The sequence below is a fragment of the Amblyomma maculatum genome, unplaced genomic scaffold (assembly GCF_055883805.1).
Source record: "Amblyomma maculatum isolate TAMU_Amacu unplaced genomic scaffold, ASM5588380v1 scaffold_13, whole genome shotgun sequence".
Classification (NCBI taxonomy): Eukaryota; Metazoa; Arthropoda; class Arachnida; order Ixodida; family Ixodidae; genus Amblyomma; species Amblyomma maculatum.
The window spans coordinates 34,414,826-34,486,914 of NW_028146738.1; the positions used below are offsets into that span (position 1 = coordinate 34,414,826).

At 46.4% G+C, this 72,089-nt stretch overlaps 2 pseudogenes; both read left to right on the top strand.

Annotated features, from left to right (window-relative positions):
* Nucleotides 1–14,298: 14,298 nt before the first annotated feature.
* Nucleotides 14,299–19,585, top strand: LOC146172548 (uncharacterized; annotated as a pseudogene).
* Nucleotides 19,586–19,703: 118 nt separating this feature from the next.
* Nucleotides 19,704–22,451, top strand: LOC146172549 (uncharacterized; annotated as a pseudogene).
* The last annotated feature ends 49,638 nt before the right edge of the window (nucleotides 22,452–72,089 follow it).

A 72,089-nucleotide genomic window follows, 5' to 3' on the forward strand; every position in this document is an offset into this window, starting at 1 on the left:
CCGATATGCGCCTGCAATTCGATGGTAATGAGATACAGAAATTTCCTTCTGAACTGTGGTACTAATTTCAGCATAAGCTCCGGCTCCGTCTTCGGCCAGACACCTCACCACTGTCACAGAATACAGCCAGCTTAAAGACTAACGAGCTGCAATGGACGAATAAGGACGAAGAAACGAATATGGACGAATATGGACGAAGAAACGGAGAGGAAAGTACACACCTGAAGCGGGTGCTGGAATAGTAAGCGCAGAAAGTAAGGAACGCTACTACTGCGTATTTGTAAGCAGTAGAGCGGCACAATGGATAGCGAGGTTTTTGTGGCAGCGTTGCGCACAATACTGTACTGTCTCCCGTGTAACAGAGGAAGAAAAGGCGACAAATTCTGCGAGGCGTTTCTCTTTCTCGGCGCTTTTAAGAACTTCAGCATAAGCTCCGGCTCCGTCTTCTGCCAAACACTTTACCACTGAGACCGGATAAAGCCAGCTTATAGATTCAAACGAGCTCTAATGGACGAATATGGACGAAGAAACGGAGAGGAAAGTACACACCTTAAGCGGGCGCCGGAATATTAAGCGCAGAAAGTAAGGAACGCAACTGCTGCGTAGTTGTAAGCAGTAGAGCTGCACAATAGATAGCGAGGTTTTTGTGGCAGCGTTGCGCACAATTCGTTACTGTCTCCCGCGTGACTGAGAAAGAGAAGGCGACGAATTCTGCGGGGCGTTTCTCTCTCTCGGCGCTTGTGCGAAGAAGTTCAGCATAAACTCCGGCTCCGTCTTCTGCCAGACACTTCACCACTGCGACAGGATAAAGCCAGCATATTGACTCAAAAGAGTTCTAATGGTCGAATATGGACGAAGAAACGGAGGGGAAAGTACACGCCTGAAGCGGGCGCCGCGATAGTAAGCGCAGAAAGTAAGGCACGGAACTGCTGCGTAGTTGTAAGCAGTGGAGCTGCATAATCAGTGTTGCCAACTCAAAAATAAAAAAACCCGCAACAGGAACTCCCAAAACCCGCTAAAAACCGCTAAATGTATTTTTTTGCCAAAAAGTTCATCTTTATACATTTTATTAAGTTTGTAAATAAATATAACTAATAATATAAAAAAGAAAGAACTTTTTCTTTTTCGACTAAAAACCGTCGACTATATTTTTTATTGACTAGAGACTGTGTACTTTACGCTGAAGTTCAAAAAACAATTTTTTTTAAGTTTCAGAAATGGAAAGTACCGACAAGACACTGCTGAGTCCTGACTGACTGCAGGCACAATCACAGAAAAATGTCCGCTTCATCTACAAGCGACTGTCCACTCGTACCGCTGGTCCCAGGTCCAGGTGGGCTTCCAGCGCTGTTGGCAGCGTACGCCTCCATCGTGCCGATCTTTTGAACTACATTTGGCGGCAGTTCGTAGTCTGAGCAGCATTTAACCTGCCTCCGGAGTCCGGCTCGAATAGTCAAGATGGCATTCGTCGTATCTGTTGACAATCTGTTCCTCTGTTTACATTTGATAACGTTCAGCTGACTGAACACGCGTTCAACTTCTGCGTTGGACCAGGGCAGAACCAGCATGGCAAGAGCAAGCTCAGCCAATTCGGAGAAGGGATTTTCGTCGGAAGCGTCCCTGTATTTGTTGACTTCGTCCCAGAATGCAACTGTACTCGCACGATTATTCCAGCTGACTAGAGTGAGCTTCTGCCATTGCAGTTTAATGGCAGCGATTTTTTCTTGTGGCAGATCCAGGAATTCCATAAGGGGCACCAACGAGTCTTTAACTACACGAAGTGCATTCCCAACTGAGAGCAGGGAAACTTGTCTGAGTATTCGCACATTGTCAGGTGATCTTTGCTGGAGCTGTTTCAGCAGATGAGACAAAAATCCGACACACCGCTGTCTAAATACGAGCTCGGCCGTTCTCGAAAAAACACCCTTTCTCAGCTCTTGGAGCTTTTTTTCAGTCTCGTAGTCGAGGTCCGACGTCATATTAACATAGCCGTCGACGCTTGAACTGAGTGGGTCTGCACGGCACGTAGGCACGACGAGCTTTTTTGACAGCCCTTCAATTAGTAATGTTAGGTCACTTAGCAGCTTTAGGCTGTCAGCCGAACTGGACTCAAACGCCTTGTTCACACTTTGTACTTCTGCAAGAATCGGCTTTACAAAAACAAGGTAAAGCAAGTTCGTCGTGTCGCACATCATTGAATGCAGGAGTTCTGCTGTGTAACACTTCTCAGTTATCCTTGCAGCTGCAAAGCGTGACAACAATTCCTCCCATTGCTCCAACACTCTACCGATCGCTGTTTCAACCGACAGCCATCTGGTTTGGCAAGACTGCGCTATCTTAAGCGGATCGTGTCCGTCGTTGAGTCTTCGATAGAGTTCCCGGTAAGACGGCTAGCTGTCTTGATGGTGACCGAGAAAACCAGTTGTAAATTTCGCTCACCAAATATTCGAGATTTCTTGGAAGTGCTTCCGCCACGACACTCGAAACCGCCAAGTGCAGCGAATGGTAAACGCACCTGACCAACAAGAGATGAGGAACATCCATCTTAAGCTTCTGATACACTCCGTTATTGACACCTACCATCACACTGGCGTTGTCTGTCCCTATTCCAATCATTCTATGCAAGTCAATTCTAAAATGAGCCAGGCATTTTTTCACTCCATCAACGATTGACTGAGCTTTCGGGTCGTCGAGCTCGACTAAACTTTGAAAAGTCGACACTACTTTGCCCATCGTTTCGCTGTAGTACACAATGACGACTAGCAATTGCTTGGTCACAAAAATATCCGTTGATTCATCAAGAATCAGGCTGTATCGCCCAGATCCTAAGTCGGACAGCAAATCTTCAATGAAGTGATGGTATAAGACATTCTTGATCAAAGCGCTGCACTTTGATCGGTGAAGCTGGAGATGCTTAGCTCCCTCGCTGTCGCAAAACTGGCTACGGCACAGCTCACCAAGGTGATCTGAAGCCATAACTGTGAAGTGCGCGCATACGTTTAAAGCAAGGGACCCTTCGGCAGTGCGTGACTTGTCACACTTGCGACTTACAACTTCTAGAGTCGTCTGCCTTCCGGACGAAAACGGTGCTGTAGCCGAGAGGTGCTTCTTCGTTGTGGTATGCGCGACCAAATCCACATGTTTGGCAGAAAGCTCAGTCTTGCAGTAACGGCATCGCGCTCGTCTGGCATCACTTGGAACTTCCAGTAACCAGTCTCTAAGCTTAGGGTCCTGCAGCCACTCTTTCCTGAACTTCTGTGCATACTTTACTGGTCCCATTTCTCCCGGCAGGTTCGAAGATTAGGTTCAAAAGTGCCGCAGAAATCGATTCAAGGCGTGTTCCGATATTCCCCACAGTAGCATAGCGGCCTTTCAGCGACGTCATGCGCTCACACCGACATGGTGACGTTTTCTTGCAGACGAGACTAGAATTTTAAGACACGTTTACTTGTCAGAAATAAAATACATTTAACTACCAAAAACCGCCAAAAAAAAAACAGCCAGAAATTCTTAAAAACCCCTAAAAATTCCGCCTCCCGCAATACAAGATTTTTGCCCGCTAAATAGTGTAAAAACCCGCTAAATTTAGCCGGAAAACCGCTAAATTGGCAACACTCTGCACAATAGATAGCGAGGTTTTTGTGGCAGCGTTGCACACAATACTGTACTGTCTCCCGCGTAACTGAGAAAGAGAAGGCGACGAATGCTGCGGGGCGTTTCTCTATCTCGGCTCTTGTGGGAAGAAGTTCAGCATAAGCTCCGGCTCCGTCTTCTGCCAGACACTTCACCACTGCGACAGGATAAAGCCAGCTTATAGACTCAAAAGGGCTTTAATGGACCAATATGGACGAAGCAAAGGAGAGGAATGTACACGCCTGAAGCGGGCGCCGGAATAGTAGGCACCGAAAGTAAGGAACGCAACTGCTGCGTAGTTGTAAGCAGTAGAGCTGCACATTAGATAGCGAGGGTTTTGCGCGCACAATACTGTACTGTCGCCCGCGTAACTGATAAAGAGACGGCGACGAATTCTGCGGGGCGTATCTCTCTTTCGGCGCTTGTGCAATGATTGGCACCTTTGGCAATTATGTCAGGTATCTCGATAGATTGTTGCGGAGTCGAAACACGTGAAGGCATATTTCAGAACCAGGTGATTTTTACACGATCATAAAAACCGGAAACGTGTGCGTCGTTTTTTAATGTTGAATAGCAAATTGAAAATCTGGAACTTACAATCGTCATTGGTGCTTTATATTTTAGCTTCTATAAACTTATAATCATGCCAATTATTTAGGCACCGATTGTGTGGAAGTTTGTTCCATACAGCCTTTCTGCCGTTGTAATCGCCTGAACAATGTGCATCCCACCATCTGGTAGCCGTATTTAATTTTGGTGTACGCACTGTAAATTCCGATTTCTTATTCCTCATTAGTGGTAACCACTGACGCAAGAGTAGAACGCAACGTTTGACTGAAACCGGTCATGATTACAATATGCCGACAAGTGGGAAATTGGCGGTCTTCAACGGCAGTTAACCCCGCTCCGCTCTACAATACACGAAACCACTTCGTCGTCGTCTTCATAAACGTCCATGCTTTCTTCATGCATCCGGAGCGCATCGTTGTCCCATTACGTTTTTAAGATGCTTCCAACGGTCACAACCTTTCAGAGAGCTCTACCACTCAGGTTTCCTGTCGCTGATTTCACCGACCTTTCTCGAAATCCCGCCCTGAAACCCTAGCCTGGGTCCAAAAGAGGGATGAAATCCAATGGGCCACGCGCGTATTTCGCTTCTCGTTTGGTTTCTTCTTTTAAAGTTTAAAGGGGTCGTGCCGCGGTCACGCAATATATTAGAGTTTTGCAGTCTAGCAGATAATATTGGACCTTATTATTATACATTTCAAATTTCACTGCCCTAGACGCAGTGGTTATTTCGAAAGAAGAAGCTGAATTTAACACCGCGAAGCTACTCCTACCGACAGCGATCGTCATATTGAAATGTTTAAATACGTGACTGAGCGACACTGGCCGCTGAATCGTGTGCTCCTGTGCCGGAGCCGATAAGCTGCCGATACACTGCACAGTGTTCGCGCTTGCTCACATGGCTCCCAACAAGGGTACTCAGCATGTTATTGAAAACAGAACACACACTGTTATGAAGCACGATTTGTTCTTGCCCAGGCATCTACCTATCGGCGCGACCGCTGCCATCGTCCTGTGGAAGCACTGCATCCACAGCCGTAAACGCTGCCGCACCGGCCTTGCCTTCCGCGCAAGGCGTCTGTGTCAGCGATACGGCTGATCCCTTATGCCAGTGTCATAAAAGTAAAAGGATGCTGAAGTTTGTTTTTCTCCCAATAATGAAGCCCTAGAAAAGGGAATATTCAAAAATGAATGCTTCTTGTAAAATGTCGACCCATACTGTGCGGTTCGCTCACAGCCGGCGCAGTGCCCGTGTTATTGTCCCCAATATCTCAGCTGCTAAGGCATTGCAAAAAATACTTATTTCCTTTACTAAGTAACAGTGGGGTTGAGAGCAAAGAAGTCTCATGATCGAGTGGTCTATTTACTAAGCCGCCTCGCTGATCTACTACAGAGGGCCGTCCACTGTCGATGCGACGTAATTTAGGCCTAGCGACGATTATGGGCAGAAAAAGACATCCAGAGCGCCGTCGTCCTTGGCCCTCGCGGGCGCCGTTGCTGTAAACTTGCGGCATCCTGTACTGTAAGTCTCTTGAGCTTATCGTCTACTTTCATGATGCGGCTAGGGCCAGACTTGGGCCTGAAAACGAGCAGCGTAAACGATGCTGCTAAGACGGGACGGCCAGGGTGGTTGGGTGCCACGATGTAGTACGCTGTTACGACCATGCATCCGCATTTGCGCGCTCTATTGTTCGCCTGTGGGCATGGATAAGTGCTGTGGAGATGTGGTGATGGTCCCATGGCTCTAAGTGAGCCTGTTTCCATAAATCCTTTTTGTAAGCCTGTTTTGCTTTGTGGACACCCTGCAAATGCCAAATTGACCCTGTCAAGAGAACGTCTGGAAAAACACAAAGAAACGTCCCCCTGCGGGAAATAGCAGGAAGTGATTTCTTTCTTTTGTTCACCCTTCCAGTGGAGAAGTGCTATCCTCCAGTGATGAATGCCTCCTATCCAAAGGAGACGACAGAGTGACATGTCCGCTGACGTGCAGGACAAGAAAGGAGCATGACGCACACGGCCATTAAATGATTTCCCGGGAATGCAGGAAAGATTTGCAATTGTCGAAAACGGACAATGCTGGGAGCGTATGCGGCGCCCACGTGCACTTGGGTTTCTGAGAAGTAAATCCACTTGCCGGAACCAGCTGCCTATCGATTCTTGGCTGAAGAATAGAAATGTACCTCCTCGCCGTTCCCAAGCTTTTCCCGCCAACAAGTGACCAGGCTCAACGAAACAATGCCGGGCCAGTCAGTGCTTCAGACCATCAGTGCAGTGATGTGTTTGATTGGATGCCGATCTCTGAGGGGCGTGCCCTGGATTTGGTTGGTCAGCATCTTCAGAGAGGGGCTGGACATAGGGGTTTTTAAGGACGCTGCAGAGCACGAAATGTCGCTCTGGGCCCTGGGTAAACGGCTCATCCAGTCGCTTCTCGCTATGAACTATTAACGCTTGCCATTTTGCTGATGTAGCCTTCTTTTTCGTGTAAATAATCTTGTAAATAAGTTTCTCAAAGTGCCATTAAACCTGCTTGTATATATTTTACCAACTTCGAAGATTCAGTCCTTCTTCAACCCCGAGTCTCTGCACGCTACCAAGTGAAGGCCGGGTCGACTTAGTCCCAGCGTCACGACAACTGGTGGCAGCGGTGGGATCTGAATCTACAAGCCACACCATCTGATGACTGGAGGTGGGATCTGGATCTACAAGCTACAACATCTGGTGATTCGAGGTGGATCAGAATCTACAAGCCACAACATTTGGTGATCGGAGGTGGCATCTCAAGCAACAAGCAGGAGCAACAATCGGCCAACAAGAGAGCAGCTCGGAACATCGATCGCATGTGTGGGTGAGTGCTTGGCTTTTCTTCTGATGTGGACCAGGTTCTAGAACAGGGTTAGATTTTAGAACTGGTAAAAAGTGTTGAAACGCCTTTAGGTTTGGTAGTTTGCACTGTTGTTTTGGAAGTAGCCGACACTCGGAGCGATCATGGACCTACAAAAGCTGCAGAAACCGGAACTGTTGCAATTGTGTGAGGAATTGGGAATTGATACAAGTGGTTTGGCACGAAAACCTTTGATTATAAAGGCAATCACAGATTTGGGAGCCGATGATGAGGAGCTCAGTGAAGCATGGAACCTCATCGCCCAAAAAAAGGAGGAGCAGCTCAGACAGCAGAAAGAGCGGGAAAAAGAGGAAAAGAGGCGTGAGCGTGAACTTGAGAGGGAAAAAGAGGAAAGGGAGCGCGAACGTCAGAGGGAAAAAGAGGAAAGGGAGCGTGAACTTGAGAGGGAAAAAGAGGAAAGGGAGCACGAACGTGAGAAGCTTGAAAGAGAAGCAAAAAAGCTGGACCAAGAAATTGAGCTCCGGAAATTAGAACTAGAGTTGAGCAAGAGGTCGGGCGATTGTCCCCAGCTAGCGGTACCTCGTCTCAACAAGGAGGCAGATTTCAAGATGTCAAAGTACATGCAGCCATATGTGATATCAGGGGATATCGGTCTGTATCTGGCTAACTTTGAGCGAACCTGCGAAAAACTGTCCTTCCAGCGAGACACTTGGTCTCAGAGATTATTGACGGTTCTGCCCAGCGAGGCAGCGGAGGTTGTCGCGCGGCTAAGCAAGGAGGACGCGGAAAACTACGAGAAGGTCAAAGCTTGCCTTCTGAGAAAGTATAGGCTTAGCGCCGAGGCGTTCAGACAACGTTTTCGGAACGCTACTAAGTCCAGGGACGAGAGTTACCCTGAATTCCTGTACAATTTAAGAGTAAATTTGGGCGAGTGGCTAAAGAGCACAGATTCCTACAGTGATAGGGACGCTGTAGTCGAGCGAATTCTTTTGGAGCAGTTTTATAACTGCCTCCCAGAAAAAGAAAGAAATTGGTTACAGGACCGAGGCGAAATTAAGTCGGCAACTGAAGCTGCCGAACTTATTGAGGAGTATGCTTCGCGCCGACAATTCAGCAACCCAGCAGTGGATAGGCCCCGCAATCCCAAGTTCAGTGTAAATAACCGTCAGAAAAGGCACTTTGCTAGATTTGCAAACGAAGAAAGGAAGGCTTCTTCAGGCAAACGCCCTAGAAAGGACGGCAGTGAGAAAAGTGGGGAAGTGACCAACGCGCAGAACACAAAGAACAAGCTTGGGGCTAGGAAGCCGCTCACATGCTTTAGGTGTAATGAGCAGGGTCACATTGCCGTCAACTGCCGGAAAGAAAAGTTTGCTTTCTCGTATGTCAGTGACTGCGATGAAAATAGGCAGCTTTTGGAACCCTACCTGCATGACCTAGTAGTCAACGGGAAGCCTTGCAAGGTACTGCGCGATTCGGCCGCAACGATGGATGTTGTCCATCCGGTGTATGTGTCGCCTTCCGACTATACAGGACAGTGTGCGTGGATCCGCCAGGTAGTGGAGGAACAGAGTGTGTGCTTGCCAATCGCGAACGTGGTCATCGAGGGCCCTTTCGGCAAGTTAACAACCGAGGCTGCCGTTTCAGGAAAGCTTCCTAAGTGCTATCCGTATTTGTTCTCCAACAAATCGGACATGCTACTGCGAAAGAGGGGCGTCCTTTTCGGAGACAGAGTTGTGCCAGCCTTAACACGTTCAAAGGCGCGAGAACTAGCTACACTGCTCATTCCAGAAAAATCCACTGCGGAAGAAACGACAGTTAAAACAGTGGTCGATGCGGAAGATAGCGGGTCAGAAAACTTTGAGAGCGAGGCATCTCAGATAAGTCAACTAGAAAGTGAGCTTGATAAGACACGGAATGAGGACGTTCTAGAGAGTAACCTCTTGCCGCCGGTGTCTAGTAATCTCACGAGCCTTCTAAGTGGAACCCGAGAGGACTTAGCTATGGAGCAAGCCAATGATCCCAAGAATAAGCTCGAAGTACAGTGGGAAGGACCTGCTAAAGTCGTTGCAGAGCTTTCTGACACTAACTACGCAGTGAAAATCCCCGATAGGCGTAAAGCAGTGCGCATTTATCATTGCAATCTTATGAAGCCTTATGAGCAGAGGGAAGCCGTGGTAAATCTAACGTTAAACCTTCCCGAGGAGATGGGGGACAACTTGATTTGCCTCAGCGGAAAAGGAAGCAACGCTCAGGAGCTTCTCAAAAAGACGGAGCAGAGAGGAGAACTAAAGAAATCCCAGCTGTCCGATATGGGCGAGATAATAACAGAGTTTGAGGCCTGCTTCGTGGACAGGCCAGGCAGAACTGATTTGACTGAGCACGATATTGAGCTGACTTCAGACGTGCCAGTGCGATCAAGGTGCTACCGATTTTCTCCAAGGCAAAGAGAAATTCTGGATAGGGAAGTAACTCGAATGCTGGAATTGGGAGTAATAAATCCCTCGGAAAGCGATTATGCTTCGCCTATGATCTTAGTAGAAGCTCCAGGTAAAGACCCTAGGCCTGTGGTAGACTACCGAAAGCTAAATTCTCTCACCAGGGATCAAGTGTATCCTATTCCGAATATTGAGGAGAGAGTAGAACAGGTCAGTAGAGCGGCATATGTGACTACGCTGGACCTTACTCGAGGATACTGGCAAGTACCGCTCACTGAACGCGCCAGCAGATACGCGGCTTTCGTCACTCCGACGGGCAGCTACCAGCCAACAATGATGAGTTTCGGGCCCAAAAATGCTCCATTTTGTTTTTCCCGACTCATGGATAGGGTTTTAAAGGGGTGTGAAACATTCGCGGTGCCTTATTTGGACGACATTGCGGTTTTTTCCGACTCATGGGCGGACCATATGGTACATCTAAGAGCTGTACTGAGCCTTTTGCGTCAAGCTGGACTAACCGTAAAGGCCGAGAAATGTTGCCTGGCAAGGGCGACCGTGGACTACTTGGGTCACAATGTAGGTCAAGGTTTCAGGAAACCCAGCGAGATTAAGATTTCTGCGGTAGCAGACTACCCGCGGCCGAGCACGAAGACGGAAATTCGAGCATTCCTGGGTCTGACTGGGTACTACAATCACTACATCCCTAACTATTCAGCTTTGGCTAGCCCTCTGACCGACGCTCTCCGCAAGACAGAACCGACAAATGTAGTCTGGGACGAACAAAAGGAAGCCTCCTTCGTAAACCTGAAGGCTGTGCTGATTAGCCGTCCGGTATTGCGAGCTCCAGACTATGACCGAGAATTCACGGTCCAGTGTGATGCCAGTGATCGAGGGCTAGGTGCTGTTCTCTGCCAGAGAGATGACGACGGTAATGAGCACCCCGTGCTCTACTTGAGCAGAAAACTGAGTTCTAGAGAGAGGGCTTATTGCGCGTCAGAGAAAGAGTGCGCTTGCATTGTATGGGCCATTCAAAAATTGAAGTGCTATCTTGGAGGGGCCAAATTCACCGTAGAAACGGACCATTGTCCCCTGGCTTGGCTGCAAACTGCGACATCGAAGAACAGTCGCCTTCTTAGGTGGAGCTTGATTTTACAGCAGTACAATTTTGAAATAAGATACAAAAAGGGGAAGTTAAATGGGAATGCGGACGCGCTTAGCCGCTGTTTCTAAGCAGTCCGAGGTGTTCCTCACCATGTATCCAAATTGATAATCAGGTTTTTATTTTTTTTTCTCGTGCGCTTGTATATGTGTGACTATGTAAAGCAGCACGTTTGGTTTTCTAGGAATACGTGGGTCCTGAACGTCTTGAGAGTGGGCTTTTCTCGAACAACAATGGCAGTTTTCTTTTGACCTGGTCTCTTCAGACGGGAGCCGAGTGCTTGCTTCGACATGTGGTTGAGTTTCAGACAGCTCGAGCAATTTGGCCTACGACAATCAAGACAACGCGACAAGCAACAGCGAGCTTCAAGCGTTCACGTGCAGGCCATTAAGTCGTCTCTTCATGCAGCAGCTGCGACTGCTGCCCTCCGAGACTCTTCTGGCGGGGGAGGAGGCTGTTACGACCATGCATCCGCATTTGCGCGCTCTATTGTTCGCCTGTGGGCATGGATAAGTGCTGTGGAGATGTGGTGATGGTCCCATGGCTCTAAGTGAGCCTGTTTCCATAAATCCTTTTTGTAAGCCTGTTTTGCTTTGTGGACACCCTGCAAATGCCAAATTGACCCTGTCAAGGGAACGTCTGGAAAAACACAAAGAAACGTCCCCCTGCGGGAAATAGCAGGAAGTGATTTCTTTCTTTTGTTCACCCTTCCAGTGGAGAAGTGCTATCCTCCAGTGATGAATGCCTCCTATCCAAAGGAGACGACAGAGTGACATGTCCGCTGACGTGCAGGACAAGAAAGGAGCATGACGCATACGGCCATTAAATGATTTCCCGGGAATGCAGGAAAGATTTGCAATTGTCGAAAACGGACAATGCTGGGAGCGTATGCGGCGCCCACGTGCACTTGGGTTTCTGAGAAGTAAATCCACTTGCCGGAACCAGCTGCCTATCGATTCTTGGCTGAAGAATAGAAATGTACCTCCTCGCCGTTCCCAAGCTTTTCCCGCCAACAAGTGACCAGGCTCAACGAAACAATGCCGGGCCAGTCAGTGCTTCAGACCATCAGTGCAGTGATGTGTTCGATTGGATGCCGATCTCTGAGGGGCGTGCCCTGGATTTGGTTGGTCAGCATCTTCAGAGAGGGGCTGGACATAGGGGTTTTTAAGGACGCTGCAGAGCACGAAATGTCGCTCTGGGCCCTGGGTAAACGGCTCATCCAGTCGCTTCTCGCTATGAACTATTAACGCTTGCCATTTTGCTGATGTACCCTTCTTTTTCGTGTAAATAATCTTGTAAATAAGTTTCTCAAAGTGCCATTAAACCTGCTTGTATATATTTTACCAACTTCGAAGATTCAGTCCTTCTTCAACCCCGAGTCTCTGCACGCTACCAAGTGAAGGCCGGGTCGACTTAGTCCCAGCGTCACGACAACGCCGAGGACTATACACTGCTGTTGCGCTTTCGGGCGGTCCCCAAAGATGCTACAAAAGCGCCACCGGGCAGCACTATATACAATGCGCATTTTATGTGATGATTTTGAGGCGTGTTTCAGTGTGCAATGTGTACGCCGTTTGAGCGGCTCCACTCGTGCGCCTTTCGTATTCGGCCGCCGACATGCACCTGAATCCCGTCAACAGATGCCGCTATCCCTAGGTAAAAAGCGCTAACATTGATCGACTAAAAGGTCGTTTGCGGTAACCTCGGTAATTGGCATACCTGCTGTTTGGGCGACATTACCGCGGCCTCGCCTAACAGCAGTTGAAGTTGCTAGTGCACAGTACACGAAGTAGACGACGCTGCATCAGCCTTCGCCGGTTGCCAGATCAGCAAGCTGTTCACGAAGAATTGAAAATGCCAGTTTTAAAAATATCTGCTGCTGCCATGTGGCTGAAAATTTGAGCTTTAATTTCTTGGCACATCACGAATAAGACGCAATAAAAAAGTTTTTTTTCCGAAATTGGTGTCATAACCCTATTTAACTTTCCAAAGGGCGCAGTGCATCGGCGCCCCGTTTTCTGCCTGCATCGAAAGCGGTCGCCATGGCCGGCATTTTATCCCGCATCCGTGCCCCCATGGCTAGAGCAGGTCAGTGCTCTTCCTCTTCGCGTATGGCTGACCTAGCTAAATCAACTGCAATTTTTGCGGCCACCAACTGTTCTTTAAGTCTAAAAACAATGCCACTGCGCTTACAATATTAGCCTACACATAGTTCAGATGTTACTTTGTTTCATTTCATGTTTTTATCGCAAAAGAGAGGAGAGTAAACATTAATCAGGACAACTGTTAATAGTAGTGCATTTCTGCTGTCATCTGCGCTTGCAATGACATTAGGCTTCTAGCGGGCTCAGGTGTAACTGACGGTGCACGACAACTTTAATGCGAGCTGTCCGAGCAACTATGAATTGCCTTTTGAGACTAGTGCTATTATTTTGTACCTTAAATTCTGGTCTTTGATGTGAGATCCCGGTAAACAGGTAATCTCATGAGGGCAACAGTGTGCTTTCTAACCTCTTGATAGTACTGGCGCAGTTCATTGGCACGCTTGGCGGAAACACTAATCTAATCTATCGGTTTGCTAAAGCCACCAAAAAACATGATTTTATAGTATATCAAGATGCATTGGACATTGCCTAATTTCTAGAAGCACCGCATAGACAAATTGGCTGGGCAAGCTCAAACCATCTCTACAGCTTTTTTTTCATATCTTCTTCATATGAACATTCCGCAGGTTTTCAGCAAAATGGCATAGCCTGAGCCAAAGTGCAAAAGTAGATACATATTTCATAGATTTACTGATGCTGTTCAAAGTGCCACTGCACCTTAAACGGACGTTAGGAGGCACCCTTCATCCCCATAATATATTCTGGAAACTGGACATTGTCTGAATGCTAGGTTGCAGAAGTATTTAAGAAGCGTAGGATAATGAGCGTTGTTAAGGCTGGGAAAGCCGCCTAGACTCCAATTCATCCGTACGCTCATTTGTCCGTCTAACACCCCCTAACAAGCACCGCTGTATCTCCTCCATGTCAGACACGCACTAAAAAGAACTACCGGCGAGCGACACGTTCTATCAAGAGGAGAGCACTCAGAAATCGTGTCTCTAGTTTCCTTGCTAAAGAATCAGTAAAGGTCAGGTTTTTTGTTTTCTTCAAATCTCTTTCACCGTTCCAAGGTGCTCGACGATTCGGCAGGTGGTGTCCAGATCACACACACATTCAATGAGACGCAGGACGACGAACTTGCAGCAACAAAAAGAATCTTAACTTTATATGGCTTAGACACAAGGTACAGAAAACGTATTTACACGTAACAGAGAAGAGTCACACTTTACAAACAAAGACTCAGCGAAAGACTAGCTGCAAAATGAGCGCATAGCTGTTTTTACGACTTCTCAGTCGGGGTGTGCCCCATACGCTGTCTTCGCCGACGAAACCAGAACCAGAACCGCCGATGGCTGCGCAGTGCGCTCTTGAACAGCCAGCGAGAAAATGCTTGGAGAGGAGGAGGAGCAGAAACAGCTTAGCTCTGCCTAAGGTATGTCTCCCCCCCTCAGGTTCCTAGAAGGTGTGGAACCTACTTGAACATCGTCTGCACAGGCGGCCTTCTTAGTGAGGAGGAGGGCCAAGCTCTTGCGAGGGGATGCACGCGTGAGTCAGCCCATGTCGGTAAGTGCTAGGAGAAGCAGCGCGCTGGCCGAGATTGCGCGATTTGTCGTATCGTGTTCTCGAGGCTGGTAGAAATGGCCATCGCCGCTTCCTGTGTCGCGCGCGGCGAAACATTAGAGAATAGGCCACCACAGCCTTACAGAATCCTCTCGCATAGCGGCAGATTTGAAGCGGGTAACCAGAGCGATTGCTGAATGAAGCTCTCTGGACGCCTGAAAGGGCTGCCTTCGGATTCGACAGTTCATATGGCAAGCGTTTTCCGGGAATAATAACGAGCGCTGCAGCTTAGAGAGCGAGACCTCCACGAGTGTCCGTCAAGGTTTGTGCAGCTCGCCAGGAGCAGATTCGATGGAGCCCGGGCGGCCGCCAATTCGCGAGAACAGTCACGTATGTCTAGTAGCTTTCGGCCCACGTACCCATTTTGTTGTATGAAATGTCTTGTATGTATAGTGCAAATATGCCCTGAGGGGCATTGTGTTTCAATTTAACAGATGATACTAACGCACAGTTTTTCGCTGAACATTGTGTTAAAGAAATATTATTAAATGAAAATTGAAGAAAAAAACCGAGTGGCGCTAATAGCACTTCATGAAGGCGACGATGTTCAATGCACTGCGCGAGCTTGCAGTTGGTAATTGATGAAGACGACGATGTTTATTGCACACTGCGAGAGGCGTAATTCCGATCTTTCAATGGTAGGATCCAAATACTTCTTTCTCTTCCCTAGTCGTCTGAAGGTTAGTTAAACGGGGATTTCAGTTCAAAACATTTTCTGAGCGCTACTTAAAAGGTAACACACATCAATGGAAAGTATTAAGTGATTTCGGTGCAGTTGATTGTATCGTGTCATCGTTGCCGCACCATAACATATGATGTGGCCTCCTGGCTTGTTCACCTTCGATTTTACGGCTGCTTAGACGAAAAAGCTTTCCATAACGCAACTTAAAAGGGAGCACATCCCCATTGTATGCGGTTTATTTGATTGTTATGAAATGCCAATAAAAAGTAAAAAAATAGACAAGAGGATTCGAAACTATGTCTTCGGCGTTCAAAAATGCAGCGCTAATCCATCGCGCCACAAGAGCGACGGAAAGAAGTTCGTTTAAAGGGAGGCTCTTATTCGCGTTCATAAACGCTCTGCTTTTTCCCGCTACGTGATCCTGCCGGGAGGACCCTACCGTTGAGAGAGGAATCACGCGTGAGAGAATGTGTTGCACTTTTACACGTTGCCTGATCGGCTGTGGCGATAGCATAGGGCTCTCGTGTCTGGGCACGAAGATAGAGATGACGATGGTTGCAGCACAGCATGAGATAAAACATGGCGCCATCAGTGGAGTGCATAGGACTGGGTCTAGGAATAATGCGAAACTCGCAAATGAACGCAGTAGATGGCCGCAAATTTAGCTGAGTTTAAAAATGAGAAGTGTGTGCGTTGGCATGTTACGTTTAATTTTTTGTTCTGCTTGCAGCTAAGCTGAAGTTCAAGCTTCAAGCAAAGACGGACGAAATTAACGTTTGAAGGAACCAATGAAACAACTCCGCATGGGTTCATTTATTTATTATCAATACCTCAAATGCCCCAGGAATGGGGTATTACATGAGGGATGGGCTGCTATTTCATATGAAAATAGATTCGATGGCTGCCTTGAATTGAGATGGATTGGAGTGGTGCACAAAGTCGACTGGCAGATTGTTCCAGTCCCGAGCAGTTTTTACGAAGAACGAGCGAGGATGAGCTGTAGTCTGCGCTGGTGGAGGGTAGACAACTTTGGGATGGCTGGTGCGGTTTGAGAAGCGATGAGCTGGTAATATCACTGAAACATCAAGTGCTGTGTGATAAAATTTATGAAAAAGGCAAAGCCTAAAGATGCAACGTCTCAAATTGAGATTAGTAAGGTGAGCCTTAGATTTAAGAGCAGTTACGCTGGAGTGATAAGAATAATCTGAAAAGATGAATCTTGCTGCGCGATTTTGAACTGATTCGAGGATGTTACAAAGGTTAGCTTGATGAGGGTCCCAGATTGAGCATGCATATTCTAGCTTCGATTGAACGAACGTGAGGTAAGTTAGTGCTTTAATCGAGGCAGGGGCGAGGCGCAAATTTCGACGGAGGTAACCAAGAGTGCGATTGGCTTCGTTAGCAATGTTCGTTACATGTGCAGACCAATTAAGTGTGTTAGAAATTGTGATTCCAAGGTATTTGTATGATTGGACAGATGAAATTTCGGAGCCACAGATGACATACGTGGAGGGTTGATAGGGTTGGCAATGTTGGAGGGTTGCCAATGTATTAGCAATGTCTTTGTACCCATTTTGTAAGCAAGAAATCTGACGACAGCGACGTAAAATTCATAGTGCTGAAAGAGTCGCAGCTAAACACCAAATGGGGGGGGGGACTTCCCCACGTCGTGCTGTACAACGGTCCCTTATAGCCCCCATTCTTTTCAACGTCAGCCTGCTACCCTTGCTTGGCGACATCGGTGGCCGGAGCACACTTATTGGCCTGGATGACATTACAGCATATTCCGTTCAGCCTTCTCTGCTATCTTAAGCCAGCAATTTGTAGCTGGTGCTGGCAATTACAAAGCAATTGTCGTCTTTCGTTGTACTGATACTATCGCCTCAAAATGCCCCTTACCTTACCATGTAGTGAATGCGCCTGAGTGCTATGGCTTTAACACAACTGCTATTATCATTTTCTTGGGTGAACAGAACTCACATACCAGGTAATTCCAGAACCTCGCGTTTAACCTATAGGCTACCGGTTACGCCACTACCTGGATTCGCAGAGCCCGCTGTAAGGTGTGAAAAATTTTGCAACTCCTCCAGCGGATTTCAAAAAGCCACGTGATGCCATGGATACACATCGTCTCTCATTCCTGCTAAAGCGAAGATTGATCTACTAAACCAAGTTCCACCCCATGGCACGTGCCGAGTGGGGCTGCTTGGAATTTATCAAGAGAACATAAATCCAGGGTATTACGAGTTTATCACGAATTATTCAGATTCCCTCTATGCAAGCAGAGGCTTAATTAAATGCTCTGGTCAACCTGGTTTCTCAATATCGCAAAGCTTTGCGCATGAAAATCATAACATGGCTGAAGGAGCACCTCTTGCAACGTAATTGAAAAACACTTAAGTGACAGATCTCAGTTCCTGCGTGCCTCAACTCTCGTGGCGCTATCAGCAAGTTACGGAAATCGGCTACTGAGGCGCACACCTACAACACCCATTGGACACGTTACTTAGCATAATGAGCCTGTGGGAATTTTACGGTGTCGCAGCGGAGCACCAGAACAAAACGACTAACGTGGCAAGCTTCTCGGACCGAACAGCCCATGCCATGCGTGCGCATTGAGCACGCGCAGTACATGTTCATTTCCTTCTTTCACCGGCCTGGAACGACTATCTTAGCGCCTGCGCTTTACAGTGTAGCTGTGCACTACAAAGCCCCCCCCCCCCCCCCCCGCCCAGAAGGAACGGCGAAATGGACGCGCCGGCGGCTCAGTGATGAGGGCACCTTGGCAGACAGGCTAGCAACATCCGAGCGGAGGTCCTGGGAAGTTGTCTCCATGTATGCGGGTTTGATGCGATTTAAGGGGCGATCTCTTCTCGACCATTCCCCAGGATAGTTGCCTCGGCTTGTGTAGGATGCGGTACGGGCTCACCTACCACTTCAGCGTGCGCTGGACGACATCGACCTCGTGCCTACTACAGTACGTGAACTGGTCGCATGTCATCTCGGCTACTTGCAGTGCAGATCCAGCGGTTCAGCATTAAAAGCAGACAGCCGCAGGCAGACGACGAGCACGACTAGGCCGATGCCGGCTGTCAAAAAGGACGGGGGAGGGGAAGGTAAATCCGATCTGGCGACCTGCTCGCTGTTGGGGTCGTCACCTGTGACCTTTATAGTGGCGCTCTCTAAGTTGAAGCGCAGCTAGGGAGTTTGTATGTGTTTGGTTCTGGAGTGGCGTGAATGCTTGGCTCTCTCTCTCTCTCTCTCGGCCTCCCGGTACGACAGCACGGGAACGCCCACGCAACATGGTGTCAGAAGTGACAGCATCATGAAAAACTCGTCTTAAAAGCAGCTCTCAACGAGCGTCAACGACAAAAAGATACTCCCGGAGAGCGCCCAGCAGGCCCATAGGCTAGGCCTAACTCTGCAGCCGTCAGACGCGTTCGACTTCTGCAACCCTGCAAGTTAGTTTTCATGGAAGTTTCGCTTCGAGGACTATGCCGCTGTCTCCGGACTATAAAACGCTCCGCAAGACATGCAAGTACGCACGCTTCTGTACTGTATGGGCACGGAAGCTCGCTCGCTGCTAGACACTTTTTCACTCAACGCTGCCAAGTTAGCCTCCTACGACGCAGTTGTCAAGCGCTTCTCCGAGCACTTCGTGCATCCCTGTTGTGAGCTCTATGTGTCATCTCGCTTTCACAAGCGGGTTCAGCAACCTGGCGAGAGTGTCGACGCATTTTACGCCGAACTGTTCAAGTTAGTCAAACGTTGCAACTACCCGTCATCGGCGGTGGAAGAACGCTTGGTCCGCGACAGTTTTGTCATTGGATTGCTCGACACGTGTCTCTCCGATTAACTTTGCTGCTCCCCGAAGCTAACTCTCAAAGAAGCGTGGACGCAAGCTCGTCAGTCCGAGGAGACGGACAAAGAATACTCACTCGCTCAGGTTGCCTCGCAGGGGTTGGTCAAAATTGATGCTGCGACTCAAAAGTTTTCGCGATGGCCAGTCGACGTCAGAAACTGCTCAACGGACATGAAGTCGGAATGCTGTCGTGACATTTCGATCTGTTTCTTCTGCGGCCGCGCATCTCATGCATGCTTCAGAGTGCCCAGCCAAGACTGCAACTGCTGCGGTAGTTAAGGTCATTTTGCTGAAGTTTGCCGCTCCAGGAAGTCGAGGCGGGCCAAACTCAGTGATATCCAAATACATGCTCTCGAGATGCCAGCTAAAGCCAAGTATTTGAGATATCACAGTCGACAACTACACAACTTAGTTCAAAGTAGACTCAGGGATGATTTCCCGGAGTCCCGGCTGAGCTCGCCAAGATAGACGCTATTTTGACAGGGCTCGGAGACCAACCTCTGCGTGTACGGGGTTCGTATTTGGCACGGCTATCTTGGCACGAGAAGGCACCTTCAGTGCCTGTACTGGGTACGCCAGCCATCCAAGCTCTTGAAGTTGTGAACGTTTTGGGTACTATCAACACTCCTGAGCCAACGCTTCATGCCGAACTGTTCCGTGGCCTCGGCACGCTCAGGTGAGTACACCGTTCGCTTCAAACAAAATGTTGTGCAGTACTCATTCAGTGCACCTCGACGCATACCGATCCCGGAGATAACCTCCCTCGTGACCAGCGGTGAAAGGTGCTCCCTTACTCGAATGGACTACAACTCCCGGTTCCCAGAGAGGGTGACGCTGAAAAGTACTACAGCTCCAGTGGTCATTGACGGGCTGAAAAGCCTATTCGCCCGTCATGGGATAACGCAACAGGTTAAGTCGGACAGCGGTCCACCATTTTTTTCACATGAATTTGCCGCATTTGGTGCATCTTGTGGTTTAAACCAAATCTCCAGTAGCCCCCGTTACCCACAGTCTTACGGAGAAGCAGAGCGAATGATCCGGACTGTGAGACATCTTCCGTAAGGCAGAAGATCCTTACTTGTCCCTTCTGGTCTATAGGGATACACTTAGTGTGAGTGGCTTCAGCTCGGACCAGCTCCTAATGGGAAGGCAACTGAGAACTCGAGTCCCAAAGCGAAATGAAAAGCTTCGTCCACACTGTCCCTAAAGGGAGGAGGTAGCACTCAGAGATGATTCTTACAAGAAAAGGACTGCAATGTACTTCAACCGACATTATCGCGTCAGGGATCTGCCATCACTTCAGTCCGGTGAGCAGGTCTGGGTTCTACCTGACCAGGTGCGTGCTACACTTCTGAGTAAGGCACAGCGTCCAAGGTCCTTTGTCGTCGAAACGGAGAAACGAACAATTCTGCAGCGGAATCGTCGACATCTTGTTCCCTTTATGCTGAGGGCAGAAGATCCCGCACTTCTCCAGCCTCACCCCCTAACTCAAGAGGCAGCAGCACCTGATCCGCCGCCTGTTATAGATGGACCTCCATGTTTTCGTGGTCGTGTTGTGTTTACCCGTAGCGGCCGCCATCTAGTACTATGTTGCGGTCGTCACCTATGAACTTAATAGTGGCGCCCTCTAAGCTGAAGCGCAGCTAGGGGTTTTGTAATAAATCACTTTGTGTTTGGTTCTGGAGTGGCGTGGATGCTCGGCCCTCTCTCGTTCGGCCTGTCGCCGAAACAGCACGGGAACGGCCACGCAACACAAGCGGTCCCCCCTGCACCTTGAGTGCCCAAGGTGATTTCTGCTGCCGGGCTTTGCTCAATGACTGACAGCCAGCGGTCGGTATGGGTTTTATCCGCCCCCCCCCCCCTACTGATTGCTTGCAAATACGCGGAGAGGCCTCAGCGTACTACCTTGGCATTGCGAGCATGTCATGCACACGTAAGCCCGTTGCCGGATGCGGCGGTAGGTGCAGAGTAGGGCTGGGAGAGACGCGCGTAATCCAGAAAATTGAATTCTGTATTCGAGTCGGTTCGCAGGCCTGGAGGACGCCATGCTCGCTGCCAAGGGAACGGCGGCATAGCTGCGGAGTACGATTAGGAAAAGCAGTTAGCTAATCTCGGATGATGACGAAGAACCATCAGGGAAGCCAGAACGCTCTGCCCGCTGTCTAGGGAACGTTGGCGTAGCAGTGGCGTACGGTTAGGAAACGCAGCTAGCTGACTCTGTATGTTGGATTGAAAATTCCCTCGTGCAGAGAGGCCTTACCCAGCCGCAAACGCGTTGGTTTTCATTGGCGAAGAGAACGCTGCCTAGACGGAAGCCTGGCGGCTAGGGCGAACCAAGCTTGGGTTCTGGGGAACTTGCCTTTGGCTTGAAAGAGAGAAAAAGATGGGAGAGAATAGCTAAAATTAGTAAAACCGAAACCTGGGAACAGACTGGTAGAGCAACAGTGTGGAAGCACCGACCTCAGAATCGGTTAGTAGCCGGGCGAACAACTTGCCAAGTGGTAAAGCGGGCAGCATCCTTTGTGGGATGCAAGGTCCTACAGTACTATGGCGGACATAAGCCTGTAGCCATGACTGATATACCATCCAATATGCAATGTCGGGTGAAAACCGGGGAAGAGTATCCATCAGTGTGCGCCAGATTAAAGACTGGCCACTTGCCTAATACCTTGGAGTAGAGATGAACGCAACGACGAAATACAACTCTATAGTACCTCAAGTATGCTAGATTCAGACTGGGGGAACCGCGTGTGGGGGACGGGGAACGTCAGAAGCAGCTTCATGAAAGGAACCTGCCTCAGACGCCGGAAACCCGGAAACACCTTGTGGTGATGGAACAGTCTTGAGGTTGAGGGCCGCACATTCGGCTAAGAGCGAGTGTTCGCCCTCTACGGAGAGCCTGTAAAGGAGCTCGACTCAAATTCCCAATCGAAATCCTACGCCGCACACATTCCCCACCTGATTCCCATAACCCTATCCCCATTCCTACTTCCCGTTCTTCATCTACCAACCCTACCACTACTTCCCAGAAAAAAACTTGCGAGTCACCCCGGGGCTACTTCCTCGGCTGTGGGTCGCAGAGTAGTAGTCCCCCATTTATTTAATAACTTACAAACAGAAACCATTATGCAAAAGACATGTTCATTTATTTCATCCATTGGCTTATATTTCTCTACTCGTTATACACATGTGATGCGGGAGGGGTCTGACAATGAACTCCAACATACTACATAACAGGAAGGACAGGGCGAGGCACATGAGCTGGCGGTTCTTCGACGGCTGCGGGGCCCTTCGGAAGGACGCCGATTCTGCGCCCTCAAGGGAGCCGTACTGCCAGAGGGACAGGCGCCGCTCGCGCAGCTTGCGGTCGACGGAGACCGTGGGCACCCACCGGAGGCTGCGCTCAGGCGCCGCTCGCGCAGCGTGCGGCCGATGGAGACTGTGGGCACCCACCGGAGGCTGCGCTTGAGGGACAGGCGGCCGGTGAAGATGGAGTTATCGGCTTCGCCTCCGTGGGCCACCGAAAAGCACCATCATCCGCCGTAGGCCGCCGACTGCACCGACGAGGTGGTAGACGTTGAGGCCGGGCGCTGTCGGGGGCGACCACTGAGTCAGGCTTCCGAAGCGACCGTGTCCAGGTTCTCGTAGGTGATCTCGGAGAAGAGCTCCTGCTTGGGAATTGGCGCCGCCGTATCGCAGACCTCCAAGCCATGGGTACTGGACATCGGCCCTGTTTCTTGGCGGTAGCCCCGGCGCTGACCGTATTTAAGTCGGGATCAGGACATCGGGAGCAGCGGCTGGGAGCGGCCATGCAGGGTTCGTGTCAGATTTTTCAGCCTTGCGCGGAGATGGCCAGCGTGGCAGGCTTCACGAGCCGAGCAGAACGTGCCATGCGTGCGTACCGAGCACGCGCCGTTCAACTTTGTTTTCTTCTTTCGCCGGCTGGGTACGCCGGTCTTAAAGACTCCGCTTTACAACGTCGCTGTGCGCTACAAGCCTAATATGGTGGCAGATGGTTCATCAGCCGCTATTCAGAAATGTGTCTCTGCTGGCGGTAGTGCAAGCGAGGATCACGTGACCACGGCTATCGCTTGGACGGAACTATTCACAGAAATACCGTGCTCGTAAGCTTGCTCCGCTGCCTGCACGACCATAGAGGAGTTTCTGCTGGCCATTAGGGACGAAGTATGCTTCCTCTGTCTACTCCACTTTTCATGTAACTGCTACATTGATATTGTCACAGATTCCTCAGGCGCCAAGCGCAGTCAGAGGCGTGTTCCGTATTTCGAAGTTTTGGCACAGGTTATTCGGGACCTACTTGAGAAAATCTCTTTAATAGTCAGTGTGTACTGGATGCTTAGGAATGCGCAAGCCAGTCAAGCCTCCGTGGATGGAGCAACTACATTACACAACTCGTCAAATTGAAATTGCACCGTCCTGGAGATCAGAATTCTCCCCGAAAAAAAGGAACCTTCAGCGCGCCGCTCGAGCACTTCTCCCAATGCATGGCACTGAACTCTCGCTCTCTGGCGTTATTATGCCCTGGGATGAGGTAGTTTCGACACATGCGGTCCTCTGGTTGTGACCGGCACACAATTATGCGCCATTGGACGAGTACTGCCCCTGCAGTTCCGCTTCTGTCAGCGGGGCCGGACATAACACATTAATCTGGACGTGCCCTTCTTTACACGCGCTCCGGCAGTAACACCTCCAACAATGCGGGCATCCTAAGGTCGACGACGGAATATGGACGACCCTTCACCCATGAGATCCTTTTGACTGGCTCCTGCTAAGGTTCATTCGGAAATTTGGCCTGTGCGTTTATTTCCTAAAACAATTTAATGATGCAAAGCACTACAACACAACAAAGAGAAAAACAAGTTCAAGTGTGGCTGCATGGCTTTCGCGTTAGCACTGCGCTCTTGTGCAGTTGAGAGCTAAGTGGATCTGTTTGCACCATCGCGCCATCGAAACCCATACTCGGTGCTGTTGCCGCCGCATTTATTTTCTTAATTCATTCAAGGGCATATGAAATTTATTTCGGAATGGCTGCCCTCGTCTCCCCCAGAAAGGCCTGTGGTGACAACCCTCCTCCCCCACTCCGGGCAGATATAAGGTAAGCGGATTAAAAGCTGCACGCACAGTCAGGGATGGCTGTCATGTTCCTTTACATAATTTCCTTTGCCAAATTCAGCCATTTTTGTTAGTTGAGTTATGCACGCACATCTATTGTCTCGTTTTGTCCTTATTCTCGCTCAAAGCGTTTATACAACACAGTACTAATATATAAAAGCTACAATGAGTCACCATTACAACTCCTGTACTATTTCATCAGCGTCTGAGTATGTGCCTTATGCCTTTTCCTCTCTCTCTGCTTCTGCCTAATGATCGTCTGTCTGCCTGATAGTCTTCATCATTATGCTTGATGCTTGACGCCGTACTCTGCCTGATACTATTCAGTATGCACTTTCGCGCAATCATGTCGCCTGTTCATGTGTGTCCTGGTTGCCTGATAACCAACTTCTGGGTTTTGCGTCATTTTTTTCTGTAACAATGCCCATATGTCCTTACTTACTCTTACATTTGATGTCTGCTGATTTTAGGGTAGCAATATGCGTCCTTATGGGGACGTCATGATTTACAGTATGCAGTATATTGTTCGTCTATGGTTTCTATTTATAATTTACCGTTTTTTCAATTATGATCAAACCTTTCTATTACGATTCCTTACACAAGCATAGTATATTTATTTTGTGCATTATGTCTATGATGTACATGTAACCTATATTACTGCTATTTAGGCCCTCATTACCAAGATTTCCTCCTAATTGTGAAAAGGGGCAGTCGGTAATCGTTCCACGTTCTCTCCCTTTTTATGTCGATGTCAATAAGGAAATTTTGTTGTGTGCACTTATTATTATAGATTACCGTCACAATGAAGAGCTACACTCAGCTATCCGTCCTGTATGTCGCGTTAAAAAGCTAAATAATAATACTAATCCTTAGTGCGTCCTGCAGCCTCCAGTTGCGAATCTGCAGAACCCAGTACCACCCGTGGTTTCGTACCTCAACGTAGAATGTGTTGTAAAACTGTTTAGAGTTTGGTTCGGATTCAATTAGAGGCAGCTGGTACATACACATGATCATGAAGAACGTCGGAATGGTAGTCCTGCCAAAAAAGTATGATGATATTCGCAATATAAGTATACCTGGCACACCCAAAATCTCTTCTTTCCTATCAAGCGCCCTTTAAATGAGCAGTTGTCAGACAGCGCCGTGAAGCCTCGATAAAATAGATGGTATTACCTCTTCAAGAGCTGGAAATGGGATTTTTATTGAACCATAAAAAAGAAATTTGGCCGCAGACTATTTCCTTTTTGTGGTTTGTCGTGTGTGCAGTTTAACGTCCCTAAGCGACTCAGGCTATGAGAAATACCCTAGTGGAGGACTTCGGAAATTTCAACCACCCGGAATTCTTTAATGTGCACTGACATCGCCCAGCACACGGGGGCCTCCCTACTGGAAAAATTGTACGAGATTTGTACAAGACTGCTGTACGCAATTATTGCTGCGTACACCAACGTGAACGTACAGCCTAGGAGAACGTACAGCCTAGGTGAACGTACACCCAACGTGGCCGTACAGCCTACGTGAAGTGTACGACATACATGACATGCATGACTGCGTAATCCCATCACAAAACTGAACGCGTATATATGCAGAGCTGTATGTTAAGAGCTGCCACTGGTCTGTGGGCCAGATGTTTCATGTCCTATTTTCTTCTGCTCCTTGAGGTCTGCTGCATGCCAAAATTTAATCAGTTTATCACCACCTGATTTGCCCGTCCCCTTCGCAGGTTGAATTGGGAAGTTGCGCTTTCTTGTCATGTATTTGACATCGTCGATCAAGCGCAAACCTTAATATGTAGCAGGAGTGTAATGTCACACAATTTATGTTTGGAGACTCTTCAGTCTGCGTTACAATTCTTGTATTTGCATCAATATGTTTTGAAAATATGTATCGTAGTACAGTTGCATGACAGGTGTGTAAAAAATTAGAGCAGTGCAGAATCTGCATTGGAGTAATATGAAACACGGATGCTGCTGTTGGTTGCTTAATTCACGTCTTGTTTACCCATTTTAGTCTTTGGTACTTTCAAATTGCGTCCCAACACCCTCCTATGCCCCTTTCCGGCTCTACTTCCGGTTGCGTGTCACATCCTTGACGTCACCCTAATTGACTGATTTGACTATTTTAGTCTTTGGTACTTTCAAATTGCACGCCCAATCCCTTCCTATGCCCTTCTTTTGGCTCAACTTCAGGTAGCGTGGCGTCAGCTTGACTGGTTTAATTAACATGTATTTGATACATCTCGGCCGCACCCTAATTGACTGACTTAACAATATTTTAGTATTTGATACATTCAAATGTGGCGCCAAGCCATTGGATCACGGTAGACAAGCGGAGTTATGAACAGCGTTTAACGATCTGGGGGTGGCACAGTGGTAAAGCGCTTGGCTGGGGGTCCAAGGGATGGAGGTTAGATTCCCGGTGGAGACAATTTTTTTTTTTTTGAGGAGGAGTCGCACACCTCTTAAGCGTTGCTAGGCAATGCTGGCAGAGCTTGGCGAGGAGGCTGCACAGCTGGCCTTGGCTGTGACGTCACACGCATGCGCAGAACTAGGCTATGTGAAGCCACGCGAAGCTGCAGTCTGATACGCGTAGACAAGCATTCGCTTCAAAAGGCACGGCATGCAAAAACCTGTGAGCGGTTACCGACCCGCACACAGCGTGAGCATTGTTCCAGACTCAGGACTCAAAAGATGCAAAACAGCAGTGTGATCTTAGAGGACGAGAGACATTGACATAGGAATGCTACCATGCTATAGTGATACTCTGCATGGTTGCAAGGCTCCTACACCACTCCTCATGTTTGTGTTGTGGATAATACTAATATCCCAGCTTTAGGCCTTGTGCAAGGCCTCAATCAGTGTTTGCTGCAGTTGTGACAAAATGTTTTGCAGAAATGATGCCCTCCATGAGATATGCCTCCTGTGTAAAGCATGCATGTTGGGAAAAGACACATGTGGTCACCTGGATTGGCTTTATTCATGCCATGTCTCAGCATGGCTGACACACTGCGCTCACAAAACATCTGCTTTCGGTCCACCAGGTTGGAGCTTGGATATAGGTTCCCTTGTTCTGCTGCTCTTGACCTGTTGGGTTCGGGCTTGGATACAGGTTTTCACTCTGCGACGTCTGCAAAATGCAAAAAAAGCAGGACTATATCCCAGATCCAAAAATTCAGCTCATGTCTTTCCAAACATTTTGGGAAAGGGACAAGTAGGTGCTATACTATTATTTGTCAACAATTCAATTCAAAAAGTTTCGATTCTGAACTACAGAAATCTGAGGAACTGACACGAGCATACAGACTGTTCAGCATCAGACCCCCACAAAATTTAATACCTCAGTCGAACAGATATTTCAAGGGCCTTCGAACCATATCCTATCGATCAATCAGATAAATGAAGGGGAAATGAGGGTATTCGTTATAATACATGAAGAAAAGAAGCCAACAGTCGGCGAGGCCAAGGAAAGCACTGGGGATTGTACTTTGTTTTTTTTTTTTGTTTTTTTTTTTTCAATTTTCGCTTCGGTAATCACACAAAATAGTAATGTAATCTGTTTAGGGGAAAGATAAACACAAAGTAGAAGGAAGAACAATGTGCCGATGGTGGGGACCGAACCCACGACCTTCGAATATCGCGTCCGGTGCTCTTCCAACTGAGCTACATCGAATGTGATCAAGAGCGAGGGCGAAAGCTGTGCTAGAACCCTCTTATGCTACCTATGGCTTCAAGACTTCCAGACCCGAGACCCCCGTAGGCGACAAGCAGATAAATGAAGGGGAAATGAGGGTACTTATTTTAATACATGAAGAAAAGAAGCCAACAGTCAGCGAGGCCAAGGAAAGCACTGGGAATTGTACTTTATGGGTTTGGTCCCCACCATCGTCACATTGTTTTTCCTTCTACTTTGTGTTTATCTTTTCCCTAAACAGATTACATTACTAATTTGTGTAATTACCTAAGTAAAAATTAAAAAAAAGAAAAGACGAGTACCCTCATCTCCACGTCCACGTCCACCGCTATGGTTGAGGGTGGCGCTGGTGAACACTCTCAAGGTTCATATAGAGACAAAATTAATACCCAAGAAAGTAGCAGGTGGAACAGCGGCCGATGTAGCTCAGATGGAAGAGCACCGGACGCGATATTCGGAGGTCGTGGGTTCGGTCCCCACCATCGGCACGTTGTTATTCCTTCTACTTTGCGTTTATCTTTCCCCTAAACAGATTACATTACTAATTTGTGTGATTACCAAAGTAAAAATTAAAAAAACACATAAAGTACAATCCCCAGTGCTTTCCTTGGCCTCGCCGACTGTTGGCTTCTTTTCTTCACCTATCGATCAATGACATTTGTACACCGCTTCATGAAAAGCTACAGTAACTACAAAGTCAAGAGAGCAGTACAAAACTGGAGATTTAAACGGCCTTCGAGAAGTAGAAGTGTGCACTCTTGTATATGGCTCAGCATACACAGCTAAAGAATAAAACCAAACCTGAAAGGTAATGCAATCCTACATATACGATCATATGAAGATGCACCTCGACTCAACCTTCTGCCTCTGCTCCAGAGTGAAGGAAACAGCTGTTCCTCTACTCAAGGCTTGGTTAGAATTCATGACGGCCTCCGAGCGTTCCTTCCAACAAAGTCTTCTTAAGAAATACCATGCGGAAAGAATGCATGGAGACCTTGACTGAAACCTTTACTCCCAGCGATCCTCGAGGCATTTTGTTTTTAGAAATGAAGCTTTACTTTAATCGCTACTCGAGTGCAGGAGAAAACTCAAGTTTTCTCACGAATTTCAAAGTGGCAATGACACTAATATAGGGCCACTTCGACCTCCACTTGCAAACATGAGGCATTGTAGCGTTCACATGCTGTGCGGACTTCATTCTACTGCACACAAAGCCTTTCATTAAAGCGGATACAATAAGATTCACAGACCCACTCTTTAAAGCATTGGCTCTGTGGGAACCTCAATCTGACTCGAAAATACTGAAACATTGTTTCAAGTACGACCAAGACAAGTCTCCCGAAGTCCATGCAGCTAACGATGAGTATGGATGGCTGTTGTCAGGTGCAGCTTTTAATGCTGTAGTTGATCACCGCATTATACTGCTGTGGTATAGGCATATTTCAAGTTGTCACCGGATGCCTCAGCAACATTTTAGAGCGTGCCGAGTGCCAAATTGCAGCAAGCATTTGACGGCTAACAGCAAACAAAGCATGTGCAGGGGTTTTTATGAACCACTGTGAACAGTGGTGGAATTGTAGGGAATGGCATATTGTAAATAGGAAGAGGGAGGTACCGGAGGTGCAGTTGTGCCATGGAACACCTGTGCTGCACACATCGATGGCTTGCTGATTGCCTTGGTGCATAATGTCTTTAGACGCACGGTGCTGTGGGGAGGGGGGTCAATTCTGTCTTCAGAGTGGCTCAGGGATATTCGCAGTCAAGTACATTTACAATTACAGCTCCTAGCTTGCTTGGAAACAAGCGGCATTTGATTCTGGAAAGCCAAATTTCTTGGCTGGGGTGCATGCGCTGCAATATGCTTCTTTGCACCTTACATGTGCTCAACGCTCACCGCCGAGCACTTCGATTGCAAACACGCAACTAGGTCACTAGATTTCACAGCAATTCTAGCACTTCTCAATGCCTAAATCCTGTTCTACACAAGCTTTATGTCAATGACAGAAAATGTTGCCAGACGTGAATTGTTTTCAGCCATTTTTCACAGCTGCCTTGTTCATGCAGTTTGCAAAACATATTTTTGTTCTGTTGTGGCCAAAGAAAGACACAAACGCAGGCAGCCAAGAACGTGAATTTTATTCACGAATGCCTTTGTTTATATAGCCCTTGTCTTGCGCATGCGCCTAAACTGACATCTGATATTGCGCAAAACAAGGGCTATATAAGCCGAGGCGTTGGTGAATAAAACTCACTTCCATTCCCAGCTGCCTGCGTTCGTGTCTTTCATCGGCCACAACAGAGCAGTTTTACTAGGCTGGGACTTTTTTTTATGCAATAAAGCAACTCAGGCTATGAGTAGTGAAGTGCTCCAGAAATTCCAATCACCTGGGGTTTTTTAATGTGCACTGATGTTGCATAGCAAACGGGTGCCTTACTTTTCGTCGCCATCAAAAAGCAGCTGCCGCAACCTATTAGGCTGCGACTCTTGAGGCAGCTTGTTGATGTTGTTCAGAAGGACTTGACATCAGAAAATGACCAGGTTACACGTAGTGGCATGTACTTTCCAGGCCAAATTTTGGCCTTTGTCTTGTCCCTGTAAGCCATGTGTGCTGCCTAGAGTGGAGGGATATTTCTAGAGGATACGAAGTCATAAGAAATGCTGAAAAGCATTCAAGAATCTCAACTGAACCTTGAGTAGAGAAGACTGTTTTCTTCACTTTATAGAGCTGAGGTAGTGTCAAGTCGAGACATGTTTGTGAATTCGACCCCAAGGGCAAAATTTGAATTAAAAACTATTCCACAGGCATAACAGACTCATGCCCTAATGTCAAGTCCTCTGAACGTTCAGAAGCAACCTCAATATTCACAGGCTAACAGAACATGTTTCCCAGGATGCATGAAAAGGCAGCTGTGAAAAACAGCTGAAAACACTTTAATATCAGGAAATCTCACTGCCGCTTTGATACAGTTCATGTAGAACATGACATATGCATTGAGAAATGTGAAATTTAGTGACCAAATTTGTTTATTAAGGTTTGGTTTGAAGTTGCTGCTACACTTGCTCTTTGACCTTGCAGGGCTCAGGGGCAAGGGAAGAAAACATGCCTGCTGCTTTGCAACGTATGCACCCAAACAAACAAATTGAACTCCCTGATTGGTTTACAAACAAAGCTGGGAGCCACAATGGTCACTGTGCTTGAAAAGCCATGCCTTCTGCCTACCGTGAATGTGTCTCCACAAAACGAGTGAACCAGCCACTTGGACAGCACCGCGAGTCTGAAGACGTCTGTACTACCCTGATATGACAAGTAAGCCATTGATGCCTCTAGCACAAATGTTCATTGTTCCAAAGGCTCAACTGCGCTGCTAGTGGGCCCCCATCTTCCTTTATACGTATGTGCTAAGACCAAAAATGGGAAGACTGCCCAATAGGGGGTGATGAAGAGGCCATGTTTGATGTTTCAATGTCCGAAGGGGGGGGGGTGCTGCCACTTTCAGGCAGTGTCCGATGAGTCCTAATCTAAACATCCTGAGCATACACACATGCAGCAGCAAGCGTGCAATATATGTCTAAAGGTGTACGCCGAGATATCTACAGGCCGTCACCGAGTGTTCTCGCTATGTCTCCATAGCTAAAGCAAAACTGATCTGCGTGCCCACCACCACAGTTTTCTCTCAGCACCATCGGAGTGCTGTAAGTCTTTAATGCAAAACCATTACTAGTCCTTTTACACGTAATGTCGTCTGCGACCGTTGCTGGCTGTGATGGTTCTGAAAGAAGAGCAATCACGCCATTGTTGTGCATAGAGCAGCTTGGTAAGATGAGGCATGCGGCTGAGCTCAATACAGGAGGATCAGATGGCGTGACATTTGGGAAAACCATTTAACGTGAAGTGCACCGAGCAGCTGCCCTTAGTTCAGATCGAAAGCGAAGCCAGCGAAGCATCTATATCTACTGTATCTGCATTAGCTGTGCACCGCTGCCTACAAGAAATGCAGTACATCAACTGTGTGTGCGGCCAGCCACACCTACTCTCGCTCAGCTAAAGTCTGCTTTGATTGATTTCCTGCTTAGCCAATGATGCCAATGGTGCTAGTGGGGCCTCTGATGCAGATGCTGGCAATTAAGACGTGGCTGCTGATTCCGCAGTGCCGGTTTTGCAAAAGCCATTCTTTGCAGGCAGAAGCCCCTTATCGGAACATTTAGAGCAGTGATCGTGCAATCAGAATGTTCGGTCAAAAATCTGGTTTTCTGGAAAATCAAAGGGTTGGAAGGTATGTACGCAACATGCCTTTCCCCACAAGTGTGTCCCTGTCTCTGGAAGTCACCATGCAGAGCAAACTTGCTCTTAGTCCTCAAATGTGTATCATAGCTCTGCATTAAGTAGGTTCTGAAACATTGCTCCCATATAGTGACAATTTGAAATGTGCAGCACCACAGAAGTATGTGATGATCAATTACAGTATCGCAGTTTGTGATAGGCCATGGTTATGCATACTTGGGGTCAAAAGCTGGGATGTCAGGAGGGTAGCCAAAGCTATATCCACGAAACAATATGCCAGAAGTTCTGGGTTGAACAGGGTTGACCTGGGCCGTCACTCAGCCAATGCTTCACAAAACAGATCTGTGCATACTCACTGCATCCACTTTTGTGAAAAGCTGGATAAACTCGCAGAACAAAGCACAAATAGCGAGCAAATGATATAACGTCCCGTGTTTACAAGTTGAGTGGCAGTCGATGAGCCCTCAAGGTCACCTAACTGCCAACAAATGAAAAGCAGGCATTGAGGGCTGCATGGAGTTGAAGTTCAAGTGAAAGTAATTTTTGTGAAGTGCCAATTTCCTGTCACGAAACTCAATCTCACAAGCTGTACGCTGCCCTGCGAATGGCACAGGAGCCCTGGCCCATTCAGGATCATACAGATTATAATAGGTAATTGTGCTCCTACGTGCCTCTTGCTCCTTGAACTGACCAGGGTGAAAATGGGGGCACAATTATCTACAAAGGCTCTTTGCAAAACTCAAGAGTATCAGCTATCCTGCGGGAAAATATTTTTGCAGGTCCTGGGTGCACAGTCACGTCACACATGGATGACGTAGCCTATACGACACATATATGTGTCTCCTAGATTTTTTTTAACAGATGCGCACTGCTCAGTCAAGACGAGATGCGCGGGAATGTAGTGAGCACTGATTCTGTGCGTTTGCAATTTTTTGCTTTCGTTCTGTTTCTTTCGATAGTTTAGTGTACAGCTTGTATGGGTATGCAAAGCGACGCAGGGACTCAGGAGTTGAGTCGGCTTTTTCGCATCATGTCACCGGGATGGGGCGTTTGCTCTCCGCAGTGTAATGAATATGTGCAAGAGTACTTGCCGTATGTGGGGCTGCATATATTCAGTACCAGAGTTTGAGTTATTTGCGAACACGCCCATACACATGCAATTTTGTAGTGGCGCAAAAAATTATTCTGTCAAGACAGAGTATCTTCTGAACGGTGCATAAACATTGATGTTTGGATTAAGCCATGAAATAGTATACAAGATGTTTCACATAAGGTTTGGTTTATGGGGTTTAATGCCCCAAAGTGATTCAGGCTTGTATCACATAGCGGGCTTAACTTAAAGTACAAAACCTGCCCCAGTGCACAGGCACAGAAGCAGCCAAATCTTCAGTGCTCCCTCCACTGCCACTCAGGCTATCGCAGCGCACACCTCACTGCTACGGAAAAGAAGGAGCAAGCGTGCATACTGCTCTGTGCTTTGCCAAGGGCAGCTCCAGGCGGTCACTCGTTTGAAACAGCGCCACCCGCGCTGGCCAGCCCCCCCGACCCCATTTTTTTATCCTCTCCGCACTGCTAAGTAAAAAAAAAAGGAAGAAGCATACATGCTGCTGTGCGCTTAGCTCGGAGAACAGCTACACCCCCTCCCACTACCTCCACTCCCCCTTCCCACCCACCCACAATTTATTGAGCGCCCCGGGCAGCTTGAAGCAGTCACTCGTTTTAAAGCACTTTGACAGCCAACCTCCCAGTACCCTTTTGTCCTTCCCGCATAGACGAGAAAGACCTTGCAGCCCTTTTCTCACTCCCTCCCAGTAGAATGAAAAAGGAAAAAAAAAACGCCACGCAGGATATGCAGGAATGATGCAGACACGTCACTTTTGTGTCAACAAGGTATGAGTTGCTTTGGCCTGAGCAGAAGATAGGGAGGACTTAAGATTTGACTGCTTCTGTGCACAGTGTGTTAGAGCACAGGGCTCAATCGGCCACCTTTGTACCTTAAGTTAAACCCGTTACATGAAACAACTATAGTGCTAAAAATTGTTTGTTCAATAACTAAGCCACATCTTGTATAAATTCACAGCTTAATTTCAAACATCAGCATTTATGTGCCCTTAGAAGATGCTCTCAGTCTTGACAGCTATTTCTTTTCGCCACTACAAAACTGCAAGTGTGTGGTGTGCATGTGTGCAAATAACTCATGCACTATAAATATGTTCGCAGCCCCACATAGGGTCAGTACCCTTGCACATTTTCATTACAATGAGGAAAACAAACGCACGATCCCACTGCGAAGAAGCAGACTCATGACTCAGTTCTTGTGTCGCTCGAATATCAGCAACCCTGCCAAACCACCAGAAGAAAAAGAACGAAAGCTAAGCAAAAATTGCGAACACACAGAATCAGTGCTCACTCCGCCTTCCCCCGCATCGTGCCTTTTGACTGAGCAGCGCTTTTCTCTAAAGAAAAAAAAGAATACAAACTCCACGAGTAATGTGTAGGTGACATATAGTAGGCTATGTCAATGAAGTATTATGTGATTGTGCACTGAGGACCTGCAAAAATATTCTCCCAATCCCCGTTGCGGCAGAAGTTGGGTGCAATGCTGAATATTTCTGTATTAAGTCTCATGTTATGCACGAATCTTGGGAGGAGCATACCTTCTCTATTGAAAACCAGAAGGGAAGGGAGGGGGGTTATGAATTGTACCTGTAAGGTTAAGGTGCTCTTAAGCGCTTAATCCCTTTAATAGAGAGAGCAAACCAAGGCAGAGTGGAGCAGGTAATGGATGTGGTCATTGTCACAAGAGATGTCTACCGGCAGCACCCTATTTCTGCCCGCAAAACAGGTTTTGCCGCCACAGTGAAGGGCTTTTCGCTGAGGAGGGAAGCACTGCAGAAGTATTCTGCCAGGACAACCCCATACCGCCATTTACATTTGCTGAAACTTGTGAGTTCTTCCTCCTCACTCACAAATTATGAGGATGTGCTTTGGTCTACTCTCCATGGAAGGGGTATGGTATCGGTTACCTTTAAGCCTCAAAACAATGCTTTTCTCAAACACGCACATATTTCAAGGTGGAAGCAAGGCCACCTGTTTCTTGCCACATTTGTTATCATCAGCAGCTCCATTTCAATGAGGACAGAAGCCAGCAACACTTTCCTCAGTAGTTTGTAGTACCTCCGCCGCCAATACAGATAGCCGAGAAGTAATAACTGCTTGCCATGATTCCACATGCACAAATTACATCAGCTTAACACTTAAAAGTACAGATAACACTGAATTTTTCCATCCAATTAAACGCTCAACCACTTCCTTCTCAGTTGCTGCAGTGCTACTGGCATCCCAGCCATGGCGGTATGGTGAAAATCTGCAACCAGTATGCACTCAAGAACTCTGATCACATGTGGCCGGCCTGCCACTACTCAGAATACTGTCAATCATTTTCAAATGAAAGATGGTAGTACTTATGTGAAAGCAGTGCAATGTCAAGACTACTGAAACCTATATCGACTGCATTGCCACTACTGTACTCTGCTAATTTAACTTGCAGTCAGAGGAATATAACTAGCCCAACAACTGCAGCAACCACAGTGAAGGTGCATGAGCCTTCACTTCAAGGTGTACTATCCTCACATCTTATATAATCAGCTGGTAATGACATTTGTTACAAAACTTCTGGCTTTTCCTACCTTAAAAAGAAACTTGCATTTTCTGTAAAATAGCATTTTAGTGAATAGAATGCAGAAATGTATAATACAAGCCAGCTTCAGCTTGTCCTCAATGTCCTTTTATTACCCTAAAGTTATTACCCTAAAGCTGAACATGAGCTATGAGAGACATCATGAAAGAGGGCTTTTGGGCTAATTTCCAGAGCCCTCCCTCTTCCACAAAAAGTTATTTAAACTGCGCACTGGCACTGCCCAACATGTAGGCAAATTTGCATTTTGCCTGTATCGACAGGCCCCAGGCACCATTCCATTCCATATTCTCAGGCTCAGCAGCCAAATGCCATAGCCAGTAAGCAACGGCAGCCATCAAAGAAAACACTGAAGAAACCTGAACCTCAAAATAAACATAAGGAGCCACAAATGCAATAGTAGGTTAGGCAGATAAGAAACTACACATGCTGAAAAATGTCTTCAGCACTTACATCAATGTCCTACTTGCCCATCATAGCACTGTGCGATTCTGGCAAAGGGTATTGTAGAGCTTGAAGAAGCCATTGCTTTGAAGCCACATGGAGTTTGCTGTAAGGTAAAAAGTACCATGAACCAACAAATTAAACCGTAATATAGTGCAAAGCCTACATGCAGAGGCTTTGTGAGCAAGAAATAAAGGCATAGAATAGGAACACCACAATACTTTTTTTTCTTGAAATGATGCGTGGCATGCTGGTGTAACTTACTGTATGAATTCGCCTCTGCCTGCTAAGTAATCCTAGATTAATATTTTTTTTGGATTCAAACTTTCACTTTAGGATTGAATTCGTTGAAGGGCGTCTGCCTTATAAAGGCAGAGAAGAAACAATGTTGACATCACCCGAGACATACCAACACTGAAATAAATCCTTTCACTCTATCTAGTCGCCAGCCTGGCAAAAGAACAGGTCAGGCATCACAGTGCCCCTAGTTACAAATAAAGGATTTACTTGATTTTAACTGCAAGTACATTTTAACATCAACCTATCCATAATCCACTAATGCCCACTAGGCCCAAGATCAGACAAGCTCTCCCTTTATGCTTTATATCGAGTGTGCCTCTTAATTTGTAGTGCAGGGCCTTAATACATGCCTGTAACTACAATACTACTTTTCTAAGAGATGTGGAACTTCATTAGAATTCATTTTATGACCTAAGTAGCAGAAATTGTATTTTATCTTGAAACAAGCAGCCCGAAAAAACAAGGCTGTGAAAGGAGACAAGACAGGCGCTAACTTGCAACATATAAAGGAGTCAAGCAACAATGCAAACCACTCAATCACTTATAAGCAGAAAGCAAAACATGAGTCACTAAAATTTAAAAGCACTTCCCTAATCTAGATATCCCAACTCACTGCATGTTAACACGATGGATGGCTCACTAGCACATTCATTACCTAGTCGTGAAATGCCTTCAGCTTCAATGGTTTTCCAGCTGATTTGAAATGGATGACAGCCAGAATGTGCGCAGCTGAAAGAAACTGAAAGCAACCAGTGCAATCTTTACAATGCACAGCCAAGTTGGTACCTCTACCTATATCTACATAAATGGAACCGTTCGGATATTTTAGTGATTGATGTTTTGCTGTCTGCTTATCAGTGACTGAGAAGTTTGCGGCGTTGCTTGGCTTTATATATTTCATGTTTGCATCAATAAAATTTAGTTGCGAGTTATTGCCTGCTTGCCTCCTTTCACATCCTTGTTTTTTCGTGCTGCAACTTTCAAGATGATGCCTTACCAACTCATGCAAATTGCCATCCTTCTCAAAGTATGTTAGTCAAAGAAATTTACTTCATTTGGTACTGACCAACACACATGACCAGGTTTGATGCAACTTAAAGGCGATCAAAGAGAGCATCATCATAAAGCATGAAAGTTGGCTCAGAAATGCACCTCTCCATGCCAGTGTAGCTTGCACAGACATGAATTTCTGTGGCAAACAAAACACTGGGCTGCTGCAAGGGTGGTACAGCAGAAGCAGAGGGTGCTCCGACAGTAAGAGGAAATGTGGCATTGAATCTTGCTATACACGGAGACATGTTGTGGGCTATGCAGCCAAGGTACGAAAGGAAAGGAGACAAGCTTTAGTCATTTTGCCGAGGAGAGTGGTTTGCTCATTATTTGGGCTAGGCATGTGCAGGCTTGAAGTGAAGGGAGAAAGTTGGAGAGTTAATGCAAGGTCACTAGCGCTGAAGTAACCCACTCTACATGGCAAGGGAAGAGAAGTATGTTGCCTTCACTTTCTTGCCTAGCTTCAGCTGCATAGCCAGACATTTACCCTGAGTATAGTGATGTGCTACCGTGTAGAATTGAACATTGAAAGTAGCACAGGAGTACAGCACCATTATTCTATCCATGATAAACAGGTAATACAGGTAAAGAGCATGCTGCGCTCTAAGGTTGCCGACGGCGTATTTACTTATCTTACATTAACAAAAAAGTTAGTGACCCATAAATATGATACTTCTGCTATTATGAGAACTCCACAACTATGTAAATTGCATGAAGAAAGTGAACCCATGGATAGCTTGCACTGACGACTCACTAGGCACCCACTGGTGAACCAAAAGTAGAGCAAAAATCTGTCTAATTTGCATTCACTATCTTCATCATGAAGGTATTGCAGACACTAAGCACAGTTCACCATCATAGCACTTATGATATCATCCAAGCCATCTATAAAAGCTACCCAGATTATCACATGAACATTTAAGTAGAGATATGACTTTCCAAGGGTCATATTATGACACTGACCAAATTCTCATGAAAAAAAAATTATGACCAAATCAGCACCTTTCTCGGAGTTCAGTGCATGGGCGTGAGATATGCTTTTACACTTCTTTTCGTCAACTGCTACTGTTTCAGGAAAAGGGGTCATCAAACTAAGTAACCTGAGCAGAGTTGCCAACAACGAAATTTAGGAGTGTGGTGAGGGGCAGACTTTGTGGCATTGCGAAGGTACTCTACTAATGCTAACAGTAGGCAGCCTTGATTTGATCATGGGGTTCAACATGCCAAAGAAACTTTGATTTCGAGGGTCAGCCATTGTAGATAGCTCTGGATAATTTCGACCATCTACGCTTCTTTAATGTGCACTGACACTACAAAGCACATGGGCACCTAGCATTTTTCCACCATCGAAATGCAACCACCCCAGCTAAGACCGAGCCCGCGTCACCCAGCTCACTAGTCAAATGTCCTAAACGCTGAAGCTGCCACAGTAGGGTGTAGGCAGCCTTGAGGCAGGGTTACATTTGCAGGCATGTTTTGTACAAGTCAAGCTTATATAAGCTAGGTATGACCAAGCTGTGGCTCATGAGTAGCATGAGGCTCCTTGCAAAGTCCAGGTGCAGTTCACGACTGCTTGGCACCTGTCCACCTCTCACCATTCACAGTATTTCTGCATCTACAGCCAGCTTCTTTTTTTTTAGGAAAAAACAAAACAAAAATACAGCCAGCTTCTCTGTTCTTTCCCCTTTAAGCTCCAAACCACCTTTTGTTTACTATTCTTTTGAACAATGAAACAATGTGCCACCCTATGGACACACATCTAACAGAGCTGCTCACGACTGTAAACATGCTCATTCGAGAACTTCAATCTGCTTGCTTTACAAATGGGGCAGTAGAGGCATATTAACAGTCGTGGCATGAGTTCTTCACTCTGACCACCTGCTTTGTTAAATGAAAAAAATGTCATTATCATCATTTACTTTGCTCTTTGTAAAATTGTGCCTTTTTAGTAGAGAGTTCTCATTAAAGGTATGGCAGCTGTTGCTGTAGGCCCATAGTTAACGATCTGTCTGACATATGCCCGCACTGTACTCGCTTGCTCATACATGGAGCTGAGTCTTAGCAACCTTCGTGGTGATGCAAAGAGATGTTTGCCCATGCTAACATCTTGGCATTTCCATAATGGCGCAGATCAGTGTCTCCACTCCCACTTGTGCTGTGAGCATTCCTGTCACTAGCACATATTGAAACCAAAAGCGATGGCAGCAGGCAATGTGACATATGCCAGCAGAGAGATGTTCACTTGCTTTTCCTCCACACATAGTGAATTACAATCCCAGAACTTAAGTGGATTGCCCGCTCCACAACAGAGCACCTGCATCCAGCACAGATTGTGTCCCGACTGTGTTTGGAACTCATGCTAGCGCAAGTAGGTAGTGCCCACGGACTGACAGAGAAATTGCCAGTCATTCTGTGCGCTAGCCTGTGCTTCGTGTACACATGCCGTCTGTTTTAAACCTGTAATAGGTCTGCATTTCTCCTGCTACTTCTTAGAATGGTGTTGACCTCAACAGTTTATGACATTCTTTCAGATAGTCGAGTGCGGGCAAGCACGGTAAGATTTCTTTGGCAATGTTCTCAAATAAAACAAAGGCTCAGATCACTGTTTTCACTGTTTCAGAGTTAAGGAATGGCTTCGAGTTCACAAATAGCACACAAAGATTGTTTCTGCACGTAGTTTTCCAGTCGCACTCTGAGCTGAGGTCTTTAAAAATGATTACTGCAGAATACTGCTGCTCCCAGACTTGCTGTCCTCAAAAGTGAGCACTAGTTCATGACAGCAATTTGCATTCGTAGCAGCGGCAAGTATCAATAGTCCATTATTGCAGAGGGCACAGCCAGCGCAGCAGAGACAATCTACTGGAAATGGTAGGTGCAGCTGAACACATACTCAAGTAAATTTCCAGCCGGTCCTGTTGATTTCGGCAGAGCAATCCAGACTGCTCCATGGAGCGATCTTGGCTCAGCAATCGCTCCTCATCTGCATTTGGAAGATGAAACCTGTGTTCCGGATCTGCATTTGGAATACAGTTGGTCCAAAATGAGCAGAAAAGAATGCTCTGTAAGTGACCACAGTCTGTTATTGGAATTCACCATTAACAGAGTTTTACTATCTACCACCTCGATCTGCTCATAATTTAAGTAGCATTATAAAAGTCTGTGATCCTGCAGGGACCACCGATCTCACACAAAGGATTCAGTGACATAGCAGGCACAACACACATCAAGAGGTGCCAGATAGTGTAACTTGTAAGAAATGTTATGCTAACTCTTCGTTACTTGCTAGCAGAGCAAACAGTATGTCCGTCATCAAACCTTCTTTTAAACCCTACTTCATGGCAATGGAAAAAGGCATTTCGAGTCCACTTGAGGTCTAACTTAGTACAGTAGCGATGAACAAGCCCCTGAGCCTGCCATGTGCCAAGGCGTAAATGCGCTTCACTGTATTGCACGAGTGAACAACCGGAAGGCTGGAAGCTTGAACAATCTGTTTCCAGAAAATGGTGACGTTGTTTGGGCAGTTAGGTTGGAATAATAAGCAAGCACTCTGCCTGTACCTTCATCTACTGGATTTCCTCTCAAAGGTATGTATGCCCAGCAAACAATGTCTGCAACTTAATCCAGGAGTAAAATCACAGCATGTTCTGAGGACTTCGATCATAACATTGAGTTTATGATCATTCCAGTCACCTCAACATCAAATCCAAGACATATGTGGCAGCTTATGGAACATTCGAACATACAAAACACACCGAGAAATGCAAGCCAGTCAGTCTAAAGGCAGCCTATCATCCTCATATTGTTCATAGCCTTCCTAGTGCCACCAATTTTGCTTCCCTACCACCCTCTGAACATGCAATGTTCCACCCCAACTCGGGTTACACACAAGGAGTGCACCAAGAAAGGCAAAAGTTCATCCCTAGCTCCCACTACGTCAACTCGGAAGAATGTGCAGAGTCGGACCAGATATATAAATTTTCACAAGAGAATTCAGTCAAGTGCCATCTTTCCATATTTCAACTTTACTTGCTCTCTAGCAGATCTAGCTGGGATTCATTTTGCACTCAAAGCTCAAGTTATGCTTCAACAACTTCAACATATTTATCAGGACTGCAGTGCAACTGCCTCTATTATCCAACCTTTTTTTTTGCTGAAGTTGACATGGTGAGTGAGCAGTCTAGCTATACAATAATTTTTTTCCAGTTTTAACAGCCAATTAGAGAAATAATTTTTGTGAGCTTTCCTTTTTAAAGCTGCTTCGCTGACAAGTTCCTGCCTGCAAGCCAGTGAAGAAAATGTGGGATTATAGCTATCTGCACACTTCCATTAAATGATCTCAACACTGACATGATGATCAAGTGATATCTAGGAAGATATTGGCACCAGCGCAGCAAGCAGTCTGCTGCTTGTGCATCATGACGGGCCAATGCTATCGAACTGCCAAACCTTTTATCATGTCCAAACACGCTCACCCGATCAATTATGAATTGTGAAAGGCTACGCACTCAAAAGTGGAAACACATCCATTCAAAAAGTAAAAAGAAGTAAATTGCAGAATGTAACGTGACTGTTTAAACCATGTATGGAAGTGCATGCGGCCACCAAAGGATTCATAAATGTGGTAGCCATTCATGAGCTAGATCCAGACACACCACCACTTGTTGTTGCGACCCATGGAAGAAGATAACGAAAATGCACGGCCTACTAGTGGCTCTGTAGCTGAGCCACCTCCACTGCCTCGTGCGGACAGAAGAGAAAATAGAGAAGGAAAAAGGTGGAGAGAGAGGCACGTCACGACAGCCGTCGTCCACCACTGAAACGGTAGTAGGTACAAAGACTGCCTACAACAGATAGAAATCCAGTGGCAGGCTAGCCCCCGCCGCAAGCTGCGGTGACCTACCAATCCCAGCACCGTAGGGCCAGGAGCAGCCACCCCCCGAAACCACTTCCTTATCAACATCTACAGTTGTTTCTACAAAACATGCATAAATTGAAATAAAAACACCACACTGCAATGATACCTTGAGCAAAGGCTTGTTTTGCTTGGAATCCTGCATGCACTCCTCAATTTAAAACCTACATGAATTTCATACGCCGAGTACAAAAAAAAACCTGCACACATTTTGATTCACATTTCATATCAGGGAAGATGTCGATGGGGCATCTCAGCACAATTAGTTCAGATTTTTTTTGCTTCATTTGTAGATAAAACACAAGAAAATCAATACTATTGGTACTGTTGAATGCATAATTAACTTTACACCTTACTGCTATTTTTGGACTGAAGGCCTGAGTTTGGTGTCTGTCATTTATATGCACTTTGTAGTTTTTGTGGATTACTTCAGTCAAAACTAATTATGCAAAAGAAAATGGGAAGCCAATACAGGTGAAAAAAATCAAAATAGCTGAAAAAACTTTTTTTTTACCTTCTACTTGCACCCAAGGCTCGACAATGGTGCTTTAAGTACGATTACAGCTCAATCATACTGCCGTCGCGTGATCGCCGGCTTCTTATCCCATAATCCGCAATATTTATAGAACATTTGAATAATGAGCTAGCCCTGTCGTAACGCAGGTAGGTTTTACCACTTTTTCAGTCCGTGTAAATTCAATGCACAAGCGCCGGAGCTTCAACTGCAGCACAACGTAAGGACCGGATCGATGCACTTACGAAGTTGCCCATACTAAATTCTTGCCGAAGGCTGAATCGCAGTACGGCACCGGCATCATGCACTCCGCAATGAGCTTACGAATGATGATTTGTACGGCATATTCTACTCCAATCGTGCCGCCCATGACACTGTCTCTTTTCCAAGACACTGCAAACGCATTAACAGCCCCCCCCCCCCCCCCCTTACTTTGTCAAAACCAAACAACCGTTTGTTAAGAACGCGTCTTGTTGTTTACGAACTTACAAACTAGCATTGTGTTGGCATGCATGACCAGTTCTGCGCTGTTTTCAGAAGAATGTGCAAGACAGAAGATAATTTACTTACATCTGAGATGCCAAACGTGTCCCGGGTGGTGACCGCCCTCCAATAGTCCCGCCGTCAGCGTAGTGTTTCCAGTGAAAGCGCACAAAGGAAGACGCACTATCTGTTGGGAACGCCGGCACACTTTTTGCACAGGTTTACACAGAACCTGACGACGCTTCTCCACATCGCACGAGCTATTTTGCTGCGCTCTGTGCGTCGCAAATCTCGAGTGCATGACGCCGCCAGCAGAACAAAAGAAAGTACGACGCCGCGACGCCGCCACCAATGGCTATGACTAGCACTACAGCTTCGGCTGCTTCGGCTGATTTCGACTTGTTTCGGTTTCGGAAGTTGCCGACTTCAACGGCTTTGCTGTTCGCCTAACAGCGGCAAGCACGATGTCGAGTGTCTACGCGCTAACGCTACATGTTTGTCGTGTATGCGCGCCTGTAGTTTGCGCATTCAGAAATGTGGCGGTGCTAGCGAAAGCTAGCGGTGGCGGAAAAGACCACCGTGAGTTTCGCTTCTTTTTTTGCGATGCTAGAAAAACTATGCGTGCTTGTCATGTACGTCGGGTTGACATATAAGAAATGCGTTGCGGCGGTTCAGCAAATCGGAGCTTTGGCCCAATGCATCGCCAAGTTCCTTGCGAAAATTCCTGATCATAAACAGCGACAGTGGTCATTGTTTTAGTTGTGCGTTTATATTGGAAGATCAAGTGATTTGTTTGGAAACAGACGCCGAATCCTGCTCGCACACTGTTCCACTGGTCACCCGCGAGCGATACTTTCTTTTGTGATGTGTGCATCACTACTACCAGTGTTTAACTCTTGAATGGTGATGAAATTTTAATGGCTCTAGCTTATAGCAAAAGCAAACACAGTTGTGTGAAAGCATGGCGCCTGCAGTCAGGCAAGATATGCGACATGCAAAAATAGTTTACCGGTCAAACTTCAAGCGAAGACAGTGTGGGGTGTTTACGTGGGGATCCGGTAAAAACGTCCCCGGAAAAAATGTCCCCGAACGGGGCTGGAGTCTTGCGCTATAGGACGTAGACTACGTTTCTCCGTGGCGAACTGCAATTATGAATGATGCATGTTAATTTTATTACAGCGGTTTCATCTGTCGGCTTGGAATTGACCGCGAACATCGAATTGATGCGGGCATTCATGACAAAAAAAAATTATGGCAGCGGTAATACAGTGCCAGTGACATGCTTTAATTTACGCAGTTCTTGTAAACATTTCGGGCCCCCAGAGGACGCAGGTTCCATATGATGATCACATTTAACTTAAAGCCAAGAAAGAATGGCATAAAATTTGTTGGTTTTTTTCATGTGTGTTCCAGAATAAATCTTTTTTAGGGCCGGTTTTGGCCTTGGGGACGTTTTTTTCCTAGTTGCCGCTTCTTCAGGGGACGTTTCTTCAGGAGACGTTTTTTCCGGGGACGTTTTTACCTACACCTGTTTGCGTGCACGTTACTTCAATTAAGCACTAATGAAACTGACCATACAAATATTTCAACTTGTCTCTGTGGCCTACAGCATACATGCAGTAAAGAAGCAAAAGCAGCCAAGCTGCTTGTTCCATGCAGCATAAATAATTATGCACTGCTGTTGGAAACTGCACAGCATATATTGGTGGACGAGTTGCACGTGCAGCTTTCTTCAATAGGTTACGCATCTCGCGTGACGCAGCCTACAGTGACACTGAAAAATATGCCATCTAAAAGACATTTCCTTGCAATATTATGCTGCAGCATATATGTGTATAGTATGCATAGCTTCGAGATGCAACACATATACTGTTGGTATCGCCCCTCATAAAGTACTAGGATTTTTGCATCTTTTCATCAGTCTAAGATCACCGATTCAATCGTTTCTTTTTTTTTTCATTTGACAATGAAACGGACAGCATTTGCAAGTGTCATTATGCAGCAGCAAGTTTCAATTCAGAGTAGTTCAGTTCAGCAAGGGTTTGTTATAGTCTCAGGAAACTTAAAAATGGCGTATAGATGTAGATGTGCAAGTCAAAACTCAAAAGGCTGTAGCAACTTTTTTACTCGGCATATCCTTGTGCTGAAAAAGAGAGTCAGTCCAGTTGTTTATAATCAGCCAAGTGAGTGATGTAGAGAAAGAAGCAGAATTGTTGTCATCTTCTCTCCCATCCCATCTGTTAGTGCTGTTCAGTCGTTTGAGAATTGTCTTTCTGTGGTCTTTGCAAGGGATTATGAGTTCGTGAAGTTCAGTACTGGAGTTGGCTTTCACATTTCTGTTATCACACTTACTTTTCCTTCTACAGATGAAACTCCAAGCCAATTCTTCATACAAACTTGTGATGCCTTACGGTGGTAAAGCTGTGCAGTTATAGTGCGTCACCTCCATTCATATGCAAAACACAATATAAGGGTGATTTTGACTGCCAGTTTGACTATCGTATACATGGCAGCGGCAACACATCAACATTGTGCACACAGCATAGTGGCAGATACAATGAACGAAGGGCAGTGCTAGTCAAGGTGTGCAGCAGGAACATCATTTACTAAACTTTAAGTGAACAGTTCTCATTCGACTGAAAAGATTCTGCACAATAAATACCAAAAAATCCTGATTAGTCGACATATTGGTCATGACATCACAGTTACACGACCTCGAGTGAAAATTCGAAACATCTCACAGTGAAATAAAGCTAACAAAATAGGGAGGGTGCAAATGAAGCCAATTATCAAGGAAGCTCTTCTAATGAGGACATTTCAGAAAATAGTAGTTTAACAAAATAAATACGTTGATACTAAAGCTCGAACCCATGTGTGCCCTCTGCATGCAATGTCTATAGCCATGTAGGGTCAAAGGTGTGTTAGTGGGGCATTTAGGGAATGCTGTTACATTGGTAATAAGTTTGAAAAGTAGATAACTTTAAACGAGAAAAATTATATAAAAATTTGCGGAATGAAAATGCAGTTGATGTTTAAGATGCTGTCACGTCTATTATTGAGGTAAACTAGCTGAAGCTCCAAAATTATTTTAACTTTGTGTAACTACTTTCTCTTCTTATATTTTGCACTAATCATTATAATTAATCTTTTATCTGCTGCATGTTATGCCACTGATGTGCGTTCAATGAATTAAGGTACAATGCTCAAATCTTGTCTTAGTTCATCTTATTTCTTCCGCATTTCTTTCATGCCATGATATATATATTGCGGATACATTTTTGTTTTGTGATATGTTCATGCTGAACTCTGCATTTATTAAAGAATATGTATTCTATTGCCTATATTTTACATTCAATGTAAGCAGCACAACCATGTAGATATACGAAAGCATTAAACTTGAAATATATATGGCATATATATCAATGATTATTCAGGAATTAACATGTAAATACAATATGGTTCGCCAACCAGATGAAGGAAATTGGTATCAACTGTCTAACTCGGTGATAAACTGTAAAACTATGACACAAACTTTAATTCTCTTAATGATCTTTTCTATCTAACTGTCAAATATGAGGACATACATGCGGATGATACCACTAAATGGCAGAAAGTGAAGTGGAGCTCAAGAGACTTCTGATGCGCGTACAAGAAGAGAGTGAGAAGTTTGGACTTAAACTGAACATTAAAAAGACAAAGATCATGGCGTCTTGCCTCATCAAGTCCTGGAGCATAGAGGGACAAGAAGTGGAAACTGTGACAGTTTTTCTCATCTTGGGCTCCAAGGTAACCCCGGAAGGAGACTGCAGCCATGAAATTAGGAGACGCCTACTTCTGGGAAAGAGAGCCATGGCTTGCCTTGACTGCCTAGTAAAGAGCAGAGACATTAGTCTGCCAACCAAGATCCGTATAACTCGTGCTATGGTCTTTCCAGTTGTGATGTATGGATGCGAGAGTTGGGCTATGAAGAAGGCTGACCGCCGAAGAATTGACTCGTTTGAATTGTGGTGCTGGCGGAGAATCTTGAGAGTTCCTTGGACGGCCAGAAGATCAAATCAGTCGATATTGTCGACCATAAACCGTGACTGCTCATTGGAGGTTCAAATTCTAAAGTTAAAGCTCAGCTACTTTGGTCATCTGATGAGAACAGAGAGAAGTCGCTGGAGAAAAATTTGATGTTGGGAAAGGTTGAGGGTCACCGGAGAAGGGGTAGGCAGCGAACGCGATGATTAGATGGCATCCTCGAGGCGCTGCAGATGAAGTTATGTGATGCTAGGAAGATAGTGAGAGACCGGAAAGCGTGGCGTGATATGGTTCATAGGGTCACGAAGAGTCGGACATGACTGAACGACTGAACTGAACTGAACGGATGAGGACATACGCCTATGAATATCTTCCAAACCAACTAGAACATCCAATTGAGAACTATATATATACCATATGAAGTGCCATCTGAAATCCCGGGGACCAATTCAAATTTTCAAAACCACTTTGAATATCCAATAGGATAGGACATATATGAATTGTAATCCTGTATAATATGGAAAATCTAGTTGGGATTCTGAATGATCATTATGAACGTGGGAACAATTGGGAGTGCCCATTGTTTGCAAAACCATTTGGGTAATTACGTTAGCTGCCAAATTGGTCGTAATTTTGTGCACATTTGAGTTCATATATGGCTGTATCTAATTGGGTCAGTGTGGGGCCGAATGGAAGCATGTTATAACTGGTTTAATTTTTTGCGGGGAGGTTTAGTGAGCCAACTGAACTCGCATGGACCCTTAATGAGCACTGCGAAATCGAGTGCTGGGGCTGTACGAGCATCGTGATTTTAAGCGAGCGTTGCGATGTCTCCTACAACTGAGCGTACGAGCTCTACGAGACCGCGTACGGCGTCTGCGGGGGTTTTACGTGAACTGTACGAGATCTTCTACAAGCTGCTTGAGCCCTCGTACATCTGTACGAGACATCCTACAATCCTCGTAAAACCCTACGAGACATCGTACACGCTCTAGGAGACACCGTAGACGCCCTACGAGACATCGTACAATCCTCGTACAACTCTACGAGACAACGTAGACGCTCTAAGAGACCTCATAGAATTCTTGTACAAATCGCATAGCTCTTAGAAATCTCCCACATTTCTCGTACACATCGTAGCAATCTCGTACATTTCGCATACACTTTTTCAGTAGGGCTTGCTTTTCGCGTTTATCGAAAAGAAAATGCCGCAGCCGGGATTCGATACCGCTGCCTTGGGCGCAGTAGTATTTCCTTTTTAACCAATGCATCCGTTCTCTGAGTTTGCCTTGCAGGCGAAAGTTTGTTTTACTGTCGCTCTGTGGCATTCCACTGCGTGTGTGCTGTGCATCAAGAAAACATGTACGGCAAGGATTTCTCATTGCAATCATGAAGGACAGAATATCGGTGATGGGAGAGGAAAATACACATAAGAGCGGTCAATACTGTGTCTTCGCCAGTTTTGTCTACTAGACTGTACTTCCTTGTAGTATTGTATTGCGTCCACCGGTGCGGGGGTTCCAGTACCACGGATTATCGCCTTCTAATAACATTCATTCACATCCGAATAGTTTGGTTTTAGGGGAAATATTCAGATAAAGGGCAGAAGTGCGAAACTTCAATACTGCTTTGACGTTCTTTCCTTCCTCTTTTACTCATGAGGGAGGAGGTTAGGATGAATTTTAGCGTAAAGTGTCAACTATCCATTGTTTACACCGTCGGTGACTCGAATCACGCTGATATGAGCGCTTCTTTCGGGGCATAAACTACCTCGTAAGATTTTATCAGGAACGGAGCGTATATAGCGGCGGCTACACAATACTTGAGCCGAAATATGTATTCCATCCTTTTGGATAAAGATGATGTTGGCATAAGCAAACAGCGAGATCGAATCCAAAAGAAAATCCATCTGAAGAACACCGAACGTGGAACAACCTTTCCTGAACACTGACGGAAGCACGATAGCAGTTTTTTTTTTTAATTGCGAAAAATCACGAGAAAACACATTTAATTGGCTTTTCATACACCAGCTTACATTACAGGGAAAGGCGCGATCCCTGTATGTTTCGTGGGACACTGAAAACCCCCAAAAAGTTCACTCTGCCGATGGGAGATCACCATAAAAGCGTACGTTTATCAAATGCCCTTTTAGTGGCCTGCCATCACTGTCATCTGCCATACTGAAAGTCCATTGCTTACACTGTCATGCCAGCAAACTATTGTTAAAATGTAACACGGTCAAATCCGGTTTCAGCAAATCAAGGCTTCTCTCTAGAAATCGTGCCTGCTGCTCATTGAAAGTCAGAGGGAGCGATCGACCCGTAACCGACGCAGTACTACGATAAACAAGCGAACAAATTTTTATTCTCGGCATTTGAGTGAGGCAATGCTTTGTTGAATCCGGCGTAAGTTACAGCTCCCCCTATATGGCGTCATACTGCGAAGAGGATGCAAACTGAAGTTTCTCAATGTATCTTACTGAGAAGGAAATGATGTGGCTGACATTTTAAACACGGGATGTGTAGTCATAGCTATCCAATCTCTCTCTTTATCGGGACTCGGTGCCGAACCGGAGGGCGCCATTCAGTAATGAATACAGCCGATGGTCAGCCGCATTAGTCACATCGGACACTGTCCGCTGCAGGCAACCCTAAGATGTGAGAGGTTCGTTCGAATTGCATAGTTATCTCCCCTCTACAACAGCGAAGGACTGTCATCGCAACAAGGCGCAGTGAAGGCGCCTTCCAGGCATAGGCATAATGATATAGCATTTGAACTGTCCATTTGCATCAAAGATTAACCTGTACTCATGATGCCGCACTGTCTCACCGCTCCGAGTGTACCGTGGCTCATAGAACCATATGCGCTTTCTCGATGAACCAAGAATTTTGCTGTTCCACCAAAATCATGCTGGATTCAGGTAACAATGAATCAATGGGGCTGCGTGCAAAGAACAATTGCAAAAGCGATATCGCAAATCAAATTAACACTACAAGCATTTCTCAGTGAGCTCTTACGAGAAAGAAATAACATTTTGGGGGGCAGTAGGCACCGCCTTCGAGAATAAGAGTGGGCAGCGGTAATAGCTAAAATGTCTGTGAGGCCATCCTGATCGTTTTCCTGACCATTGTATATCAAGAATTGTAAAGGTCGGTTTTACAACACGCTTAAAAATTCTGATGTTAGAGCCCGATGATTGTACGACGGATTAAGTAAAATTACCTAATCGAGTTTACATTTACTATTTTAAGGGATAATATTGGGACACATGCTGTTTATAGAAAACAACGGATGGCAGAAACGTCGGTATCGGAGTGGAAGTTTTCTAGTGGAGAGACGGAGTTGAACGAATTATCGCTCACGTGAGCCGAAAACTGTCACGATTGGAGGTGAACTCTTCAACGACGGAGAAGGGAGGGTCTTGCAACAATCTGGGTGATCAGCAAGTTTAGACCATATCTGTATTGACGATTCTTCTGTATTGTCAGCGGCCATCATTCGTTGTGCTAGCTCGCATGCCTTAGAACCCGTCTGGATGGTTTGCTCGATGGCACTTCAGTCTTCAAGAGCATGACGTCCCTGTTGTTTACAAATCGGGATATAAACAGCAAGAAGCGGACTGGTTGTCACGCGCGGCCGTGGACTCTGCTGCGGTGGAAATCGCCGACGACGAGTTCCCCTTTATTGGGGTCATTACCAAATCCCCTATGTCTGACCTTCAACTGAAGGACCCGGAGCTGACATCGCTCATGGAGTATCTTGAAGGCCGCAGTGGTACGGGGCCGCATGTTTTACGTTGGGGTTTGCAGTCATACGTTTTACGAAGTGGCATTCTCTACAAGCACAACTTTGAAAGATCAAAAGAGACATTCCTAATCATAGTACCTATGCACCTACGGCCTGATATCTTGAGCGCTTGTCACACGACGAACCGTCGGCCTATCACTTGGCAGTTAGCCGTAAGCTTGCAAGTATTCGGGAAAAGTAAATACTATTGGCCCCATTTATTACCCATCAGTACTAACTTACGTATACACTTGTCGTGACTTTCAACACCGGAAGTCTCCAGCCGAGAAAATAGCCGGATTTCTTCAATCCATCGCTCCCCCTAAAACACATTTCGAACAAGTAAAGATGAACCTTCTTGGTCCTTTCCCGAAGTCATATAATGGAAAACGCTGAATTGTCGCGACGGACTACTTGACCCGGAACGCTGAGACCGCGTAGCTCGCAAATAGAAAATGCCACCCAATTAGCAGGGTTTTTGTCCATAACATCATGTGTTTGCCATGACGCTCCGGCATTATTATTATTATTATTATTATTATTATTATTATTATTATTATTATTATTATTATTATTATTATTATTATTATTATTATTATTATTATTATTATTATTATTACCGAGCGTGAGGCAGCTTTTACGGCCCTCCTGAGTAAGGCTGTGCTGAATCTTAAACACACTAGCCATATACGGGCCCCACAGCGTACCACTCGCATACTAATTGCCTGGTGGAACAGCTAAAAAGAACTGTCGCTGACATGCTGTCAATGTATGTGAATGCAGAGCATAAGACCTGGGATCGAATTGTTCCATATACCACGTTCGCAAAGAATACTGCACTTCAAGAGAAGAGATAAAAAACTGACGCCGCGACAGAATGACAGTGTAGATTTGCTCCATTTATCCTGTGCGTCAAAGAAGGCTGCGTCGCTGGCTTGCAGAAGCAAGGCGAAGAGAAGTGGTATCCATATTAAAATCAAAAAAGCACTAAACTGCGGTGATATTGCGAGTATATGAGCGCGTCCGGTCGGTATTGGGACGCGAGTTAGCCAAATAGGCATCAGTAGTTAAACATGTGCTGGCCATCTGGTGCGGGAACGGCGAAGCAGCTTAACGGTAGCTCCACTCTCGCGGACTGTTTACCTTATCCTGGCAGCGGTTCGCTTCGCATGGCGAAATCCATGTTGGATAGAACGGGCGCCACTATCCGATCATACCATCATTAGCGTTACATTGACGATGGCTGAATGCAAGGCTAGTGGAACAATAGATGGGTCACGCCGCCACAAGCGCGTGGCAACTATATGCTTACGGGCTGCTCAGTTAGGCGGCGCTGACCTGTAGTTTTAAGGCGGTATTGTAAATAGAGAAGCAAAATATGAGGGACAAATCACGTTGGAATTTCGGAACAGACCAGACGACCACTCACTACTGCCTAATTTCGCAGGGAATTTGAAGCAAGCTCGCACAAATGGAAGAAGACGAAGAAAGGGAGTGTAGTGTGGGAAGTTATCACAGACGTATTAGTCTGCAGATAGGGCCCTAGATGAAAAGAGAAATGGAACTTAGACAAAAGGTAATACACAAAATTAAACGACGATCCAATACCGCAGATATCAGAAGACATCGAGGAAGCAAGAGCCCATGGAATACTGGGATTATTAACACGTAGAACTACTCATAAGGAGAAAAATTAGCAAGGTTAAAGTAGCAACCCTCTGGAATAGAAAGAGGAAGCCACGGAGCTGGGGGAACAAGGAAATCAGTGAAGCCATTGAGCAACGAAGGGAAGTTTCAAGGGAACACCAAGAGGGAAACAAAGCACAGGTATCTCAGAAGGAAATAGACCGAAAATGGAAAAAGTATCGACAAAAGCAACTTGATTTACAGGCCTTCGACCAAATTTAAATAAAGCAGTGCACCAATCTTTGGATGGCTGAAATGCAGGATGCCACTAGAGGCGGACCAAAACAGTTATGGAACTTTATAAGCTGGCTAGGTGAAAAGATTCAAAGAAAGAAGGACCGGATTCAAGAAAGCGAGGAAAATTGTATAAAGGGAGACAACGCTGTGAATTACACTACATCAGGTACAGCCCGGTCATTTAAGAGCGACGATAGGGTAATCTCCGAAAATCAGGGACCGACACAACTTAGTCGAAATCAAAGCAGCTTAGAACTCACCAATGTAAACTGGAAAAAAAATTCAGAACAAATATTCCCAAAAACACATCTACAGGAATAGATGAAATTCCGATCACGCTGATTTGTGAACTTGGTCCCAGAAGTAAGGTAACGTTTCAAAATCTTTAGAAACAGTCATGCCCAATAAGTAAACTCCACACAGCTGGCGGCAGAGTAAACTGAATTTGTTTATAAAGGGAAAGGATACAGGATGCACATAAAATCCTACAGGCCGATTACCATAACATCTGTTATGTACAGGTTGGCCATGCAGGCGGTGAAATTAATGAAGCAAGCATGGGTAAAAAGTAAGACGATTCTCGGAGAACTTCAGGACGGCTTTTAACATGGTAGGCGCTTAGATGATAGCCTGTTCGCTTAACCAATGCATCGAAATATATATAGTGGAAAAGAGACCTTTGTATGTTTTCTTCCTGGACATATACGGAGCGTACGACAACGTAAACAGGGAGCTTCTGTGGAACATATTAAAAGAAGCTATCGGTCATGATATAAAACATGTCCTACAGGAAAAATACCGGGATAACAAAGTAGATATTACATGGGAAGAGATAAGAAGTACAGAAACTTTCAAGGTATGCAAAGGATTAAGACCGCTGCTGTACATGCTTTATATGATAAATATAGAACGGCGGTTAAAAGAAAGTAACCTAGGGTTGACCTGTCATATAGATTAGACGGAAAGGCGGTAAAGAAGCGCATCACCTTGTTTAATGTATGGAGATGATATTGTGCTGGTAGAAGATAGTCAGGAAGAATTGCATACTCTAGTTACGTATTGCGGATATGAAGGGAACGCTCCAGGCGCCATGTTTAGCGCAGTTATGTCGGGTCTGATCTTTTTCAACGGCTTAACTGATCATAGTCTTAAAGTACAAAGCCATGAAGTACCGAGAGTGGCAGAATATAAATATCTCTGGGTATGAGTAAACGAAGGATTGGCATACATTGAAAAGCATGAGCAATCACTTAAGGCAAAAGGGCGAAGACATGCCGGGATAATAAAGCATAGCGCATTGTGGGGATACAACAGGTATGAGGTTTTGAGGGGTAGTTGGAAAGGAATTATGGTGCCCGGGCTTACTTTCGGAAATGTGATATTGTGCCTAAACTCTGAGGTACAGCCGACAGAGAAATAAATCAGAGAGCCATCTGACGATTAGCACTTGGTGCCCACGGCCAAAGCACAAATGAGGCGGTGCAGGGAGATATGGGCTTGGCATCTTTCGAACCGGAAGCTCAGTGTAAAATAATATATGAGGAACGCATGAGGAAATTAGACAGTAACAGATGGGCCGCTAAAATGTTTAAATTCCTGTACCTAAAAATCGTTAACTCACAATGAAGGAACAGAACTAGGAAACTAACCAGTAAGTATGCTGGTCAAAAGACGAAGAAATAAAGAGCGTTAAGAAACAGGTGCAAAACACAGCAGGTAAAAATTCGACAAAATTCTATGGAAAATAAAGAGGGTGTGGAACTAATAATAATAATAATAATAATAGTTGGTTCACAGAAAGGAAAAGGGACAGTATCTGTCACACTTGTTTTTGTGGACACCTGAACCGCGCCGTAAGTGTAGGAAGGAATGTGGGCGTGAAATTGGATAGAGAGAGAGGAGACGTAGTGGAGGGCTACGGAGAAATTTCGACCACCTGGGGTTCTTTAACGTGCGCTGACAGCGCACAGCACACGGACGCCTCTTCGTTTCGCCTCCATCGAAGCGCAGCCGCCGAGGTCGGGTTCGCACCCGGGCACTCCGGACAGCAGTCGGGCGTCTTACCGCTGCACCACCCCGACGTGGCTGTGGTACTATACCGTAGGTGGAAAAGGCCGGTCAGGAAGGATGCTTTCTTTCATAACTTAAGAGGTAGTGCCCTACTTTTTGAAGCTACATCTGGGTGCTTTAGAACACGTAGCCACAAATATAATTTAACCATGAAGATGACACATGTGCAGTATGTGGTAAATCTACAGAAACTATTAACCATAATATACTGGAATGTAATTATTTCCATCCGGAAGTCGATGCAGGTGCCGTCGCTCTTCCAGAACCTTTGGAGTTTAGAGATACCAGTGGCCGGGAGATTGAGCCTGCAGTGGAAGCTAGCAAAAACGATTGGAAGATTGCTGGCTTAAAAGCATAAAAGTGGACGATTTATTGATAATACTTTATTTCCCATAGGTCCTGAAGCAGATTCGGCTAGGCGCCAGGTGTAGAGGGCAGCTCCCACGTCGGCACAGAGAGCCCGAAGCTCTCCGCCGCAGCGCGGGCCTCCTGGACAGCCCGAAGCTGATCATGTAGTGAAGCACTTTTTAACATTTTGTCCCAATGTTCCTTGTTCTTTGCGTAGGCGTCGCTCGATGCACAACCGCACATATTATGGTTTAAGTCTACACGGCCACTGCACCGTTCACATTCATGTTGTCCGTCGTAGTCTGGGTCGATGTGCTGGGTCGATGTGAGTAGCGGGGGAAACCGGAGGGACGCGGTCGATAAGACCTCGCTCTGCCTCGTGTGCGATCTCGTTGAGATACCGCAGGCCACCCCCTAAGCTGCCCATGTTTACCGGGAACCATACGATGGAGTGATCGGTCATGTTACTTTCGCCTACGATCCGTAGCGTAGTCTTGTCTATCCCGCGCTTGGCGAAAGCTCGAGTGGCTGCTCTAGAGTCGCTGAATACAATTGTGAAGTTCGAGTCTTTTAGAGCTAGTGCTATAGCTGCTTATTCAGCTACCTCCGGCTTCTTGATGTAAAGTGTGAGGGAGTTGCGCGTAAGCCGTGTCCGTCGGCTACTGCTTCCTAGTAGCCGAGTACCGAGTAGCTTTCCCGGTACATACGCTGCATCCACGAAAGATATCTGGTAGGGAAACTGCGTCACTTCCGCAGCGAGGGCTTTCGCGCGGGCGAGCCTTCTTCCTTGATTAGAGAGATTTAGCACACCGTGATCCGCGATCCGCTACCGTGATCCGCCAATGCGCGTTCCATTGCGCATGCCCAGATCAATTTGATGCCGATAGATGGCTCCACATACTTGAACTAGACACATTTACCTGTAGTATCGGAACCAATCAGCCCACAAACGGTAGAGGGTCATGGTCGCGGATCGCGGATCACGGTATGCTACATCTCTCTACGATGGATCAGGTATACGTTTCTTGGGAAGGGAGACACTTTGATTGCTTCTCGCACGACTTTAGGTAACCGCAGGACGTTGTCCCTTTCTGCTATGGTATTCAGGCCGAGCTTGACTAGAATCTCTCTGCCCGCTTTCGTAATTGGTAGGCGTGCAATCAGTGCCGTGTGCTGTGCCTCGATGATTTCGGTAACGGTATTGTGCACTCCTAGCTGTAAGAGTAGTTCAGTGGAGGCATAATCGGGAAGCCCCAACGCTGTCTTGATAGCTCGGCGTATGTGTACTTCAAGCGTTCTCTGATGTTCCTCTTTCCAGTTGAGCATTGCAGCCACGTATGCGATGTGACAGTGTACAAAAGCATGGACCATTTGAATGGCGTTGTGCTCGCGCAGTCCTCTGTGCCTATTCATGATGCGCCTAAACATCCAGATCGCGTCTGCAGTCTTGATCCTGATGCTGTCTAGCATCGACCAGTTGGTCCCGTTGTTTTGGATGATCAATTCTTTTGTCTATCGTAGGTATGCAATTTCCATCCCTTTCGTGTAACTCTATGCATGGTGTGTGGTGTCGGTGCCAGTTGTTGGACGGACGCCCTGGTCTTAGCGGATGGTAGATGAGTAGCTTGGATTTTCCAGAAGAGCAGCCAAGTACCATTGGGGCAAGATGAGCCTCGGTAACCGTGATGGCTTCTTGCATGCGAGCTTCCAATTCCGCATCACTGCCACCTATGCTCCAGATGGTAACATCGTCCGCGTATATGGCGTGCTCCACATCAGCAATTTCACCAAGGGCGCGAGGAAGCTTTGTCATCGCCAAGCTAAATAAGAATGGGGAAAGTACTAAGCCTTGCGGTGTTCCCTTATCGCCCCGATTAAAGCTCTCTGAGACATGCTCGCCTATCCGGAGAGTGGCCGTCTGATCCTCCAGAAACGCCTTGACGTAATGGTAGAAGCGTGTTCCGAGATTGTGACCAGATATGGCTTTGACAATGGCTTGGTGTTGGATGTTATCAAAAGCTTGCTGCACGTCGAGCCCCACTAGCGCCTTGATGTCTCGTGTGGGGCACTAACGTCCTAGGCAGGACATTAGTGAGATCGGCTTTAGGTTGGGTAGGCCCAGCGGCTTGCCTGGTTTTGGGATTAAAACCATATTCATATGCTTCCACTCTGCAGGTAGTTGGCCAGTTTTCCAGGCTTCATTGATATGTTGCGTTAGGAACCTGACTGAGTCGTCCTCTAAGTTCCGGAGAGCCCGATTTGCGATGCCATCGGGGCCTGCTGCAGAGTTACTGCTGCGTTTGTGAATTGCGAAGCGTACTTCGCTTTCTGTGAAGTCCGTATCTAGCTCTGAGTTTGAGGCACCGCCATAGCTCTTCCTTTGTGAGGTACTGGGTAGCCCCGATATAAGCGGTAAGGACCATTTGGCAAGGTCATCCACAAGGGCTTCGGCGGTACTGGTTAGCTTCGCGCTGCGTACTAATTTACTTAGCCTGATTCGTTGCATAGTTTTAAACTTTGTTCTGTGTTCGTCGAGGAAGTGTTTTATGAGTCCCCACCCGCATCCTCTGCGTATTTTCCCGTTCAGGGAGTTACATACTTCATCCCATTGTTGTCGGGAGAGAATTACGCAGTATTGTTCAATGGTCTTGTTGAGTTTGGCAAGTTTCCTTCGAAGTCTTCTTTGAAGACGTTGACCCTTCCACCTGGGAAAAATGGAATGTTTGGCTTCTAGAAGATTCGATAGACGACGGTCCATTCTCTAACTTAACGTCCGTGGTAATCGTTCGTTCCGAGTCGTCGATGTCTGCTTTGAGCTGCTCGGTCCAGCTCGTTATTGTGTGCTTTGTGGTTATTCCTGTTGAGTTGGATGACTGCGCCCGTATTGCACGAAATTTGTCCCAATCAATAAGTTTGTACTCCCTTTGCGTCTTTTCCGGTATCTCTGCATCAATTCGGAGAATATAGTGGTCACTACCAAGGTCTATGCCCGAGTTGTGCCAGGCACATTTCTCTAGGCTCCGGACGAAAGTAAGGTCCGGCGTGGTGTCTCGACACGTGGAAGTGCCACATCTTGTGGTTTCCGGGTCTGTGATCAGCGTGAAGTCGAGATCGGAGGCTGTTGTGAGAAGACGATTTCCCTTGCTAGAAGGATACGCGTATCCCCAAGCCTGGTGTGGGGCGTTAAAATCTCCATCTATAATCAGCGGACTGTCTTTGGCGATGTGCACAATCTTGGCCAGAATGCCTCTAACTCTTGCATCGTATCCTTAGGGCTGCTGTATAGATTGGTGAGGAATATACTTTGCTTGTTCCCTATGTGGTCGTTCGGTACGATCTCAATCGTGAGGTGGTCTAGATAGCAGGCTGTGTGGCGGATCTCATGCCGAATGTACGGGACCTTCTTTCCAATCAGTAGAGCGACGCCTCCGCCTTCCTCGTTTCTGTGGGCTTCGGCCGTATAGCCCTTAATGGTTAGTTCGGTTGTGAGTCTTTCTTGTAGCACGATGACGTGTGGCTTCTCGGTTTCTGATTTCACCATCTGCAGGAGGACCGCCTTTTTTGAGGCAATCCCCCTGCACTTCTATTGCCAGACGCGGAGACTGCGTGGCTTATTCGGCACTGCGATGGTGCCCGTGGTAGCCCCCTTTGCTTGCAGTGAGACCATCGCGAAGTGTGCCATGCGCACCGATGTGCTGTGAACTCATCCTCGTCATTGCCGATACTACCGTATTGTTTAGGTGCATTTCCATTTTCTATACACGTGAGCTAAATATGTCCATTTTCTCGTTCATTCGCAGCACGCTCTTGTGTAATTGCCTCATATTCTCGCTCATGGTATCTATAGCGCCCTTCGTGGTTCGCGGTTGCCTTAAAGCGCGCTTGTTAGGGGGGCGGCATTCTTCGATTTGTTCACGTCTCTTCGTCTCAACGAGTTGGGGATTTTTGATAGCGGTTGATGGTTCAGGTATGAGCGTTTGTTTACTGCTGTTCGCTTTACCCACTGCAGTTAATTCGAGTCTTAGCTTAATATAAGCGGCTTTTAGCTCTCTTAGTTCGTGTTCTAACATAGCTATTCGCTATTTATCTGGTTTGCGGGACTCACTTTGGTGTTGGCGTCGTAGCGTCTCTGAGCTTGTCCGCTCACGTTCCATCGCCTCCGTTGTCCTTTCCGCCGAAGCGCACCTTAGAACGACTTCTGTTTGTCCTCGCATGTGCGCGGCTCTTCAATTGATAGCGGGAGCGGCTGCGTGTCGGCGTCTTGGACCTAGATCGACTTCGCACCACATGCTGCTTGTCTTCTTCGACTAGCTGTACATCATCTTGTTGCTCTTGTCGCGCTCGTTGTCGTTGTGCGCGTACTAGGTATGGGATGAAATAGTGTTTCCTACACACCTTGTCCGCCGTCACGTGCAAGCATAAAAGTGACGTAATGTTAGTAATAAAAGGAATGATGGAATAGTTAACCAATTTAAAATAGTAATAAGGATAGAGGGGAAAAATGAGCATTATAGCAACTGCTATCACCCCGTTTCAAAGGGGACGCTCCTATAGTCCGTCCGTCCGTCCGTCCGTCCGTCCGTCCGTCCGTCCGTCCGTCCGTCCGTCCGTCCGTCCGTCCGTCCGTCCGTCCGTCCGTCCGTCCGTCCGTCCGTCCGTCCGTCCGTCCGTCCGTCCGTCCATCCATCCATCCATCCATCCATCCATCCATCCATCCATCCATCCATCCATCCATCCATCCATCCATCCATCCATCCATCCATCCATCCATCCGTCCATCCGTCCATCCGTCCGTCCGTCCGCCCGTCCGTCAGCCCGTCCGTCCGTTTTTCCGTCTGTCCATCCATCCATCCTGTCCATCCAGTGTCATACTGAAGATACGCCAACACGCCAAGCTGCAAGTACGCCTCATTTAATTGATGATACCTTCGTAGTATGTCATCTCCTGTACAAAGTTACGTTGCAAATGAAGGGGGGAATTGCAAAGCATAACAAATGACATACATAGGCGAAGCAAAACGGCGGGTTTAAAATTTGTAGTAAACGAAACTTATTCTTTGCAGTTTTCGGAAGGAACAGGAATTTACAACAGGTAATGAATACCGGAAAGGGGCACATTTACTTAAGGCAGGTAGTGATTACGGATCCAGATCATGAGAGTCAACAATTATAACGACTGCTATAGAACAAAATGCATATTGCAGACAATTGAGATCATGAACGACCGTTTTACAGCGTTCCTAAAAAGAAAAGTATACGGTTACTTCGAAGTTACACAATTAGAATTTTTAAAACCAATTTAAAGAGAGCTTCCCAAATGCTTTTTTTTTTTTTCATGCCGGGGACACACAATGTAAGACCGCTTCTGCTCATGCTTTATATGATAAATATAGAACGGAGGATAAAAGAAAGTAACCTAGGTTTTACTCGAAGCCCTACTTAAGGTGTACCACGGGAGAGGTCTACAAGATCCCCCCTTACGCGTTGCGAGGTGTACGTCGGTCAGACCGGGCGCTGCATTAACGAGCGCGCTACAGAACATACAGGTCTTTAGGGAACGCAATAGATTCGTTCCAAAACCTACCCGCCCATTGCTGCTCTTGCTTTGATAAAAATTTAAAGTCTGTGAACCACGATTTGGAAAGGCTAAAATTCTAACCAGAAGTAAAGGCAGATTAGCTAGCGAGCTTGCAGAAGCCTTTTTTTATCAAACAGAGGGTGGGCAGGTGTGTCAGCACGACTTCTATATCTTTACGTAAAAGTGAACATAGATTGTGAAAAAAAAAATACGATATTATGAGAAGGTCTTAAATAAGGGCGTTTTTTCTGTTTGGGTTTTTTTCCGTCCTACCTTGCAGGACATGCGCAAGCGTGCACCCTCTTCGGGCTATATAAATTGAGATGAATTTTTCAATAAACTTAGTTGTAGTCAGCGCGTGTCCCGTTCGTCTACCTGTGTGGTTCCTCAAAAATTTAGCGGTGTATTTTCTTTGGTTTAACACAATACTTATTACTAGATTGAAACAAAATATTATATTCATTTAGCAGTTTTAGTACAATGAAAGAAGGCGCCATTTATGTTCGTTTTAGCGGGATACTGCTCTTGAACAATACGTTGGCAAACACACCACTCAGCTCTACTACGCTCAGTCGGGCGTTGTAGATGGTGCGCTGAAACTTTTTAGTTGCTCACGCTCAGATTGAGGTCCGCTGCGTATTATCCGGGAGAAAAGTCTCTGGATCGCACCACTAGCGATTTTGAAGTTGACACATGATATAAAAAAATTGTCACCTTATTTCTCACGCACTCATGAGTTAACTTAATTCAAACTTACACATCTCCAAGTATGGTCCGAGTCTATTGGCGAATACGAAAATTATGCGCTTAACGTAATCCACAGAACTTTGTTCCCGAGTACCTCAAAATGCACCTATAGGGAGCGGAACAAAAACGCACTATTCTAAACGTCTCTGATAGCTGGCTCCCTGCATGCAGCTTCACTCTACAAACCGAGGGAGTGACCTCGGTGCCACCGGGCTGACAGCGACGGATACCATAGCGCATGCGCAGAGTGGCCTGCTCCGGCCACTGTTATCGGGCTTACATGCGCCAGCGCTTCAATGGCACCTTCTGGAGAGCTCCCTTAAGCCCCGAGAGATGTAATTCACACTTAAAAATTTGGATAAACTGATAAGTTTGGCAGTCTGTAGGAATAAGGTAGGCCTCCGTATGAACGGGTACGGTTTATATTCAAAGATATGAGAGATGCATTTTCCCTGAAGTGCTAAGTATTACTACGCGCATGTACAGCAGGGATCCGAATGTGGAAGCTAAGAGCTTCAGCATATCTGATCTGTCCCTCTCAGCTCCTTTTAAAAGAAGAGACGCAGCGGGACAAAAACCTTCGTCCACCAGAGGCAATGCACCAGTCATACGCGCCTGCATATATAGTAATAAATTTGAATCCAGAGAGTATCAGGTAAAACTAAGGTATTTCGGAAAAAGATGGGTTCAAAGTAGAAATGAACATTTGTGGCAACAAACTATCAGCCATGGCGAACACAATATGCTGCCATACTACTGTAATTATTAAACCAATTTCCTAATACAACTAATTTATTCCTCAACTTCGGTTGGTGGTAGTCCCAGCGGCGAGCTCCGTCATGTGAAACACGATGACATATCACTTTTTGAAACTAAGGAGAAAAAAAAGGAAAAGAAGAAGTCCTGTTCTAAAGCACAGCAGCTCAAAAAATCCGACGTGTTCTTTTTTTTCTCAGAAGCCGCAATAGATGCACAGAAAGCTAGTTGCAAAAACGTCGTCTGGAGGTTACGTGCGCAGTGACAACGGGACTGAGTTCGAACTACAAGTAGCATTGCGGAATGTTATGAACACTGTTCCGGCTCGCTGCTTGGCTGAAAGGAAATTCTAGCCGAACACATATCTTCATCATCATCATCATCATCAAAAGCACTTTACCCACTGCAGGGCGAAGATCTCTCATTTTGTCTTCAAATTAACCCGGTCCTGTGCTAGCTGCATCCACTTGACCCCTGCGAATTTCTTAATCTCATCCACCAACCTAATTTTCTGCCGCTCTCTACGGCGATTACTTTGCTTGGAATCCAATTCGTTACTCTTAGAGAACATAGGATATCTTTTCTTCGAACAACATGTCGCGCTCATGCCCATTTCTTCTTTCTAATTTCGTCTAGAATACCAGTAACTTGAGTCATTTCTCTGATCCACTGTGCACGCTTCTATATCTTAACGTTACATCTACCATTTTCCGTTCTATGACACTCAGCTTTGCCCTACTCTTAAGCAGAACCCTTTTAGTTAAACTCCATGCTTCAGCCCCATAGGTCAGTACTGGCAGGATGCAACTGTTATACATTTTCCTCTTGAATGATACCAGTAAGCTGCTAGTCATAATGTTTAACTACCTTCCAAATGCGCTCTATCAGAGTCTTATTCTCCTAGTTATGCCCATTTCATGGCCCGGATCTGCGGTCATTACCTGTCCTCTGCAGAAATATTCGCCTTCCAATTCCTAAGCTTCGATACCTATTTTAAGCTGCTGTTCTTTTATAAGGCTGTCCAGCATTATCTTAGTATTCTGCCTATTGATCTTTAAGCCTACGTTTCTCCTTCTCCTGTCTAAATCATTTATCATTAGTTGCGATTTATCCATTTAGTTACTTATTAATGGAATGACATCAGGAAATCGCAGTATAATGAGATATTTTCTATCGACCCTGATGCCTACCTGCTCCCATTCCATGCCTTTGAATACACTCTCTAAGGAAGCTGTAAATAGCACTGGGGAGATCGTGTCTCCTTGCCTAACACCTTACTGAATTGAATTTTATCACTTTTTATGCAGAGCTATATTTGCTACGTAGCCACTATAGGTGTCTTCCAGTACTTCCACATACAGCTCACCTACATTCTGATATCGCAATGCCCGCATGAGCGCTCAGGTTTCGACCAAATTAAAATGCTTTCTAATATTCAGTGAATATATTCACAGCACCGTTCTATCACCTGGTTTAGAGTGTGGATATGATCGAAATACTGCTTGATCATTTCATTGATTAAAGTATAAGGTTGTCCTGATGATATTACTGATTTCCATGGTAAATACCTTGTACGTAATTGATAACTGATTGTAAGATGATTGGTCTGTAATGTTTTGGTCTGTAAGTCCTTAGAATCTCCTTTCTTATGAACTCTTCTATGATTCTGGAACATTCGATGTCACCAGGCATCTCGCATACAGGGTGGCCTGTTTTTCTGTCACGATATCAACTCAGTCCTTTAACGAATCTGTAATTAACTGATCCTTCCCAGCTGCTTTCTCCACCTTCATAGCTTCTGAGGCTTCCTTAACCCCGTCCTTCGTCCCTGGCGGCACGTCTTATTCCTGTTCCTTACAGCCAATTTCCTTCCTGTCCTGACTATTATGGCTACTACAGAGGTCCGTATAGAACTCCTCGGCTACCTTGATTATCTTCTCCATGTTAGTAATAACATTGTCTGCCTTGTCTCTCAGTGCATACATCTTATATTTGGCTAAGCGTAATTTTTACCGCTTTCAGGCAACGGCCGTCCTTTAGAGCATGCGCACGTTTTCCTATATTATACTTCCTTATGCCGGCCACTTTGCGCCAATTGATTTTCTTTCGTACGTCTGCTAGTTCTATTCGATCTGTTGGGTTGGAAGCTTTCATACTTTGACGTTTCTTAATCAAATCTTTCGTCTCCTTAGACAGTTTACCGGTATCTTCTCCAAAAATTCTACCACCTACTTCTACCGCATGCTCAGCAATGATATCTGAAATTATTTTTCATTGCTTCTAGACTAAGGTCGACTTCCTCGGTTAGCACTGAGTATCTATGCTGCAGCGAGAAAATGAATTCTTTTACATTTACCCTTACCGCTAATTCATTGATGGATCTCTTCCTAAGTAATCTGTTTCGCCCCTTCTTGAAATCCAGATTAACGCTCGGCTTTACCATCCTCTGGTCACTGCATCGCACCTTTCCGATTACCTCTACATCCTGCATAATGCCAGGGTTGGAACACAGTATCAAAGCAATTTCCTTTTAGTGTCCCCGTTAGGGCTTTTCTATGTCCACTTCTCGCTCTTCCGTTTCCTGAAGGAGGTATTCATGATTCAAAGTTATTGCGTTCACCTTCCCCTGCTATTTTTTTAACCAATGTCATCGTTGCTCACTACATGGTCTCCAGATTGCTCTCTGCCTACTTCTCCAACACTCCTCCAAACCTTTGTTAATTATTTCAGGTATCTCGATAACTTTTTGCGGTGTCAAAACACCTGAGGGCACATTTCTGAACAAGGTGATTTTTCCGCGATCATAAAAACAGGAAACGTGCGCGTCGGTTATTTAATGTTGATAGCAAATTGAAATTCTGAAACTTAAAATCGTCATTGGTGCTTTAGATTTTAGCTTCTATAAACTTATAATCATGCCAATTATTTAGGCACCGATTGTGCAGGAGTTTCTTAAATACAGCCTTTCTGCCCTTGTAACGCCTGAACAATATGCATCCCACCATCTGGTAGCCGTATTCAATTTTGATGTATGCACCGGAAATCCTGGCTTCGTATTCTTCAGTAGTGTTAACCCCTGACGCTAGAGTAGAAAGCAAAGTTTGACTCAAACCGGTCATAATTACAATATGCCCACAATTGAGAAATCGGTGGTGTTCAACGGCAGTTAACGCCGCTCCGCTCTCCAATACACGAAAGCACTGCGTCGTCGTCTTCATAAACGTCCATTATTTCTTCATGCATCCGAAGCGCATCGTTGTCCCATTACGTTTTTAAGATGCTTCCAGCGGTCACAACCTTTCAGAGAGCTGTACCACTCAGGTTTCCTGTCGCTGATTTCACCGATCTTTCTCGAAATCCCGCCCTGAAGCCCCAGCCTGGGTCCAAAAGAGGAATGAAATCCAATGGGCCACGCGCGTATTTCGCTTCTCGTTTGGTTTCTTCTTTTAAAGGTTAAAGGGGTCGTGCCGCGATCACGCAATATATTACAGTTTTGCAGTCTAGCAGATACTATTGAACCTTATTATTATTCTTTTCAAATTTCAGTGCCCTAGACGCACTGGTTATTTCGAAAGAAGGGGCTGAATATAACACCGCGAAGCTACTCCTACCGACAGCGATCGTCATATTGAAATGTTTAAATACGTGACTGAGCGACACTGGCCGCTGAATCGTGTGCTCCTGTGCCGGCGCCGATAAGCTGACGATACTGTGATTCCTCACATGACTCCCAAATAAGAGCACTCAGTATGTTATTGAAAACAGAACCCACACTTTTGTGAAGCGCGATTTGTTCTTGCCCAGGCATGCATCTATCGGCGCGACCGCTGCCATCGACCGGTGGCAGCATCGCTCCCACAGCGTTAAACAGCGCCGCACCGGCCGTGCCTCTCGCGCAAGCCGTCTGTGTCAGCGATGCGGCTGATCCGTTATGCCAGTGTCAGAAAAGGACGCTAAAATTTGTTTTTCTCACAATAATGAAGGGCCCTCGAAAAGGGAATTTTCAAAAATGAATGCTTCTTGTAAAGTGTCGACCCATACTGTGGGAGTTGCTCACGGCCGGTGCGGTGCCCGTGTTTTTGTACCCTAGCTGAGCTGCTAAGGCGTCGCCGAAAATACCCATTTCCTTTACTAGGAAACCGTGGGGTTGCGAGTCATCATCGAGTGGTCTATTTACTAAAACGCATCACGGATCTATTACAAAGTGCCGTCCACTGTCGATGCGACGTAATTTAGGCCTAGCGACGATTAGGCAGAAACAGACCGCCACAGCTTCGTAGTCCGCACTCGCGGGCGCCGTTGCTGTAAACTTGTGGAATCCTGTACTGTACGTCTTGTGAGCTTATCGTCTACTTTCATGATGCGGCTAGGGCCAGACTTGGGCCTGAAAACGAGCAGCGTAAACGAGGCCTGGGTAACTGGGTGCCTCGATGTAGTGCGCCGCGACCTATACACTGCGGTGGCGGTGTCGGGCGGTACCCAAAGATGGTTCAAAAGAGCCGTCGGACAGCACTATACACAATGCGTATTTTATGTGATGATTTTGAGGCGTATTTAAGTGTAAAATGTGTACGCTGTTTGAGCGGCTGCGCTCGTGCGTCTTTCGTATTCGGCCGCTGTCATCTGCTGCTGCCATGTGGCTGAAATTTTGATATTTAGTTTCTTGGCACATCAGGAATAAGATGCAATGAAAAATTTATATTCCGAAATTAGTGTCATAATCCTATTTACCTTCCAAAGCGACTCATGCTGTAGGAGGGGGAGGGGGGGAGGGGAGGGCGCAGTGCATGGGTGCAGCTTTTTTTGCCTGCTTTAAAGAGCGGTCGCAATGACCGGCACTTTATTCCATATCCGTGCCCCCATGGCTAAGCCAGGTCAGTGCTCTTCCTCTTCGCATTTGGCTGACTTAGCTAAATCAACTGCAATTAATACGACCACCAACTGTTCTTTTAGTCTAAAACACATGAAGCTGCACTTGTAATATTAGCCTACACATAGTTCAGATGTTCAGTTCAGTCGTTCAGTCGTGTCCGACTCTTCGTGACCCTATGGACCATGTCACGCAACGCTTTCCGGTTTCTCACTATCTTCCTAACATCACATAACTTCATCTGCAGTGCCTCGAGGATGCCATCTAACCATCGCGTTCGCTGCCTACCCCTTCTCCGGCGAACCTCAGCTTTTCCCAACATCAAATCTTTCTCCAGCGACTCCTCTCTTCTCATCAGATGACCAAAGTAGCTGAGCTTTAACTTTAGAATTTGAACCTACAATGAGCAGTCAGGGTTTATGGTCGACAATATCGACTGATTTGATCTTCTGGCCGTCCAAGGAACTCTCAAGATTCTCCGCCAGCACCACAATTCAAACGCGTCAATTCTTCGGCGGTCAGCCTTTTTCACAGTCCAACTCTCGCATCCATGCATCACAACTGGAAAGACCATAGCACCAGTTATACGGATCTTGGTTGGCAGATCAATGTCTCTGCTCTTTACTAGGTGGTCAAGGCTAACCATTGCTCTGTTTCCCGGAAGCAGGCGTCTCCTAATTTCATGGCTGTAGTCTCTTTCCGAGTTAATTTTGGAGCCCAAGAACAGAAAATCTGTCACAGCTTCCACTTCTTGTCCATTGATGCTCCAGGACTTGATAGAGCAAGACGCCATAATCTTTGTCTTTTTAATGTTCAGTTCAAGCCCAAACTTCTCACTCTCTTCTTGTACGCGCATCAGAAGTCTCTTGAGTTCCACTTCATTTTCTGCCATTAAAGTGGTATCATCCGCAAATCTAAGGTTGTTGATACGTTTTCCAGCAATCTTCACTTTGTTTCATTTAATGTTTTTATCGCAAACAAGGCAAGCGCAAACATTAATCAGGACAACTGTAATGGTAGTGCATTTCTGCTATCATCTGCGCTTGCAATGACATTAGGCTTCTAATGGGCTCAAGTGTAACTGACGGTGCACGACAGCTTTCATGCGAGATGATCCGAGCCACTATGAATTGCCTGCACATACTCCGCCTTATGACCAAGCATGAAAGAAAGTCACTGCTGTCAAATTGGCGTAAGCATGGTGGACTCCATGTACATGAAGTGTTTCGAGGCCACCGGAATATTCTACATTATATCTTCTCGAATGCATCTGTTTTTGAGCATCTGTTTTTTACAGGATTTGGCGTCCTTGGGGGCTCTGGCTATGATAGACATCATTGTGGAAGACGTCGGAAATTTTGATTCAACCAAGCGTGTCCTGTAACTTACAAGGACATGTCACAAACATGATGCCGCGCCATTTGATTCTTCGTCTTTGGGTTGAGCAGCCGAGAGCTCTAACCACTGAGCGATCAAGGCAGGGCACTAATGTTTGCGCTATTCAGAAGCTAGCTCAGGTACGTTATTGTTGTCACATCAGTGTCTACACTTATGCTCTTTAGTTTTCAGAACTCTTCATATAATAAAGGTAAATGGACGACCACTCGAGAATGGACTACCACTCGAGCTGACAAGCAAAATTATCAAGCACTTCTTAGATTAGTGCCATTAGTTTGTTCCTGAAATTCTGATCTTTGATGTGAGATCCGGGTAAATAGGCAATCTCATGAGCGCAACAGTGCGCTTTTTAACCTCTTCATAGTACTGGCGCAGTTCATTGCCACGCTTGGCCGAAACCCTAATCTAATCTCTCGGTTTGCTAAAGCCACCAAAAAGCATGATGTTATTGTCTATCAAAATGTGTTGGGCATTGTCTCATTTCTAGAAGCACCGCAAAGACAAAGAGGCTAGGCAAGCTCAAACAAACTCTGAAGCTTTTTTTCATACCTTCTCCATAAACGCATTTTACTGGTTTTCGCTCCTTTGAAGTCCGTTTATAATGGTATGAGCAAAAGAGCATTGCCTGAGCCAAAGTGAAAAAGTTGGTACATATATCACCAATTTACTGATGCTGTTTTAATTACCACTGCATCTTAAACGGAAGTTAGGAAACATCCTTGATCCCCCATAATATATTCTGGAAACTGGACATTGTCTAAATGTTAGGTTGCAGGAGTATTAAAGAAGCGTAGGATAATGAGCGTTGTTATGGCCGGGAAAGCTGCCTAGACTTCCATTCAGCCGGACGCCCATTTATCCGTCTAACACCCCCTAATAAGCAGCGGTGCTGCGCCTAATGTCAGACACGCACTAAAAAGAACTACCGGTGAGCGACATGTTGTAACAAGGGGAGAGCACTCAAATTGTGTCGCTAGTTTCCTGGCTAAGGAATCAGTAAAGTTCCGGCTTTTTGTTTTCTTCAAATCAAATCTTCTGCACCGCTCCAAGGTGCTCGACGATTCGGCAGGCGACGTGCAGGTCACACACACACTCAATTAGACTTAGGGCGATGAACTTGCAGTAACAATACGAATCTAACTTTTTACAGCACAAACACAAGATACAGATAACTTACTTACACCAGGCAGAGAAGAGACACACTTTATAAAGACTCAGCGAAAGACTCACTGCAAAATGAGCGCATAGCTCATTTTGCAGTGAGAGCGCAAAATGAGCTCTTTTTACGACTTCTCATTCGGGGCCTGCCTGCTAGGCTGTCTTAGCCGTCGAGAACCGGAACCAGAACCATAACCGCCGATGGCTGTGCAGCGCGGTCTTAAACGGCCAGCACTGACATTTTTTTGGCAGAGAGGAGGGGTGGTAACAGCTTAGCGCTGCCAAAGCTATGTCTCCGTCCCTCGGTCTTCAAGAAGGATATGGAATCTGCATGTACATCGTCAGCACACGCGGCCTTCTTAGTGAGGAGGAGGGACAGATCCGTGCGAGGGGATGTACACGTGAGTGAGCCCGTGTCGCCGAGAGGAGGCGCCGCGCGGTGGCCTAGATTGCGAAATCAGTCGCGTCGCGTTCTCGAAGCCGGTAGAAATTGCCATTGTTGCTTTCTGCGACGAGCGCGGTGAAACATTAGAGAATAGGCCGCCGCGGACTTACAGAGCCCTCTCGAACCGCGGCAGATTTGAAGCGGCAGACCAGAGCGATCGTTGAATGAAGCTCTCGGGACGCCTGCCAGTGCTGCTTTAAGATTGCAGAGTTCAAACCAGTTCCTACCGGTTCAGCATGCGCTGGATGACATCGAACTCGTGCCTCCTAGTGTACGCGAACTGGTCGCATGTCATCTCGGCTAAGTGCGGTGCGGATCCAGCGGGTCAGCGTTGCGTGCAGACAGCCGCAGGCACACACCGAGCACAACCAGGCCGATGCAGGCTGTCAGGAAGGATTGGGGGGGGGGGGGGGGGGTTAATTACCTCAAGCCGAGTCGGGTTGGGGAAACCGGGCTTGGAGGACAAGGAACCTCAAAAGCAGCTTCAAAAGGAAACCTTTCTCAGACGCCGGAACCGCGGCAACACCTTGTGGTTGTGGAATGATCTTGAGGCTGAGGGCCGCACATTCGGTTAAGAGCGCGTGCTCGCCCTCTACGGAGAGCCTGTAAAGTAGCTCGACTCAAATTGTCAATCAAACTCCTGCACTGCCCCAATTCCCTACAAGGTTCCCATAACCCAATCCTCATTCCTACTTTCCCTTCCTCATCTCCCATCCCTTCCGCTATTTCAAGGGAAGAAACTGGTGGTCTCCCCGGGGCCACTTCATCGGCTGTGGGTCGCTGAGTAGCAGTCCCCAATTTATTTATTATCTTATAAACAAAACACATTGTTTAAAAGTCCAGTTCATTTATTTCATCCATTGGCTGATCTTTCTCTACTCGTTATACACATGCGATGCGGGAGCCGTCTGACAATGAACTCCAACATACTACATAACGGGAAGGACAGGGCGAGGCACATGAGCTGGCGGTTCTTCGACGGCTGCAGGGCCCTTCGGAAGGACGCCGATTCGGCGCTCTCAAGGGAGCCGTACTGCCAGAGGGACAGGCGCCGCTCGCGCAGCTTGCGGTCGACGGAGACCGTGGGCACCCACCGGAGGCTGCGCTTTAAGGACAGGCGGCCGGTGAAGATTGAGTTATCGGCGTCGCCTCCGTGGGCCACCGAAAAGCGCGATCATCCGCCATAGGCCGCCGACTGCGCCGACAAGGTGGTAGACGTTGAAGCCGGGCGCTGTCGGGGGCGACCACTGAGTGAGGCTTCCGAAGCGGCCGTGTCCAGGTTCTCGTAGGTGATCTCGAAGAGCTCCTGCTTGGGAATTGGCGCCGCCGTATCGCAGACCTCCAGGCCATGGGTACTGGACATCGGCCCTGTTTCTTGGCGGTAGCCCCGGCGCTGACCGTATTTAAGTCGGGATCAGGACATCGGGAGCAGCGGCTGGGAGCGGCCATGCAGGGTTCGTGTCAGATTTTTCTGCCTCGCGCGGAGATGGTCAGCGTGGCAGGCTTCTCGAGCCGAGCAGAACGTGCCATGCGTGCGTACCGAGCACGCGCCGTTCAACTTTAATTTCTTCTTTCG